The sequence below is a fragment of the Phaenicophaeus curvirostris genome, chromosome 3, assembly GCF_032191515.1.
Source record: "Phaenicophaeus curvirostris isolate KB17595 chromosome 3, BPBGC_Pcur_1.0, whole genome shotgun sequence".
In the NCBI taxonomy this organism is placed as follows: Eukaryota; Metazoa; Chordata; class Aves; order Cuculiformes; family Cuculidae; genus Phaenicophaeus; species Phaenicophaeus curvirostris.
In genome coordinates this window covers 84,068,875-84,140,963 of record NC_091394.1, presented here as the reverse complement: position 1 = coordinate 84,140,963, position 72,089 = coordinate 84,068,875, and the positions used below count along the sequence as shown (strand labels likewise).

General features: G+C 41.0%; 1 protein-coding gene across 1 annotated transcript; it reads right to left on the bottom strand.

Moving 5' to 3' along the window:
- Positions 1–23,698: 23,698 nt before the first annotated feature.
- SLC30A8 (solute carrier family 30 member 8) lies at positions 23,699–43,446 on the bottom strand. Its single transcript, XM_069853137.1, has 8 exons — positions 43,367–43,446; positions 36,095–36,303; positions 32,108–32,254; positions 28,748–28,901; positions 28,043–28,232; positions 27,547–27,652; positions 25,177–25,311; positions 23,699–24,186 (listed from the first exon to the last, which is right to left on the bottom strand). Exons 1-8 carry the CDS (start codon positions 43,444–43,446, stop codon positions 24,041–24,043), a joined length of 1,167 nt encoding a protein of 388 aa, XP_069709238.1. The 3' UTR covers positions 23,699–24,040.
- Positions 43,447–72,089: the final 28,643 nt, after the last annotated feature.

Below are 72,089 nucleotides of genomic sequence, written 5' to 3'. Positions count from 1 at the left end.
TTGCAAAGTAAACCTGCAAATACTTGCTTTTTAGCCTTTCTTGTCTCTGAAATTCATGATTAATTCAATCAGGGACTTTTCTGTTTACTTGAACTGGCTTTGATTTGAACACTAGTTAAGTTAGCATTATGCAAATTCATGGCAGATGTGCAGAATATGATTTCAGTTGTTAATGATTTTGTCCAATTCCTGTCTTCCTAGACAGTGCTTCTACAGAAGTCCTATTTTCTTTTTAAATATTACCTTTCCCTTCCCAGCCTCCTAGATACATTTGAAAAGAGTCAGGAAGATTTGCTTTTAGCTAGGGAAATAATTTATTCTTCCCTACCCTTCAAAAACTTCCGAAATGCTGTTCCTCTGGTAAAAGAGATCGCTAGGATGCAGCCCCCCTTTCTCAAGATTTTACACAAAAAAGTGGAAACTTATGCAACCTGGTTGTTAGAGACATGTGCTGCTTCTGTGGTTACAGCAAGGATGTTGTATCATGACAAGAAATGACATTTTCTATTTAGACATAGAATGACAAGTATAAATCCTGAGTTAGTAATCAAAAAGCATAGGTCAGAAAGTCCTTCATTTGATTAGTTTAGGCAGGTAGTCTTCATGGATTTATGCACAGTTCATACTTACTGTACTAAGTAGAAATTTTCAGTCAATGGGAATTAACACTCAACTATTACTATTAATTGGATACTTACATTCTTTAGCTATTTTTTAAATCAATTCCCATATGTCTAGGTAATGAAATGTCATTCTGCCAACCAAAGCAGTTGTTATACTGCAATGCGGTGGAGGAAAAATACAACGTGCTGGTGTAAGGAAAATTTGTCTGGCTTCACCTTCCTCTTCACTCAAAGTTTTGAAAAAAATTGCACAACACTTCTAATAAAACTCCAGGGCTATAATGCAGATACAATACCTCCAGAGGTGTTTTCATTCCAGTGTTACAAGTATTAATACATGTGAAATGATTGAAAATCTTGGAAAAAGGAAAAACGATTGAGCATAGATGTTTTGCTTTTTTTGCTTCTATTGGACCTCTCCTCTATGAAAACTTGTATTTTCATTGTGCTTTTTCCTTGTACACCACAAAAAGCAATACATCTACAGGATAATTTTATGCTGGCCTATTTTTTTACAAGAAACCTGAGAAGATTCTTCCTGATATTTCTCCTTTTTTTAACAAAAATATCTTTCAAGTAAATAAGACATATTTGTGGAAAACATCTTTTCTTCAAAGCCTGGGTTTTTTTGTTGGGAAATGGAATCCACACTAAAAACTTTTAATCAAAAAATTCAAAATTAATCTGATTTATGCTGGCATATATTTACACAAATCTTGTATACGTGGGTTTAAGATACTGAATAAGCACACCTTATTAACACTTCCCGTGGAATTACCAGCCTCATTCCTGTTTATTCATGACAAATGGGAATGTGGCATCTTTACTTCTGCAGCTTCTCTCAGCGTAAACCTCAGCTACTGCCTTCTGCCATATCTTCTTATTATTTTCTTGCTGTCATCTGTAGTCAACAGTCCATCCATCACTGTTGCTTTGATGATTGCCAGAGTCCCTGCATCTCTACCGCACTGTTGGCTTGACATTCTGCATGTGCAATAACCTTCCCACTGCAGTAGGGATATCTAGCAGCTCAAGAGCCACAAGGACAGGCTATTCTTTAAAGCTGATAAGCACACAGAAAAAACTCTAATCTTTCCTCGTTTTACTGGGGTTTGTTGATTGTCTGTTTTGATTTGTCTTTTTGGTCATTCTGATTCCTCTCCTGTGCTTGTGTTGCTGCTTTGACATGGTCCCTTATCAAGGAATACCTTTTGAAAGAACAGAACATGATTTTATTTACTCCAGTTCACCACCATTAGCAGAAGTGCATTGTGTCATCTATATTAGGTCTGATTTCTCAGTAAGTACCGGCAAAATGGTGCTGTGAATGCAAACACTCATGAGTTTCTCTTAGTTTGCATGAGAGCAGTTGTAAACAGCATGTTATAAACTGAGGGACAGTGTGTTTGTTTTCATGTCTTCCTTTACGTCCAAACTCACACACACATACACAACTGTATGTACAAAACTGTTGATTTATATATGTAAAGCAAGATAAAGCAGGTCATATTAATGCCATATCTCATGGCATGATTTAGCTTTTAAAGAGGCTGTGTATCCTTGCATATCTGAGAATTCCTTGGTAAAGGAATGTCATGAATGGCATCTCTCTACCACATCTATACAACCTGAGACATGCAAGCAGGCTCAGAGGGTTTTCATTTTAATCAGTCATAGTCAATTATTACACTTCAGACTTTCATTACATTCTTTGATAAAAAGAAAAACAAGCCACAGACTTTTGAAAGTTATATTGTACAAAATGCATCCTTTTTCTTCTCTCCAATGCATACTTGTGCTCTTGAAAGTCTTATCTCGAACTACTTTTTCTTGTACTCAGAGCCTCATACTATTGAAATGCCTAATTGGTCAGTCCCACAGCATGCGAATAAAACATCCCAGAACATAGAATCTTACAAAGAATCTGTTTCAAGAGCATCTTCCCTTGCTGCATATTTGTTGTATTTCTCATTGATGTAATCCAGGACTGTTAAGGCAATGTGAAGTTCTTATTTTGATGTTTGGGGAATGGTGTTGCTGCAAAGGATTTACATGCTCTCTGTTGTAGTGCAGGTTCTACTGATTGTAGTCAGCATGATGCATCCACAACAACAAAGATACCTACAGTTTTTTTTACTTCAGAGGAATCAGCTAACACATAAAAAGCTAAGAAGCTTGAACATATGCTCAGAGGTGATAAAAATAAAAGTTCTACTGGGATAAGGCTTTGTTTTCTACTTTCTATTGTCAAAAATTGTATTTTTCACTAGAAATCAGGAGGCACACACTCTTCTCATAGTTACAGATAGGGCCTTGGGACGGTTACTGAGGGAATCTGGAGCCCAGGTGATTTTTTTCTTCCCTCCTTCCAGTTATGGGTGGTGACATAGTACAGCTCAGATGGGTCCAACCAATTAATACATGGTTCCATGGCTGATGTCACTGCAACAGCTTTGGGATTTTTGATAATGGGATGGCCTACACAGCACCGGGACTACAGGTATTGGATGGGAGACATCTTTCTCAGAGGTGGAGGAGGGTCTTTGCCCAGGAGTTTGCAGGGCTTGTAGATAGGGCTTTAAACTAGATGTGAAGGGGAAGGGGGGAAAACATCAGGCTAGTCTGTAACAAGCAGTGGGAGGACGTGTGGCAGGGGTCAAGCATCAGGGAGGATAATTCTCTAAAACATCTTAGAGATAATAAGGGGTCCATTGGGAAGCTGATGCAACTGGCAGCCCATCTGAAGTGCCTTTACACAAATGCACGAAGCTTGGGTAATAAGCAGGAAGAGCTGGAACCTACTGTGCTACTAGAATGCTATGATCTAGTTGCTGGCTGAAACTTCTTGGGATGAATCCCATGACTAGAGTGTGGCTATTGATGGCTACAGGCTATTCAGAAGGGTCAGACTGGGAAATAGGGGTGGAGGTGTTGCTCTCTATCTGAGGAAAGGGATAGAATGTGAAGAGCTGTTGTTGAAGAGCAGCCATGAATAGGTTGAAAGCTTGTGGGTCAGAATTAAAGACAGAAGAACCAACTGGAACCCAACGGGAGGGGAGGGGAGGGGAGGGGAGGGGAGGGGAGGGGAGGGGAGGGGAGGGGAGGGGAGGGGAGGGGAGGGGAGGGGAGGGGAGGGGAGGGGAGGGGAGGGGAGGGGAGAGGAGGGGAGGGGAGGGGAGGGGAGAGGAGGGGAGGGGAGAGGAGAGGAGAGGAGAGGAGAGGAGAGGAGAGGAGAGGAGAGGAGAGGGGAGGGGAGGGGAGGGGAGGGGAGGGGAGGGGAGGGGAGGGGAGGGGAGGGGAGGGGAGGGGAGGGGAGGGGAGGGGAGGAGAGGAGAGGAGAGGGGAGGAGAGGAGAGGAGAGGAGAGGAGAGGAGAGGAGAGGAGAGGAGAGGAGAGGAGAGGAGAGGAGAGGAGAGGAGAGTGAAATCAGAAGAAGGAAAATTGATATCTCCAGTGCATTTGCTTCGACTTCTCTGCTTCTTTTTAATATAATTGTTGCATTAAATGCCTCATGAGCCTGGGACAGGCTGCCAACTTGAAAGAGAATTGCCCTCAGAAGAACCCAAAGGACAGAAGGGCACCCACAATTTCATCCTATAGTCAAAGAAGGCAAGAAGACTCTATCATTGCCCATCCAAGCTTATCAAATAGTATAGTAGCATACAAGCACCCAGATGGTACTGTGACTGGCCTTGAAAATCACAAGATTGGCCTGGATGCAAGGAGGCATTTGTGTCCTATTTTCAAATTCCCCATTGACTATTAGGACTGAAACTTGTGGGTGCCTTCTGTTCTTTTAAGAAAAGGAACTGAGGTTGGCACCAAGTCACCTATTTCCAGAGGTAAATTTCCAGAGACAAACCACAAACTATTGCAAGGATCAATGAGATACTGACAGTTATCATCACCAGGTGTACTAAAAAGTGGCAGTAATCTGATTTCAACTTTGCAGGAAAAAATAATACTAAGTGCAATTTTAAAGTAAGCAGGACCAGGAGCAAGAAAGGCTTTTATCAGATTCATGTTCTCATTTCCATATGGCTCTCTCCCTCTGCCCAGATGGCCACATTTCCAAATGTCTGTCTTAAATTTTTCTACTGGTCACAGGATTTTTAGGACAGTTTGAAGAATATTCTTCTTTATCAGCAAGTTTTGCTTGCCGGGTGTCTTCTGCTGAGAAACTTTTGCAGTCTATGAGTTTCTATTGTCTACAGAGTTCTCTTACAGAGGAGGTGTTTTGTTCAGCATAAATGCTACCATAGGCTTATGAGTTCAGGGGCATGGTTTAGTGGTTTTGCTGAAGTGAAATGCAGTGATGCGCTGTTGTGAAGGAAGGCAATACAACTCAATTGCTATTTATCTATCAAACCCTTATTTTTACATTTCTTTATTTTACTCTTTTTTGGATGCCTGTCAGTGTGATTGTGGTTCTTGTGAAGTAATGCTGATGTGCCGCAGAGGGAGCTTTAAAGAGCAGTAGGTCTGCATGGTGAAGTCCAGTGAGGCACCAAGGTCTGCCCAAGTGTCAGCTCCCCTCTGCCAGGCTGCCGTGAATGCTGTCAGTCAAAGGGCAGGGATGAGACAAAAGGTTTATTAATATTTAAATGACCTGGTGGCTGTGAAGATTTTTTTTTTTTGTTCTGACATCTCCACTGCCAGTGTGAATGACAGAGTGTTCATCACTTACCTGCTTTCTCTAGGGCTGAAGGAAATAGAAACCTGCTGGGGCATTCAGTCAAGTTGAGCTATGAAGTTTGATGGTGTGATGGCAAATGTTGATGAACAGACAGGACAATGGTTGCCAAGAGGAAGCTTAGAGGACATGCCAATATTGAGGAAACTTTGTGGCGTGTGGTGAGGGCCTCCTAGAAAGAATCTGTTTTGAGTCTTTCAGGAGAGTACCAGCTCTCCAAAAGGCAACCAGGTCCCTAATTTTCACTGAAACCTGTGGCTTTGAGCATCAAGGCCTGAATTCCTTGTGCTAGGAGAATTTGAAAAAGACTGACTGTGACTGTGACAGGAAAAAACAGCATCAGTTTTTCAAGTCCCTTTTATGCCTTTCCAAGTTCTCAGTTACTCAGGTTGAAATTCATTCATCCAGTTCCTCAGCAAGAGGTTTTGCGAGGTGTTCAAAAATGTTCATTGAGATTTCTGAGGTAGAAATATAAAACTGAGTGTCATCAGGATGCCCTTTAGGCCACGTCTACTCTAAACTACCTTGAGCATTTGTAAAAGAAATTAATCAGCTTTCTGTTCAGAGGCTGAAGAGGAATTGTCCTGCCTTACCCTTATGCTTGCTCTCTTCAAGAATCTGCATGTCACTGAAGTACTACATCATTCTTGGCTCCAAAGTTTTTGCTAGATCAAAGCAAGGATATCTAAGGATTAACAAGAGTTTCCTTGTCTCTAGCAAGTGATGCTTCTTGCTCTCAGTCATGTAAAAATGCACATGCAAGAGAACCATGTGATCAGGCCCAGTCAACACAGATTCACAAAAGGCAGGTCTTGCCAAACTAACCTGATCACCTTCTATGAAAAGGTGACCCACCTACTGGACAAGGGAAAAGCTGTGGATGTGGTCTTCTTAGACTTCAGTAAAGCCTTTGACACAGTTTCTCACAGCATTCTGCTTAGGACACTGTCAGCCTCTGGCCTGGACAGGCGCACACTCTCCTGGGTGGAAAACTGGTTGGCTGGCCGGGCCCAGAGAGTGGTGGGAAATGGTGTGAAATCCAGCTGGAGGCCAGTGACAAGTGGGGTTCCCCAGGGCTCGGTGCTGGGTCCAGCCCTGTTCAATGTCTTTATCAATGACCTGGATGAAGGCATTGAGTGCACCCTTAGCAAGTTTGCAGACAATACTAAGCTGTGTGGAAACATGGATCTGATGGAGTGTCGGGAGGCTCTGCAAAGGGATCTGAACAGGCTGGACCGCTGGGCAGAGTCCAATGGCATGAGGTTTAACAAGGCCAAGTGCCGGGTCCTGCACTTGGGGCACAACAACCCTATGCAGTGCTACAGACTAGGAGAAGTCTGTCTAGAAAGCTGCCTGGAGGAGAGGGACCTGGGGGTGTTGGTTGACAACCGACTGAATATGAGCCAGCAGTGTGCCCAGGTGGCCAAGAAGGCCAATGGCATCTTGGCTTGTATCAGAAACGGCGTGACCAGCAGGTCCGGGGAGGTTATTCTCCCTCTATACTCGGCACTGGTGAGACTGCTCCTCGAATCCTGTGTTCAGTTCTGGGCCCGTCACCACAAGAAGGATGTTGAGGCTCAGGAGTGTGCCCAGAGAAGAGCAACAAAGCTGGTGAAGGGGCTGGAGAACAAGTGTTACGAGGCGCAGCTGAGAGAGCTGAGGTTATTTAGCCTGGAGAAGAGGAAGCTGAGGGGAGACCTTATTGCTCTCTATAACTACCTGAAAGGAGGTTGTAGAGAGGAGGGTGCTGGCCTCTTCTCCCGAGTGACAGGGGACAGGACATGCAGGAATGGCCTCAAACTCCACCAGGGGAGGTTCAGGCTGGACATCAGAAAAAATTTCTTCACTGAAAGGGTTCTCAAACACTGGAACAGGCTGCCCAGGGAGGTGGTTGAGTCACCATCCCTGGAGGTATTTAAAATATGGGTGGATGAGGTGCTGGGGGGCATGGTTTAGTGTTTGATAGGAGTGGTTGGACTCGATGATCCTGTGGGTCTTTTCCAACCTATTGATTCTGTGATTCTGTGATAAAATGAGTGGCAAAAATATGTAGCTTCAGTGGCTGGCCATCCAAACACAACCATCAGAGACTGAGACTTGTAAGATGTCTTTGTTATGGGCTGATTTTCCTCTTGTTTCTTACTAAGTGTCAGGAGTGAAACTACAGCCTTAAATTGATCGATATTTTGCCATCACCTTGAGGAAAGTAAAGATTTCGCCTGCAGAGTTTGAGACTTTTCTTCTCTGCTAATGTGTGCAGAGAGGGCAAGGGTAGGCTTCCCAGGGAACCGGAGTGAAGAAAGGCTTTCCACTAAAAAAAGAAAGAGCTAATTTTAGTCTCCTACTTGATACTCTGTCCCAGGAAAGGACAAAGCAGTGACTACTATCTGTTTAATGTTGCTAGTTTAGAACTGAAATAACTTTTGATAGAAGTCAGTGACTTTAGGCAAGGACTTTTATAGTGACAACAGAGAACATACTAGCTATTTGGGATGTATTACAAGTGATTTGGACAAAGTTCATCCTAGATATTTGGTATTGTAAGAATTAAAGTCCTCAGTATTTTTTTTTCCTGATAAATAACTAATATTTTATATTGCACTGTAGTAACTCTATGAGCAGTTCAGATAACCTTTTATTTCTCTTCACTAAGACGCTGCTCATATTTGACTGTAACTTATTGAGATCAATAAATGCTTAATGTGTTAACTTCTCGGTCTAATTTTATGCGACACCTTAATGAACCAGAAAAAGGAATGGAGGACAGATTGGGATGTGAACTGATATCTGAGAGGTATTTATATACAACAGCTATGGATTTGTGACATGTTTTCCAGGATTATTAAACTATTTTTACATTGCTAAGTTCTCTAACTGTCTGTCCATAAAATGAAGAAAGGGTCACCTTGCAGTTCAAATGTAGAACTGGGATTCAATAGATCAGGATTTAGTTCCTATTCATGCCGTAGATTTTGACTGTGACAGTGGGCACAACACTTATTCTCCCTGCCTCTCATTACTCTGAAAACTGAAGTAGGGACAATAGCTTCTTAAAGGTTAGTGGTTCGTGTGTCACTCACACCAATATTCAGCTCGAGGTCCTACCTCTGTCTTGAGCTAAGATAGAGTTGATAAAATTTTACTGCTCCAACAGTTTGTTCCAAAGTGAATTTCCTTGCTCTTTTAATGTTTAAATAGTCATAGATAGTGTCTGGGCTGAGACTGTTCAAAACTGGTCAGTTTGTACCCTGACAGATTTTAAAACCTTTGTTCACCCTGTCTTTGGTGCAGAGTCCTTTCTCTTTCCTCAAACAGTAAGTCACATACTGCCTCGATCTAACCCTTTATAAAAAGCGGTCTTCATGACTCTGAAGTAGCCATTTAAGTAGCTAGATTGCATGGCATTACAGGGCATGGCAGGGACCTTGGAGAGGCCATAGGTGTGCCTTTCCCTCCCTTTCTTTTCCTGTAGTCGACAAATGGCTTATACAGATTGCTTCTTTTTTCCTTCCCCAAAGAACATGTTCCAAGAGTCATTTGGGCAAAATCAGCAAAATTTCTCCATGGTGCCAGGCTCCTAAATACCCACCACATGATTGCTACATGTTACAAGCCACAGTAAAGCCCTAGATTTGCCATATGTCATAGAGTATCAGTGATCGTTAGATGCAGTGATAAAGCAAACAATATTATGCTAACTGTTCTGCATTTAAAATTCCAGAAAGCATCTGAGGCACTAGGAAACATGCTACTCTGATCCCGTGAACAAAGTAGTTGCTGTCCTCTCTCTATCACAAATGCCATACCACTCTGGTTACCCATTGGGAAAGCCCTCATGATAATTCCCAATAGACATGAAATGGGATCAGTGGAGAGAACAACGCTGGAATTACTGAATATAGCTGGCAAACTATAAAAAAGAAAAATAGGAACCAGTCCTGTCTGTGTTATCTCAGATGAAACCATCTTTTCCATTGGAGAAACAAACTATCTTAAAATGAAAACAAAGATAAAAAAAGATATATTGGATGAGAAATGGGCCCCATTCTTTTAATCTGCGTGAAGCATACTTCATCCTGAAATGGGAACCATGATATATAATTGTTTGTTACTGGCAGCTGAAGTTTTTAAATTAGAATCAAAATCCCATTTTTTTGGATTCATAGAGGGTAGCAGAGAGCTTAGAACTGTCCTGAGGCATTGCTGTGGTCTAGTGTGTCTCATGGGAAGCCTTTAAAAGTGCCTTTAAAATTAATGAAAAAAAATATTTCCATGGAAAGGGTTTTTTTACATAGAAGGAGACAAAGAGCATATTGAAACTGTTCAAATTTACAGAATGCAGTGTGAAATAAAAGGTTATGAAAAACAAATATGAACTAACAGGCACAGTTTACCAAGGGTGACCAGATTTAGCCTGTGCCAGGACCCTCAGAGAGATGATCTCGATATCCTTTAGTGTTTCTGAAGCTGTAGCACGTAACAGTGACCTTGTTGCCTGCATGTGTGGTGTGCATTGATGAAATTACTAGTGGTATTAGTGAGAAAAGTCAAAACAGCATCTTCTGAACAGAGACACTTCTATAGCAGCCTTTAACTTACAGAAGCAGGCACAGCATGCACACTGCAACAGGTCCTTCTAGTCTCTTCAGTAAATTTGCGACTGGAAAAGACTCTGCCCTCATCTGTGAATAGGTTGCCTGAGGTAAGCTTGGAAGAATAAAGATAATGCAGCTCTGTGTGCATGTTTTGTTCTCTGAGGAAGAAGGGCTGTTTCGCATAAGAGGATTAGAGAAACAACTTCAGTGAATTGATGGGGCTGACATCCATCTTTATATTAAATGGTACATCAAGGCCCTAATTTCAGATCCTAGTGTGAATTCATGTGTTAGGTTGGTGTTTCTTGCAAGTCTGTACTCCAAAGTGACAACCAGTGATCTTAACCTGTAAAGGTCTTAGTGCTAAGATGGGTGTGTCCCGATACAAGACTAAAGAAAATTACAACTGAAGGGCTCAAAGTTCCTGCTGAAATTTCGTTATTCATTAATGGTTGATTTCTTTGGTCAAGGACTTATTTGTGACTATGATTTCAGACTGCCCAGTACAGGAAAGGCATTGAGAGATGGGAATGAGTCTATCGATAGGCCACCAAGATGGTCAAGGGCTGGAGCATGGAAAAAGGAAAAGATGCTTAGGGCTCGTTTTGTTCAGCCTGGAGAAAGAATAGCTCAGGGAGATCTTACTGCTGTCTGCAACTGCCCAATGGGAGGGTGCAGAAAAGACAGACAGGTTCTTCTCAGAAGTGCACGGAGACAGGAATAGAGGGCAATAGACACAATATGAAATAAAGGAAATTCCTCTTGGATATAAAGAAAACTTCTACCGTGGCAGTGACCAAATATTGAAACAAGTTGCCTAGACAGGCTGTACAACATTCGTCCTTGCAGATATCTAAAAGTAAACCAGAGTTGAGCAGCTAATCTAGTTAGGCCTCCACTGAGCAACGAGTTGGACTCGGTCATCTCCTCAAGTACCCTCCAAACTAATTTTTTCTGTGAGTTTATGAATCAGGTCAACAAGAAGCTTTCATTGGTTGATTCAATGGCTTGTGGTTTCCACACTTTGGAATACGGTCTTTCTGAAATGTCAAAAGAGGGAAAATCAGAAGGGAAAGAAGCAAGCTCTGTTCCCAGCTTCTGTTACAGTGGGTACCGTTATGACTTGCATCTGCCTTCATAGTCTTAAGCAATATCGAGACCACACTCAGGCAGAAAGAAGAGACTGGACGACAGTACCTTTGATGATAGCTAGATCTAGCATTTGAACCATAAAAGCTTTGTTTCTGTGCCATGTGTGCCATGCTCCTTAAGGCCTGGATTTTTTTTCAAATGAAAGGCTGAGGTCTTGGCAAGTCTTGAGAAATGCTGCATGTTTCTGCTGCAGCTGCTGGTTCAGGCCCTTAGGAGGAGCAAAGAAATTGTTTAAGATCACTTGGTGCAATCATAATAAAATTAAAGATTATAAAAACTCTGCTGTGAGTAAGCCTACTTCTTCTGAAGTCTGAAGGAAATATATCAGTGAGGTAAATGGGAGTAGATAAGACCTGAGAGCATTTCACTTGGATTTTCCTTTAACAACTAAGCACTACTATGTTTTTCATGCTAATCTCAGTGTTTCATCTCATTCTATGTTGGCATGCTTGAAAGAAATTAATACAGAAGAATAATTTGTTGCACTATTTTCCCTTCTATATGAACCTGTTTCTTATTTTATTTTTTTTTCTCCACACTCCACATACACATTCACCAGCCTAAACTGTGTTTGTTACATAAGCTGTCAAGTTATCTGCGTAATGTTGTGTTAGGGATTTAGCTAGAGAAACAAATTCCCCTGGTGTGCCAGTAAGATTAGAACACCTTGTGTATGTCACGGATTTGTGGAATGAAAACTCATTCAATTTTAGTTTGATTATGAGGGCAAGTCAAATGCAAACAATATTAGCAGAACTATAGGCCTGACTTTTCAAAAACCCATGAACTTTAAAATCTCTGCAAAACTGTGTTTAGTGCAGCAACATCTCATTAAAATTGGCATGTCTTTCCTCTCCAGTTTCCATTTCTTCCTTTAAGTAATTACAATTGTTAAATACTTCAGTAATCAGCTTTCCTAGACCCACTTATTTTTTGCAAGGCCAAATCTTCTGGATACCCTCACAAAAAAAACCCCAAGTACTGCCAGGTTCATGTACACTGTCTGGAAGAGTAGGGATAGCAAGACAAAACTCTCACTAATGCCACAACTTGATGTTAATGATACCACTGCCACAGAGACACACTGAAACATCCCCATGCCCTGCTGTCTAGTCTGGACATAGTAAAAACATAGGCTGCTTCAAGAGACTGCAGTGGCAGTAAGTCTGAAGCTCACTGAAAATGCCCTAATGCCCCTGGCTCCTTTCTCTGCCTTTGGAGCTGTCAGGAAACACAAGCCAGATAACAGGTTTACTGTCATATTTCCACCATGAGATTTGTTACCTAAGCAGCCCCAGACCAAACGCATCCTGAGCACTAAGGTTAACTGTGAATGGGTCATATACAGCTTGGTGAAACACACTTCCCATGGAAATGTCATGACTATAAATGAGATCAGTGCAGTGATTGAGGCTGCCACACTGTGTTTGGTGGTGGCTTCAGACACAGAAACAAGTCAGCTAGGGTGGTCTCCTAAGCCTAAATTCCTCATGAGTCTGCTGATGAACTGCATAGAATTAGAGGAAAGCCTGGATATGGTTTCTCTGTAGAAAGAAGTAGGTATGGTTAGATCATTTTAGAGACCCTTTCACATAACCATCATCAGTGAATCCAGTCTGATGACTTTTGCTACTTAAGTTACACTCTGCTAGGTGTTTACCTCTAAATAACAGTATACACTTCTCTGCTAGAGAGCAATGCTACCATTTCAATGGACATCAAACATCTTTCATGCATTCCACTACAAGAAAAATAAGTAAATAAATCAGTGTCTATGACCTGATTACAGCCCGTTTTCTTTTGTGTGTTTACTCTTGCTAATGAGCAATAGAATGATGGAAAAACAATCAACAAGCAGACTGAGTCTTGAAGCCTTGCATCTGCAAACCTTCTTCCCTATGTTTCTGTGGAGACTAGACACACAAACACTGCATTGAGCTCTTTGGCTGTTGGAATAGAAGCCAACATAATTTGCAGTTGCACTTGTAATCAGTCAGAGGAGTCAGTGAAGTTGGACAACAGTGAGAGGTTAGATCTGAGCTGAGGGTTCACCAGCTGAAGTGCATTTACACCAATGCACACAGCATGGGAAATAAGCAGGCGGAATTGTAAGTTGTTGTAGGGCAAGGAGACTACGATGTAGTTGCCATCACAGAAACGTGGTGGGACAACTCATATAACTGGAGTGCAGCTATGGTGAGGTATAAACTCTTCAGATGGGACAGGAAGGGTAGGAGAGGAGGCCAAGTAGCCCTCTATGTTAGCGAGAGCTTTGATACCCTCAAGCTTGATTATGGTGATGACGGGATCGAGTGCCTGTGGTTTAAAATCAGAGGAGCCCATAAGAAGGCAGATATTGTGATGGGAGTCTGTTATAGACCACCCAGCCAAGAAGAAGAAGCTGCAAGTTTGCAGATGACACTAAGCTGGGAGGCTGCCCAGGGAGATGGCTGAGTTACCATCCCTGGAAGTATTTAAAAGACGGATGGATGAGGAGCTAAGGGGCATGGTTTCATCGTTGATAGGAATGGTTGGACTTGATGATCCTGTGGGTCTTTTCCAGACTGGTGATTCTGTGATTCTGTGATCTGTTATAGCTCTTTTTAATCTCGTGGTCTTGTGGTGCAAGGTTTTGTAAACTGAAATAGACCATTGGCAGTGCCAAAATCTCGGTGTAGTATGCTAACTGCTTTGCCTCATTCTCTGTATCTTCTGATGGCAGAGATTTCAATCTTCCCTATTTTTCAGAAAGTTCAGTCATCTGCAGAGAGTAAAAGACGTGAGATATACTGCAGCGTGGATTTACTGCTATTTCATGTAACAAGTGCTGTGTTCTGAAATACCACCTATTGGTTCTGGAGGTTGGTAGCAGATTTGCACACCTTCATACTACAGAGTGTGCTTAGATAAAGGAGCTTTGTTAAACACAGTATTTTAGAGATCATGTACAGTTTGTGACTATTACTGCTATTCTCTCTAGTAGGATAAGTGCTAATCATCAGGACAGCACAGTGTGCACTGCAACAACCATCTGTTCCCTGGTAGCCGTGGGTGCAAGAGATCCAAGTCCTTCAAGGTCTCTTACGCAGCTGAGAGTTGCTAAAAGCAAGAGAAAGCTCTGCCTAACATCTCAGGCACTGGCAATTGCAAGAAAGGTAAAACAGATTTTCCAAGTCACCTCTGACTGAACACTGAAAGGTAGCTTGACACATAACTTGAAGCTTTAGAATCATCAAAAGTGAAGCTACAAAACCATCACTTTAAGCAACAAAAGATCTAGAACTCAACCCTGCTCATCAGTATGGTTTTTATCTCATTACAAGCAAAAACCAGATCTAGTTCCTGTGTAAACAGGTTGAAGTTTAAGAAATGCTGAAATCTCAACAGCTATTCAAGACATTAATGTATAAAACATAACATATCGACTGTGACAATTTCAGTCTCTTCTGGTCAGTTGTGCATACTAGTAAGAGTCCGAGAATTCAAGGACTCATCAGGAGAGCCATTTGACAGCACACCAGTGTTGTTGAATGCTGATGTTTCTGAGTAGTTTGACAGTTCAAAGAGGCACTATTTTTTGTCTAAGAAATAAGAGCAATATTAGATTGCGCTTTCTCAGTGTATTAAGGGGTTTCTAAACCCCCAGAGAATTAAAGGCAAAGATGTTTCTGGAGTGCAGACAACTTTTCTCCATATTGTATGTTCTAATATAACAAAGCCAAGATACGGTTTAAGCTAAAACTTTAAGAAAAAAACATATTCCCCTTATTTAACCAAAGGTGGCTCCTCTGGTAATGTTGTAATCCTGTTTATTCTCCACTGAGCCTAGTTTGTAGATTCTTTCAGGGAAAAAGACTTTTCTAAAGTAGAAAGAAAACTCAGAGGGGAAAAATCCATTTTTTTTATTCCCTAAAAAAAAACCCTAACCAAACACAGACCTCTGTTTTTGCAAGTCCTCTTTGAACAATGAATTCAAATGGTTTAATGGTTCCAACTGAGAACAAACACATGCCCAGTTATTCTTTTGAATGAATGTGTTAAACCCAGAGCTAAGGTAAGATTGCTAAGGCACTTTGTACTTACCAGAGCTTTAGCCTCTATTACTTGATGGATTCCTAACCAGCTTTGACTTTTCATTGACTTTCCTCACCTTTAATTTAAGACTGCATTGACTTTTCCTGTCACCTTAATCCATTTCTAGCATTAAATTGCTGCACAGCTAGCTGTAATACTACTCAGTATTGATTATATTCTTTCCTCTCAATAATGTTTTGTTACATAAATTGAAAAATAATCAAAGAAGCTTCATAGTGCTTTGCCGCTTTTTAGTACTTAATAATTCCACTGATTTTTTAAAGAATGTTTTCTTCAGTGTTTCATTGCTCACTTAACCCAGGTCGGTGTTTTGGAGAATGGAAAGCTGTAAATACAATGCTGTGCAGTAGCTATGCAGAACACAGTTGATCTCTAGAGTTTGCCGTAAATGATAGTTGCATGAGGGCAAATCCTTACCAGGTGCCAGTGGTGGCCTTCCAAGGAGCTGAAATCGCATTCCACGGCTGATGACCTGGTCATTTCCAAGCAGGATCACCAAAAAAGGAGGGGTGTGAGAAGGAAGAATGAAAGCTCCCTCAATTTGGGGACTTTCCAACTATATAAATGCTAGGAGGGAAACACAGCATCCTGGGGACTGTATCTCAAACTTAAGACAGCTGACGTCTGAGCCTCTTGCTAATGACCAACTACAGATATGCTCCTTAGGCACTGCAGAGACGATAGAGAAGGGAGGCTTGTGCCATGTGTAAAGGTTGAAAAGATAGCACCTGTAAATCCAGGACTCATTTCCTTCAGTTCCTTGCCCTAAAATGGTGGCAATATTTCATTTTCATGCAGTTGTCTACCTTGCAGGGAACCTGGGTTTTACACCAAGCTGCTCAGCATGGGGTCACCTGTATCACAATAACCTAGGCCAAATTAAAAAGGATTTCTGTTTTACCAAAGAATTAGAATTACAGAAATGAAAAGGTGAAACAAAGCATAGTATTCTAGGGGAAAATACTGTATGGAATAACATTGTGTTAGCTTAGGCTTAAAATACTCTGGGGAATTTCAAAAATTACTTGAAGAATTACACAAAGAAGGATAAAATATTTTTTTCCATTCTCAAGGTTTAAGGTTGAATTTATTGCTCCATGACAGGGTGTCTCCTCTCATCATTTAGTGTATCATGAGAAGAAAACTTTATTTTTCTTTCTTCTTGTCAAAAAAGGGACTAATACTTGCAGTCAGGCTCGGAATATGTGCCTGGCTGGATAGATGTTCAACACTGTTTTTGGTAAAGAAGGGAAGAAATATATGCATGACAAATATAAAATGTTTTTTCATATAATTTGGATGAATCACAGAATCACAGAATCACAGAATAACCAGGTTGGAAGAGACCCACCGGATCATTGAGTCCAACCGTTCCTATCAAACACTAAACCATGCCCCTCAGTACCTCGTCCACCCGTGCCTTAAACACCTCCAGGGAAGGTGAATCAACCACCTCCCTGGGCAGCCTGTTCCAGTGAAGACAATGAAGACAAGTACTGTGTTCATTCCTGTCTGTCTCCTTGACTAATCACATTGTTATGCCCCGGGCTCACTTCCTTGCTTGGACATTAAACAGGAGATGTAACACAGGTCTCACAGAAAGCAAAACTCTCCTCCCATAAGACTCTGTTCACTCCCAAGGCAAAAAGGCACACTGTTGGTTGTCCTCAAAGTCAGTCTGCTTAAATAGAGGTATCACTAAGAAATGAACAATAGAGTTCGAAGAAAATTAAGGTTATGTGGTCCAATACACACTTACAGCAGCAGCTTTAAAATAAACTTTTGGGTTTGGTTTGTTTTTTTTTTTGAGTTTCCTGTCTTTTTTTGTTAGGGATGAGGCATCTCTAATTTTACTTTCTTCTTTCCCATAATACCAAAGTAGCTCTTTATTGCAACTCAGCCTGTGCAAGTAAGTGCTAAAAGGTGTATGGTTGTATCTGTCTCTGGACAGGGCATTAGAGCACTTGCAGAGAAAGCTGGTTTGTGTAATGGCCTCCACCATGGACCTCAGATGTGAGCTCAGAAAAATCATTCTGATATTCTCCATTGTGTTGCCTCTCTGGTCCCTGGTCTGTCCGATACAGGCAGTGGAGAACGTTCTTGGGGCTGAGACCACCCCTTTTCATCAGGAACCTGAGCTGTGCCTGCTACAAACCCAGCATGCTGGGAGAATACAAATTAATGACATTAATCTACTATTGAAAAGCCTTATTGACTCACGTCTTCTACACAATATTGAAGTCTATATGGTTCTTAAGCCTCTCTGTCACAGTTAATACCAGCTTTCAGTCATATCTCTGCAATTGAAACTCAGCAGGAGACTAATGGATGACCAACTATTTTCTGCTAATACACAGCAGAAATGAGTGTGGCTGATCAATTCTTAAGAACACTTACAGTGAAGAAAGTATTCAGAGAAAGTTGAAACTATTATTTTCAAAAGAACATTTCTTTTTACTATCCCTGATTCTGCATTTAATTCCGTAAGCGTAGTTTAAAGGGCAGAGGGAGTTGTTAAATTTCATTTCACATTCACACTCTTCTCTCATTGGCACTCCTGCGGAATTGTTACTACTGCTCATGCATATTGAGGGGGAACACACCCCTTTGCAGGCAGAGTACATCTCTGCGGCTTATTTTCAGCCAGTTCCCACATGCTTTGCACTGCGATATCAATGAAGCCCGTAGGATTTCCCGTTTATGCCCTTATCATTTTTCTTGCTTCCTACAAAGGGTCTGCTTTTGCAAAAACTACCTCTATGGCAGAGGAGGGCTGCATGATCTCTCCTCATAAGCACATCAGCAGTTCTTGCTGTTCCTTCAAAGCACAGCACATCCTTCAAAGCACAGCACATTCTTCAAAGCACTTCTAACACTTGTCTGCCAGGAAATGAGAAAGCAGGGCAGGAGCCAAAAGTCAAAGATCCAGGTTGCACACTGCTGCTGGGAAACACACCAGTTCCAAATGTTTTGACATCAGAATTACTGCCTAGTCCAGGAGCTAGCCTAGAGTGCCTTGTGCCTTTTTGTGGATTAGCAGGTTATGCCATGATTAATGAATTCCTGTTCTTTCTCGTTTAGACAGAAGCTACACGAACTGTTCCAGTCAGCTTCAGTCTCCAGGAAGAAAATTAATACAGCATATAACTACACAGCAGGAAAAAAGAAGTCAGTGCATCACCAAAGTCTAGATGATCATTGTGCCTATAAAATTCAGGAAGAGTCCCAAAGCTGAGAAGCTTGTAGCTATAGCATACAAGGAATCATATGCCATCTGTCACAGGAGGACATCTTTCATTGCATGTCACATCAGTTTCCATGTTGCATAGTAAGGAGAGAAAGCTCACCATGGCAGAGTATGGGGCCGTGCAGTTTGGGAGACAAAACTACTGAGCCCTGCTGTTAGAGTGCAAGCCATAGGGTAAAATGCCTCAGATGTCACCAGGAATATTTCACAACGCAAACCTTCCAAATTCTGTTCATTCATTTCTTTTCATCCTTTTATTAAAAAAAATCAAGAGTCAAACCCCAAGATTTTATTGAAAAGAAGACAATTTCTCATCAAAATAACACCTGGGATGGAAAATTCTGAATCTGCACCAGTAACCATGTGAGAAAACCCTCTGTTGTGTTTCCATTCCAGCCACTGTTCTTGCTGGGCTGTTCTCCAAAGCTTCCTCGGCAGTGCATTCTTGCTAGACACTGACTATCTGACACAAAGTCCAAGCAGAGAGAAGTCAAAAAAGGCAGTTAATCAACTGGATGTCTCTAATTCCTTTCTTGCGTAAACTGTGTGTACTCAAGTGGGAACGGATTGTATTTTCCTTAGCTGAAAGAGATTATCAGCAGGCTTGAGAACATGAAAGAATACCTTATGCTGGAGCCAGCTCAGATAATATTTCAGCTGTGAAATTTCAAAATAACTTTAGTTCAAAGTAAATAAATATTGGTGTTTGACATGAGCCAATATGTGATGTCTGAAGTAGCTGTTGTTCTTTGTTTTTGTGGAGTCTCAAACAAAAAAAAGATAGTTCATTATATCATGTTTTCAACAAACATGGAGCAAAAGGCAGTTTCTTTCTGAGAAGCTTTTATCTAATCGCACAGCCTGAAGAGGAGTTCGAACGGCTGTAAGAAGAAAGGACGTGATAAATATCATCCTGGCATTCAAATGTGAATGGGCGGTCAGTTGAGACGTTGCTGAAAAAAAGACAAATGAGGAAAAATAGAAGACGTGAGATTAGAAGGGGAAAATAGTCAAAGGGGATGAAAAAGGAAGGAAAGTACATCTGCTGTGGCTGAGGGAAAGGCACTGAGGAAGGTGTGCTGGAAAACACTAGCTTTTACAACAGAGGAGAAAATGCTCAGAGCCAAATTTTTTTGATATAACCTCTAGACATTGGTAAGATTGATACTGCAGACCAACATGGTCCTTGTTGCTTAGGCCACCATTTGCTGCCATAGGCAGGAATGGGACATCTTGTTTGGCCTCCCTCTGGAGATGACAAATTACTGTTGTGATGTCTCACAGTAAGTGGGCAATATAATAATTGATTATATATCTAACTTTTATAATCACTTCACATTTCATAGAGAAGAACATAGGTTGATATCTACAACTATAATTACAGTAAGTGAATATCCAATTGATGCTAATGACAGATTTGTGCCTTGTTTCCATTTTAAATAATTATAAATGTTTCTGTCATTATTTGATGGCCATCTCAGCATAATATTGGCACTTAAGATCTTTGTCAGTGCTGAATGATGGAAGTCTAGTTTTGCATTTGTGTGTTTCGTGGTTTCTACTCCAAAAAGTCTTGAGCTTCTACAAACTCCTTATCCTCAGGCCCTGCTCAATGTGTTAGGTTTTGGTTGTGGAAAGTGAAAAAGAGAGAATGTATTTTGGGGAATGGAAAGTTATATAATTTACAAGCTGCAAAGTGACTACATTAAAATTTAGAGGAAGATGGATATACCTGTGTATGTAAAATTCCAGTGCTAGCCAGTAAAGCCCTGTACTTGCCCATGTGAACAGAACTCCACCAGAAAACAGACCACTTCCATGACAAAGTACTTTTCTGCTTCATAGTATTCCAAGAATGATTTAGAGATAACAGTTTTTTGTAAGTTTTTTAAAGTTACTCTGCAGACAGTCAAAAGGAAGGAAAGGTAATAAAAGCAGAGAAGCCTAGAAATTGTGTCTGAATTTCTCAGCCCTGGCCTCTGTATGTTGTGGTAGCATTTCTGCAGAAGTCCTCCCCAGCCAGTCAGGCAATATTCTGAAAACAACCAAGATACCAAGATAATATACCTGAAGATATGCCTAGGTGGGGATGAAGAACAAATATATATTTTACATTATATACATAGTGGTAGCACTCAAGAATCATCTCATTATAGCAATGTTCATAGTGATAGGTAAATATTTGCTTGAAATTCATCTTCAATCTATCTCATTCAGGTAAAATTTCATTAGGTTTTCATAAGCCATTGCATTACTTTTGCTACAGAGTTCTGCTAGAGTAAATTCCACTACAGAAAATAGAGACTGTCTCTAGCTTTTCTAAAGATAAGTGGTTCAGTTCTTTTGCCTGAAACACAAAGTCTACTGTTGCTAGCAAACCCAAACATCTCTTCCTCCCCATTCCTGCCCTAACCTCTGCTACTCGAATCCCCAGGCTACTATTCTGAGGGTCTGGTAGATCACCAGGTCTACTGTAGATGACAGATCTTACCTCACTTCCTTCTTAAAAAGTGGTTGTATTTTTTAAAAATTCCTTCAACTCCTTTCCATTAAGGATCATTATTTTGGATTAACTCCTCCTTTCCTCGTATCTCTAATTTCACTGGTCCTTTTTGCAAGACTTCCTCATTCTTTCAATTAATTGGGACAATAGCTTCACTGGTCCTGATCCTAGCTGCTGAATCTTCTTTTTTTCTAGCCTCCCTAGTGTTGCTTCCATCCAGCTTTTCCACAGCTTTGCTACTCAGTGTAGCTTCCTTGGTGGACCATGTCATTTGTCTGTTTAAGTTTTTCCCATGCTCAGCACTTGCTTTTAAAGTTCTTGTTTTTATCCCTACCTCAACTTAAATCTCAGGACCAAATCTGTGTCCTATACAGATGCTTCTGTCACCTATTCATTACCTTTTACATTGTCCTTGACCATATAACTGTTCCCTCCAATTCCCTATTACATCCAGGTCTGTGCCTTCATCTTATTCAAAACATTTTGGAAGAATTTTTTTATATGAAGGCCACACTATTAACTTGTCCTCCCCAGCTAATGAAATGGATGATTAGGTTACTTAAAAAATACGGCTCAGTTGTCATTGGTAGGAGGCAACTGTGCCAAATTATTCCAGCAGAGAAAATGTCCAAAATACAAGTTGATTTCTTCATTTATGGTTTCTTTCTATGCTTTGATTTATCTGTCTCTTATCTTCTGGAGTTTCAGCTGTAAAGGGCAAGAATTGTCTTTATCACTGTACTGAATACTACTGCTATGTTCTCAGTTCTTTCAAGTCAGTAAATAATGAGATGCACATTAAATTCTTAGCGAGTGCTGTGTTTTAATACCTTATCTGATTTCAGTGGGAAGTTTATCTGACTAACATCTTCTGGGATACCTCCACAAAGCAGAATAATTTCTTGTTCTTCCTACCAGGTAACAAATGCCAGCTTAATACATCAATCTATTGTCACATAGTTATGTATTATCCATAGCCAAAATCCCCAAATAGTAAATTCTAATCACCTTAGGATGATAAAGTAGAAAACTAATGTGAATCTATTGCAAATAAAATTGAATTCCTCCAAAAGCAAAGCCTTTTTATACCTTAATAACACAATGCTCTTTCCAGCTGTCAGCCCTGAAACCTGGTACCATGTACTTCATTCTGTTCTAACAAACCTGTTAATAAAATGAGCCCTACAGCTCTGGGACTGAGGATTGTGGAGTGAGAAAACATTACACCTAGTTCTGCACGAAAAGTGAAGATGCACTACTGTGGCCAAGGGCAAAACAGAAGTGGTTTTGAGAAGAAGCAGTTGAGCATAAATTTTGAAGTACAACCCTTGTTTTTGTTAACAGCTGAGAGTTGATTCAGTTAGTTGGGCAAAAACAGAGGCATTGAAGCAAGACCTGAGTCTTTGTTCCCAGTTCTGCCGTAATCATCGCTAGCCATGCAGAAGAGGAAGATTTAACACATCCTGTTAGGAAATCTGGGAATGAGCTGCCTGAAGGAGATGCACGTCCTTTCTCTGTACAGTGAATGGCCCTGTGATATGACAAAAGCTTTTTTCGTTAATGATATAATTTCAGGTATGTAGCATTACTGGGTAACTCTCCACAGGCCATACTACCAAGGACAATTGATGCAATATTCACAATGGCCTTCAGTCTTTCCTTGTCCTAATTATTTTTTTCCTTTCCTAGGAGAACCTGCTCTGTTTTAGTTTTACTACCTAGTGGCACCTTGCGACATGGACATCCAAAAAATCTGCTACATATGTTCCATCAAAATTTATTATTGTGCAGTGCAATCAAAGTTACAGGCTGTCTTAGAATCATAGAAGAGTTTGTGTTGGAAGAGACCTTAAAGATCATCTAGTTCCAACCCCCTTGCCATGGGCAGGGACGTCCCACTAGATCAGGCTGCCCAAGGCCCCACCCAACCTGGCCTTGAACACCTCCAGGGATGGCGCATCCACAACTTCCCCAGGCAACTTGTTCCAGTGTCTCATCACTCTCATAGTGTAGAAATTCTTCCAAATGTCTAGTCTAAATCTGCCCCTCTCCAGTTTAAACCCATTTCCCCTTGTCCTATCATTGCAAGCCTTTGTAAACAGTCCCATCTCAGCTTTCTTGTAAGCCTCCTTCAGGTACTGGAATGTTGCTATAAGGTCACCTAGGAGCCTTCTCTTCTCCAGGCTGGACGAGCTGAACTCTCTCAGCCTGTCCTCATAGCAGAGGTGCTCCAGCCCTCTGATCATCTTTGTAGCCTCTTCTGAACCCGTTCCAACAGTTCCATGTCCTTCTTATGTTGAAGATTCCAGAACTGGACACAGTACTCCAGATGAGGTCTCACAAGAGAGCAATAGAGGGGCAGGATCACCTCCCTTGACCTGCTGGCCACACTTCTTTTCAAGCAGCCCAGGCTTCTTTTGATGCAGCCTTGATAGCAGAGAATACTGCTCATGGCTGGCAAAAAAAAGGTTTGTCTGAGGGCTGTTTGAAAAATAGGCAGGGCTAGCTAAAACCCAGTGAGTTATATACCATATATGAATGGAGTGAATCCTTTTGTGATTCACACCACAGAATACGGTGCAGACCTGGTACCTCCCTTAAAATGCAGGAGGAAGAGTGTCTGCCAAAAGGCAGGGAAAACATATGCCTCCATCTCTTTTTTTCCCAGACCTCTTCATCCCTCATGCTAATTTAATTTTTCTCTTTTATCCTGAGTGAGTTTTGAGCCTTGCTAACATCAAACTTACATTTCATTACATTTTGTAATTAATTGCTCTGCTGACAGTTTGAAGGTTGATTAGCTTTTTGTTACCTGTGATTAGAAACAGGCAGTCTTTAATGTTGCTTTAGTGTCAATCTGCCGCTCTATTCAAGAATAGTTTAGACATTTCCTCTTTTAATTGAAAGTAACCACCGATGGACAGGTAATCTAGCCGATGGATGGACCTAATACGTGTTGTCTCCCAGTAGATGGTACCAACAAATAAAGGTCCATGCACTGTTTGCAGTGGCAGGGCTTTTTAGTTTAGTTAATTACTATTTGTTTTTAATCAATTACGTACAACCAGCACATACAGTCTCCATTGACCTGTAAGAGGGGTGATCATTACTTTGCATAGCATACTGCTCTCTTTAATCCCTGGGCTCTTGACAGAAGTTGCAGTCTCGTTTCTGGTCCTCTCCTGACTCAATTTGAATGGTGATGGAATGAAAACTGTAGTGCTCAAACAGGGCTTGGGTAATATCTCTCAGAATCTTCTGGCCATCCGCTGTGTCTGCTACAGATAGCAAGCAGAGAATAATCAAAATGTGCATAATAGAATACTTTACAGAAGAGTGATTACTGACAGAAACTATTTGCAAACAACCTGGCAAAAATAAGTTTGTTTGGAGAAGTGTTTCTTGTCCTTTTTATCCTCCTTTCAGGAACCTGCTTGTCAGTAAAAGTTTGCTCATTTAAATGTGGTCAGAATACGTAATTCTGGCAAGAGCTGAGCTAAGTTTAATCACCAAAGAAATTCAGTTTGGCAGAAGACAAATTCTGGAGGAAAGCAGGAATAGTTAATGCAGATTAGTTCATCCAGCCAGGGAATAGCAACAATGGCAAGTGATTTGGATGGCTGGTAGACCCACCCTTTTGGAGAAGAAGGGACTCCGTGGAGGACTTCACCTCAGAACCCATTCTTGGTCAAGCAGAGGTGGAATGTGCAAACCAAACAGATAAACAAGAACATTGATCTGGGTAGAGGATAATTTGTCAACAGGTGTAAGGACTATGTTTTTTAGAAGTATTTTTAAAGACTAATTGTTACCCTGGAGTAACCTCTATGCTTCAAGCTATGTTTTAAAGATTGTTTTACAGCTGGAGATGTATCAGGAATGCAGATTTGCACTGTAAATTTTTCTTATAGTGACGAATAGTTCTAAATAAATTCACTCAAAACATGTATTTGATATTGTAAGAAAAATCTAGCCTGGGTCTCATTCTTCTCATTTATTTAAAATATGTTGTCGATCGCTTCCGTACCCCACAACCTCTGCAGTTCTCAAGTTCTGGGCTAAGCAGAAGTCCCTGTTTCTCTGGCAAGATTTCTGGGAGGAGGATTTGAGAGCTTTATTGTGCTGGTTGTTTTTATTTTTCCAACAAAACAATGACATTTCTTTTAAAAAGCAATAGATATAGAGTGGGATGTATTCCAATCAGGAGAAACTGACCTCTACTAGGCAGCAGCTGAATACTTAGTTTCTGTTTATGGAAACTTACTGACCTGTGGCAACATGAACGGATAGTATGGTTTGATTCATTGTCAGAGACCAAAGATGAAGGTTGTGAACAGACTCCACTTTCTCAACAGCTAAAATTCTTGCCTTCACTGCATCATATGCAAGTCCTTTTGCTGTTCCTTAAAAGCAGAAATTGGGAAAAAATTATATTTTGAAGAGACAGTAATGACAATCATTAGAGGAAAATGCATCATGAAGTTTTATTCAGTTAGACGCATAATTTTTATGAAAATGCCTTGGAAAGCCTGTCTATTTCAGCATTCAATATGCAGTTTAAAACTACCCATTGTTTTATACTTCTCCATAAAAGAATGAGATTCTTATGTATCTTAAGATATACTCTGAGAGTCTCTTTTACATAGGGAAGTTAGCTGTTTAGACACATTATATCATAGTTTTGCACAAATATCCTTTGTGAGTGCAAATTTTATGGCATCACATGAGCACATCTGAGGGATTCTATCCGTAACATATTTACACAATAGAGAAGCATCTGTTTAGCAGAGAGGGAAAGATAACCATTAAGATTAAAGTTGTTTGACCTGGGGGTCTTTGATGAACTAGATCCTAGGTCTAGTTAACAGGTAGATAGTGATTGTGACTGTTTTCCTTCCTACCAAAGATGGTGATGACCCTCATTTAGAGTGAGGACGATTGTGAAAGGGTGAATTACAACATGAAATTCAGAGTTTAATCTAAATCCAGATTTGACCAAGAAATTTAAATGCAGATCTTCCCTGGCCTGAGATATGAGAGTTTAGAAAGGCATCTCTATGCCCAACTGAACAGATATGCTCATCAAGCTTCACTTGGTTCAGCAAACTGAAAGATATTTTTAATGCCACCAGTTATGAAGCATAATAAAGATAAGCACAGTATTGGTTGTGTCTTTCATACCATAACCAATAATTATTTCTAATTGTTAATGATCTCAGTGTTCTATGCTTTGTCCTATCTGTTTATTACAAAAATTATATGCTTTATGGAGTACTGACTTTGTAGAATATGATGCTGATACACATGCTTTTCAGAGAAAACCATGGGCAGTAAGTGCCTGTGTGACACTGTTGCATGGGATGTGGGGCTGACACCCTGGGAGAGACTGGAGGTTCTGTGCACAGGGTAAGAGCCACCTCCAATACCAGCTTCAATGACCAATTTATCTTTAGAAAATCCTGGGCAGAATACATTACTTAGAAGGCAAGCGCCTGGCTTCAGACACCTCCCCCAGAAGGACAGTGAAAAAGGACTTGCTGCAGAGGGGAAGAGAGCACTGCCAGTTTTGGCATGTCAGTGCTATTTATGGAAGCCCAGAATCACTGCTCTGAGAAAAAGACCCGTATGTGCCAGGGACTGCCAGGCCTTCCTGGTAGTTTGATTTTTTTTCAGCAATCAAGAGATCTTCTGGTACAGTCAATTTCTGCACTTATGCTAGATATGCTTCTACACAAATTATTTACCATCTTACCATCACTGAAAGCAACCCAACCCTAGAAGGAAGCTTTATTGTAAAATAATATGGGATAGTTTCTTTCTTGAAACAGAAGTAGGTGTAAAGTGAAAGAGAGAAGTAAAGAGCCATGGAGTCTCACTGAGTAACTCCTATCCATTTCAAACCTACTTTTCCCTTTAATTCTTAAATTTTCACAGCTGAGAAAGAGTTTGCATTATATTATTCAGTGTAAAGAAGGCAAAACCATGCATCTATAACTGCTCAAGTCATTTGGCCTTGCAAATCAAATGTTCAGGCCCATAGCTGACAGGATTAAATATTGCTAAGCCATTATATTTGTGGCCGATGTGCTGGGAATTGTCTATTCCCTTGCACCTGAATGTGACTGGAAAGCTCCATCAGTTTTCTTTTCTGCTCTGGTGTAACAGAAAATCTTTTAAATTTCTTCCTTTTGCACTCAGTGTATTTCACAGACACGGTTCAAAGCAGTCTTTTTTTTTTTCTATGCTCTTTTTTTGGCAAAGACTTGTATATCAAATGGGTAAAGGAATTACACAATGAGCAAAGGGAGAAGATATCTCCTATGCCAAAGGGACAATAAAGAGCAATGCTATGCATATGACAAACAAAAGCAAGTTAGTTTTAGGAATACATTGGGAGTTCATTAGCAAAACACCAATGCACAGATTTTTTAGGAAAATGGCATATGTGTAAGTCTTCTAGTCTTCTAGCTTTGATTACAGTTGTAGTTTGGATTAGAGTATGGTCAGAATTATGTGAGTACTAGAAACTGAAACATAAGTGTGCTATTATACTTTTGTCAGCATATATAAGCATTGTGGAGAAAGAGAGAAGAAAAACCCCAGAATATAACTGTATTGATTCTGTAATCAGGTCCTACCTTCCATTAACACAATCAAAATATCCCTTAAAATGGTGATGGTGGTTGCCAAAACAAAGATGGAAAACACAAATGTGCAGACTGGGTCAGCTATTTTGTATTCTGGCTAGAAAAATACAAACATATAACTTTATTAATTCATTATTGTTGGTTATTGTCAATTTTAATTAGTTAATCTCAAAGGATAATACATTCCATTCATCTAGTGCAGAAACAGCTGCCCTCCTTTGCCAGTAAGGGAGCCACAGCACAGGGAGTGAAAGTGCTACAGTCAAAGGAAGAGAGAGTCATGGAAATATACTCCAGTAAAACACCAAGAAGTAAGCATTACACTCTCAACGGTCATTTCAATTCCCAGGAATAAATATAATTGACTAAATTACAATGTAAATTATTAAAACAGAGAAAATATTTACATAGTATCTTGTGTCACAATGACATGAAAATAACTTTTATCCTTAATTGCAAGGAAGGCAAGTGAACTAATAAAACTAACCTTGAAGAAGATGATAAGTGCGCTAATTAGCACACTAATACTCTGGAACAGATCTCCAATGGCGTGCACAAAGGCTGCCCGCAGACTGGCATTGCTCAGACCTGGCTTTTGGGGAGGGGCTGATGTTTGTTCCCTGGCTTGTGCCCCGTGGCTGTGCCCGTGGCCAGTCTGGTACAGAATCAGGCTTAGTCTGCAAGAAATGTAAAGTTGCAAATATCAGTGGGGTTATTGCATTTCTGAAAGCAGTGACATCACACATATCATCAATCCTCTGACTTCTGTGTGCTGAACAGTACAATCAGTCACATTAAGGAGAAATACAGAGTGGCTAAGCAGATAATCCCTGAGTCTTACGTTGTATCACATACAAACAAGAAAGTCTGTGAACAAGGGAATTAATGAGGCCTCATTTTCCACAGAGTTCTTTTCTGACCTCTAATAGAAAGTGAGATGAAGATTAATCTTTTCTTGCAGTTTGCCCATTCGTAATTTCCCTTTCCACTGTGACAGCTAACAGAAAGCAGGAGAGCAACTGCAGTCTTCAATGGGAAGCAGGATTTGTCTTCTCTACCCATTTGCATATTCTTATGAAACTCATAAACACTTAATATTTTCAAGGCAAATATCTCTCTATAGTTTTTATTGAAATACAGAAGCAGGTTCAATGTCTAAAAGTTACATATAGAGGAAAACAAAGTAACTTACAGGATGTTGGCGAGCACAGCACAAGCAGAGGTAATGAGCATCACTGTAGCATCAATATTGTAATCAGAGTGTAGCAGCCTCATGCTAGCCAAATATGTCAACACACCAGTCACCATCCAAACTATTATCATAGACATCAAAGCTCCCAGAATTTCTAGGAATTAAAAAAATCTAATTTCAACAGGAATCATAACAGAAACACAAGAAATTTTTTAGCGAATGATGCTAACGCCTCCAGGTTTGTGAGCTTTATAGTCAGGAAAACTATTTCTTGTATGTTGACAGCCTTGATGCTCACAAAGAATGGGCCAAACCCCTTTCTGCTCACAGAAAATCCAGTGGTTGCCCAGGGTAGCCCCATGTATATGGTGGACTAACTCTGTTCTACTTGCTCCTACTTTTGTGCCCATTGGAGTATTGAGTTCATGAGGCATTTGGAGAAATTGGAGAGATGAAAAACATCATTTGGAGAGTTTTGAGTGGAGCAAAAGGAGCTGTAATGGAAAGGAAAAATAAAAGAGCAATTCTTTTACACCTTACATAGTTGGCTGGCCTTTCAAGTATGGAGTGAGGATCCCAGGAACCAGACCTTCTCCCCCAGTGAGATTATCTTGGTGACTGGAGCAGAGGTTGGAGAGAAGGAGAGAGGCGTGGCTCACCCAAACTCACTGGCAGACTTAGTCCCCCTCCAGTAGCCTCTCTTATTCCTGCACACCTCTCATCAATTCACACTTCAGTGACAGCCCCTAGTTGAGCCCCTGCCAGTAAAACCTCCCCTTCCTCTCTCCTGAGACTTGTCCTGCCAATGCCATAAAATCATTTTTGTGCCACCAGCAGCGATGAGGATGAAAGAAGTTATTTTTTCCCTGGGCAGCAAAATTTAATTTTGTCTCTATTGGCTTTGAGTTGGGCTCAAATAATTCTAGTCCCCAAGGCCACCTTTTATTGCATTGCCATAGTCAAGGCCCAAGGATGTCTATATGAATGTGCAGCATGTTTTTAATAGGATGTGGGACTAGTAATTGCCATGTGATGTGAATGGGTAAATGTGGCACTTTATGAGACAATACCAAGGAAAATGAAAGTTCACAGTAAAGTTGAAGGTAGTAATATCCAGAAAGAGCAAAGCTTATGCACAGACCTCCACTGCCAGTGCACAAGAGCAGCCGAAACTTATCTTATGATTCTGAATACATTTTTGAAGGGTCACAACTTTTGCAGCAGTCCAGTCATCAAATGCTTGTCAAAATAACTGTTTTGTCTGAAACTGACAATGAATGAAAAGTGCACTGACAGAGAAATCTAGTTTTGCTTAAAAGTACATAGAAATTAACATAAGGTAGACTTGGTGTTTATATTTTCTGTAAGTTACAGGTTGAAAATCTGCAAACTTGGCCCAGCTGAAGGTATTGATGGCTCTGTTATGTTAGCATAAAAGGAGCCAAAAGCTTTTAGGAACATCTGCATAAATCCGTGTGTGTGTGTGTGTGCGCGCGCGCGTGTGTGTGCATTTCTCCAGAATGAATATGTTAGAGGTCATCTTTATCTACACAGGTGAAAATACATGTTCCTTTTCAGTGTAGCATGTTAGCAAAAGGTTAGCTAAGCTTACAGACCAGTTCAGTAGCACTAAATGTTTTATTCAAGATTTAAGATTTTCTCAGTTCAATAACTTCAGAACTAACAGAGCACAATAAACAATAGCATAAGATTGCTTGGGAAACTCTGGATCATACCAGAGATAAAGAAATATAGTTGAAGAGAGCTATTCTACCTAGAAGTAGGTCTGGCTCATACTATCAGTCCTATTCAATATTGTGCTTCTAGCCATGTTGCTGAAAGTAGCTGCACACTCAAATGATTACACTGAACTGCTGTCGTGACTGATTCTGCTGCCTGATTCTGGCTTAGAAGACAGAAGGCATTCAGATACAGCCTCTGAATGACAAACCCTGTCTATCAGTCTGAGAAAAGCAGGGAAAAAAACTAGCTTCATGTCATGGAAGGCTGCAGCTGCAAGACTTTGTAGTAAGCACACAGAGACTCTGCCACCCACCTGACTACCCTCAGCTGCTCTTTTAAGGCACCTACCTGCATATTAAACTGGAAAACAAGCAGGAAACAGGATAACTATTGTGGAATGCAATTAAATAGTCATTGACATTTGATGCAGGATTCTCTTTGCTGCCAGGACAAAAAGGCAATAAATGATGGGTCTTGAAGTTCTGCATTTCAATGACAAAAATTAAAAAATCCAACGCAGACTGAGGATGAAGTTACATACAATGGCTGAACCTGTCTACCATCTCCTCATCAGCAAGACGGAAATCTCACTTTCACTACCATTTCCTCTCAGAGCATGAACACAAAAAGTAATAATGGATCAAATGACAGTAAGTAGTAGTTTGCTACGGCTGCAAATTTCAGCTGTGTGTTGGCAACATAATGCCAGCTATGCCTCAGTCATACTAAACGTCCCCTTCATCCAGTAGCCTGTTTCCAACAGTGCTGGTAGAATGTAGGTAGGTATGAATATAAAGACTGGATAAGTACAGCATACGTCTTCTCTTCTACATCCTGCAGGTACTGGCAACCCTGGCCTGCAGACATCCTGAGTCAGAAGCTCCTTCTGGACCTTCATATTGAAGATCCTTGAAGCATTTATCATCTGAGTCCTCAGTTCAGGTGCAGAGGTGTCTAGAGCCATTTAAGATACACTGACACCTCCACGTACGGCTTGACTCAACATGTATAGATGACATGTAGCCTTCTAGAGCGGCAGCTTTGTGGAACGCATTAGAACATTTCAAATACCACTAATCACTTACATATGAGTAAATAAATTAAGCCTAACACCACCCCACATGCTATTAATTTCTAGACCAAGGCAACTAAATTAAAATATCTGCATGTAAGCGTGAACTGGGTGTCTTAGCCCCCGCTGTGGACAACGGACGTCAAATTAATGTTGATTCACACAGATTCCTGTTCCATTGACTGACTAGAAATACATCCTAGTTTCTTAATTGTGAGCATCCAGTGGTATTTGAAATGCCCTGGTCTTGTTCTTGGCATCCTGCGCAGTGTTCTGTGGGTCTTGTGCCATAGCTGTCATTCCCATACATAAGTCTCAAATACCTTATGGACGTATCACTAGCCTTTTATGTTTAAGCAGCAGAATGGAGTCTAGATCCCTGTTGCTCACTGGCTCGCTCTGCTTGTCATGTGTCCTGGGAGCAATAGTGTACTATCTCTTAAATATCTGCACACCTATGTTAGGCATCAGCATGTTTTCCAGCGTCTGGCCATGACGACCTCCCTTTTTCAATCCACATTTTTACACTGTGACACGTTTGATACCTGCTCGATGCCACCCAAAAGTTAACTGCTTGGTGGGAGGTTTGGAAGCAAGCCACAGTGAGAAAAGGCTGATCAGGAAGCTTGTCAGGTCCACCAGGATGTGTGCCGCATCGGTGATCACCGCCAGGCTCCCAGCAATCTGCCCACCTGTGTGAAACATGCGTCCTCATCACAGCTCTGGTCAGGAGTTTGAGCCAATCAGATCAAACTGGGGACCTGCTTTGCCAGTCAAAGGGAATATTCAGTTTTCAGTGACCACAGACATGATTCAAAACTCTTTAAAGACAGCTTCATTTGTACCCCATTCATGCCATGAAAGTAAGTAATAGAAGGAAATAAGGTAATATTCTTTGCCCTCTCTTGTTCTCTTCATTTTCTCTTAGAGAGAGAGAAAGAGTCCCAGGGATAATAAGAGTTGTGACACATTAGTGCTGTGCATTTATTACTATTGCACTGTTTTACTGTGACTATTTTACTATTTCAGTATCGGATTTCTTGGTGAAAAGCAGAATTAGGGATCACATTTCCACTGTCCTCCCACTCCCTCTTCACAGATCACTGATATTTTTATGTATGCACAAACTCTCAGAGACTTAGCTTACAGCATTAATTTCCTATTTATTGTAGGAAAATATGTCTGGATGCCCAACTTTTATTTGTCACAAGCAATGCTGAAACAGGAGTAAAGGTAAGGTCCCAGTAGAAAAGCTGTGATAAACAACCAACCATTTTTTGTGAGGACATAGAAAAAAATGTTCTGTTTGCAGGACTAATCTATCATTATGCATCTGTAATGCATGATTTAATTTTCCTGTTAAAGCTGGAAAAATGTGGCTGAATGTCATTTTACTTTAGGGGTTTTGGTTTCATGTGAATTCTGAAAGGAAAACCCAAACCATTCCAGGCTATCTGAAACCACATTTATTTTCTTCTACCCAGTAAGCCAAATATTATTTTGCCAAATTCTCCTAACCATTTCTCAGGGCTAAAGACAAACTAAAAGGTTGTTCTAAGCTACCCCAGCTGCCAGTGGCTGCAAAAGAAGACAAAGATCCCACTCAGAAAGCTGTCCAGCCAACTTGTTGTCATAGAGAAACCTTTTTTTCAGAGTTAAAATATAGAAAAATGGAAATATGAAATAATATAGCCAAATTGTCTAGTCCCTGTATCTTGCAATGCATTTCCATCTTTCTTCAGTAATTTAATTAATTTCAGCTCACCTGTTTCTCCTGACCACAACCCATATGAGAATCAGTGAATCCTGAAAACCATTGTAAAATGCCTCATACAAATCTTTGCCAAGAAACTGCTGCCAAAGGGACATGTAGACATATATCTTGTTTCCTGATAGATGGAAATTCTTCATGCTAGCAGGGTGGACTGTCTTTTTAATTTCCTCCCACATGCACATTTTAGATTAGAATACCTAATACTGTATGGTTTGTCATCACAGGAGAATGTATATTGCACATTTGGGCATATATTATTTTTTTCTGTTGCCTCCTATACATCCCATTTACAGCTGCCTGAAAGTTGCTTCCCAAAAGGGAGCAAGCATGACTGCAGGACTGGGGCGTATCTCATTCCCTTCAGTAAAATGAATAATTCAACACAATGGAGATTTCCCAGAATATAAGCATGTGTATATGTATATATACTATTTTGTCATGACACTGCTCCTAGACGTTAGCTGTTTGCAGGGCTGCTGTTTCCCAAGTAGGAAGCAATTTTGCGTAGCAGAAGGAAGCAGGTTCATCTAGCAGTGCACAGATGTTAACCAAGGCATCAGCTATCTTTTAGCAAACAAATATGCAGAGTACAAGCTGCTTGCAAAACCATATTGCATTTTAGACACTGTATTTCCATGTTCTGTGGGACAGTATTACAAAAGATTTCTTCTAGCCTGCCATCTTTGAAAATGTTGACAAATCATTATTTTATGTATTGCTAGCATAGCTTATGTCTTGGGTGAATTTCTGAGGTCTCAGCCTGCTTATCTTAGCAACCTGGTCAAGTCTTTACAATCCTTTTTGACATGATGACACATGCTGAGTTTGTCTTTCTTCCTAGTATCTAAATGGAAATAAAGTACTTTGAAATCCACCTTTGGACCTTAGCCACTAAAAATCCTTAGGAAGTGCTTTTACATCAGGGCTGTACATAGGGTGTCTGATATCTCCAAATCTAGGGAGATCTAGATGGATCTGCATGAGAAGAGATTATTAGAATTGTCCTTTGGAAATGGTATGTCAGGGTCAGCCAACAGTGCCCTTTTGGGAGAGTAGTAAGGGCCAGCACAGATGGTTTGAGCAAAAAATATCACAGGAAAGGTCTAGGGATTCAAAGAAGCACAACTTTTCAACCTCTTTGAGAGTGATGCAGCTTTGTTTCTTCTGTTTAGCATAATACTGCCCACAGAAGCTTTTTGACCTTAAAAAGAGAAAGAAGGGGAAGTATTCTTTATTTTCAAGAGTAAAGTCTGTGTAACAGTTACAGGCTTTGATTGCTTAGTATCAATATTTCCAACAAGTGGCCTTTATGACTTGCTATTACCTATAATTGATGTTTATAGCTTTGTATACCACAAAGCAGTAGAAATTGTCAGTCACTCAATGGTCAATCGTCAGGCACAGGCAGTCTAGCTTAACGATGAAAAAAAATTAAATGTGTGATTCATAATTACCAAAATCTCCACAGACTGCTGCCTGTAACTGCAGTTAATAACTGGTTTGTCAAAGTTTAATGGTCTGAAGCAAAATGGTCTTCAAGCCTGTTACTTAAGCTGTCACTGCAAAAAAGCTGTATGATTCATTAAGCTAAATGAAACATTTAGTTAACATATCATCTGTCCTTCCAATTACCCTCTAGCATTGCTACATTCACCAAAGGTAAGCCTACTGATCATATGGTTTTGTTAATAATGCATTGCTTCTGGCACTGGAAAATGCTGCATGGAGATTAGTGGTGTGCACTGGTTTCCATGGGGGAAATGCACGTGACCTGCAAACAAAAGGGCTTCATTCAGATGAAACACAAGGAAGGAAAGAGCTGGAGAAGTCCCTGCTGGGTTTAGCAGCTGGAGAAGAAGGCAGAGACATAGCTGCTCTTTCAGTGCCTCCACTTCTCACCTGTGGGGAAGATAAAGACTTTCTATTTAATTTTCATGGGGCTCCAAGGATGCTGAAGCTGGGAAAACATGGGTTTCAGAGGCCTTCCATGCTGATTTTTGTTACAACCCCTGGGGCACGTGTGGCAAAATCCTGTGGGATTCCTCATGCCTTACCTTACCTCACCTTCCTTCACCACGGAGAAGGGGAGACACGCAGAGACCAGACTGGTGAGATAAAGTGAAAGCTAATGCTCTGTGAGCAAGCAAAAAACTTATACTGGATATTGTAGAATAAGTCCAAAAGTGAAGGCTAATTAGACATGAAAATAATCTTCCATTGATCCAGAGACATATCAGCAGGCCAATTCAAAAGATAAACATGCTCTGGTATAAATATATTGATTTAACTGAAGAAAAGCAGATGGTGAATCTGGCACTGGATTCCCCTGGATTTTGTAAAGATGGTGACATTTAATACCAGATCCTGCTGCTAGCAGCCTTCATCAGTGCTGAGGTCTCATTGGCCTGGATAAACATGGAAAATCTTTAATCTTTTCCAAAAAAATGTAACACAATCTGTTAGAAGCCTTTTGTGACATGACACTAAGACATGCTAGTCATTTTTAGCTGAGCTTAAAGACCTGGGAGGATAGCTTAAATCATTAACTGATGCTTGTATTACTAACCAGATGCAGTCCTTAAATGAATATATGAAAATATTTTGATAATTTCACTTAGAAACATCCCACAAGTCTTCTGAAGATTGGGGAGAAAGGAGAGATGCTTTACCCCCCAGGCATCATGGAACCCTGCACTAAGAATGGATACAAAAGGGCATGTATTCGGCTGTACTGAGCACCAAACAGCTCTCTTTGGGCAAATATACTCCCCTGTAATCTCAGCAATCATGAAGAAGATGCAAATTACTGATGCTACACAGAGCTTCCTCCTGGCTTGATGCTGCTCCCTTTTTCTGTTCTCATAGGCCTGTGAGTAGCTGTGACAGTGATACGCTGGATTAGCTTCAGTAACTTCTACTTTCTGCTGCTGCCTCTCTTCATTTAAATTCTTCTGATGCCGGCTCATCCTTAGGGATTGAAAGAAACAGAAGGTTAAAAAAAGAAAAACCCTGGTTATTTGGGCATCTAGCCCTGCAGCCCCAGAAACTATGTAATTAATGCTTTCCAAAGATAAAAGCAGCATTGGGAACAGCAGAGCAGGTCACAGAAAAGACTTGCTCACACAAGCAAGACTCTGCAGGAGGGAGCTGTGCATGAAATAACTGCTCCGGCTGTTTCCCAGCTTCTCGGGCTCTCCTACATAATTTAATAGTTTAGGAAGCATAGGGTGACTTTCTTAGGCTGCGTATTTTATGCACACGATATGATTTTCAAAAGTCATATCTCATGCATATAGTAACCAAATTCAGCATAGCATGGAGAGAGTTCTATGGAAAATTCAAGTTTTTATTCCCAACAGTTTCTTCAGGAAGACTGTTTGAAAAAAAAAATCTTTTTCTCAAATATAACTGACTAAAGATATTTCCTTCCACTCTTTGCCTGCAGGACTATTTTATCTAAAATTTCCACATATATACAAAAACTATCAAACTTCTAGCCGGACCTGAACATAGAAAATGCTAGCCCAGAAATATCAAAGGCACTTAAAGAAATCAGTTCTCCATAGTATGCTGACCCCTTTGTGCCATAGTTTTCAAAAAAAAAAAAGCAACTCCTAAACCCTGGTATAGGAGGCTCCACTGAAAACCATTATGTCTCTCCCGATACAACATTTGTTGTCACAGCTGCTCCTAATGTGATATTTCACATGTAAAACATCCCCTGTCATGTACTGAGACATGTGGGAGTGCACGGTACATCAAAAAGTGAATTCTGCCCAGATGCACGTATGTGACATCCATATAACAACTATTTGAAGTTTGTGCGTGCAGGGCCATACTCCACAAGTCTACCCGGACATGTAGCAAACTCCACTGCTGTTGCCAAGTCTGAAATTAGCCTGAGGCCATGATGTAGGTCTGGGCTTAGCTGCCTTCAGTAATAATAGCCTCTTTTATCCATTCTGACTAAGGACTTGTGTTTAGGACCAGGAAGAGTTGTTTCTTTAGTTGTGGGAAGGAGACCTGTGCTCAGGGAAGTTACATAGATCTAGGTGACTCTCTGTAGCATTTCTGCACTGTTTATGGAAGTGTCAAGACATCCAAAATCTTGCTGGAAAGAAGTCATGCCAGTGGCTGCCGATCTGCAGCAGTCAACATCAAGAAAAAAACTGCACTGAAGTCACAAACTTTTTCCAGTTGCCTTTTTGGGCAGCCTGAGGGGGCTGCGGCTGCTGAGTGGGTCCGAAGTGCCCCGCAGCCTGCAGCCCACCCATGGGCAAGAGGCAAAGGCAGCTGCAAAGCTGCAGATGCCTCGGCCCCTCAATGTGTTCACTAGCACAATGGAGGTTACAGAATCACAGAATCACTAGGTTGGAAAAGACCCACTACTGGTGAAACGAGAAGAGCTGGCCCACCTTGGCAGTGAAGCCAGCTGCAACTGTAGATAGTCAACACAGATTGGGTTTTGTAAATATTATTGAGATGTTCCAAGGATGCAACATGTTCCCCTAAGTCAGCTTGTTTCCCAGCCAGGTCAGCATGTGGTCTCTGTTTGCTCATCAAAGGCAACCAGTTCCCTCTGTATGAAAGGCGCTTGCATGAAAGAGCAACTGGTCAGATCTAATGCCCAGTGCCTGGAGACAGAGAGTTTTCCTAGTCCTTTTGACAGTGTTTTCCTTTATGTTGTCCACAACAACAAATAAATGGCAGCTGGGCCCCCTGGGGAATGGGCTGCCCATCTGGCAGGTGTGGTTCCTGCTAGCCAGTTCTTCTCCAGTCCTTTAGTTCTACATTTGTCAGGCTCCTCATGTACACGTCATTTACATACAATATTCTCCTGATGTATTAAACTCAGAAATTATCACAGATTTATTCCTTCCAGACGGTTGAGTAAAACACTGTAGTTCTCTTGCTCTCCTCTGGAGAGCAGGGTATGCAAGTTTTTTTCTCATGATCCCTCTCTGGGGTTAACTTCCAATGCTTTTCTACAGTTTGCATGTAAAATTAATTTCCCTTTAACTGAATTTTCATCAGCAGGCACTGAACATTAAAATCATCTTAATGACATGAGTCATGATCAGCTCAACAGCCTGCCAGGGATACCAAAATTACCTCTGCAGATCTCTGAGCCACCAAATCCTTTCCTTGCTGTTAACAAAGTAGGTCATTTTGTGTCCCCCCACCCTTTTTTTTTAATCTTTAAGTTTCTCTATCAGCTTTCAAAACCTCAAAACACCAGTGAAAGGTAGGAAAGCACTGTCCACAGATCTCATCGAACAGATGCAAAAGCAAACAGAGACTGTGTAAACCCACAAATGTTACATTTTTCTGTGTAAAGGGTACCTAAATAAAAGTGGCCCAGTTGTCAGAGGTGACAAGCATTCATTGCTCACTTTGAACTTGCGAAGCAGCATCTGGACCTATGAGTTAGGAAGGCTCCTGCCAGCTCCCGCGCGCAACCATCGTTTTTTTAATTCCAAGAGCAGCCTGTCACTAATTAAAAGAATCTAAGAGACAGTTTTATAAATCTGTGAATCAAAGGCTTAAGGTGCAGAGATCAGCTCTGTCAAACCATAAACCCCTTCTGAGTGTGTTAGAGCAAGATGTAGCCTTTGAGCATCAGATCTCTGCACCAGCACATGGCAAGCAGAGTTCCAGTTTAAAAAATAATCTCTCCATTTCAAATTCTCTTCCCTTTGTAAAAGAGAGAGCAGGGAAAACGTCACAGAAAGGCTCCTACTGAGTCATGCCTAGAAGGGGGGAAGGAGAAAATACTAATAAATATTGCAGATTCAATGCAACTAATAAGAAAGAGCTTTGGATTACAACTTCCCTTTGTTTATTTTCACTTGATCTGCTGGGTGCCTTGATCTACAGGCTGACGGGAATAATTGCCATCCTCCTAGACCATTATGAGATCCACAATCAAAAGAGCAAAATGTGGAATCACTGCACTTCCCACAGGAGAGCATCTCCTTCACAAGCAATTTTTTGGTGCCTGAAAGAATAATGAAACTGCCTCCTGAGAAAAATTATCAAAGTCATAGTCACCTCCCTTATGCTGGCACTACTCTGATTTCAACTAAAAAAAAAATTCAATCCCAGCCCTGAATATTTTCAAGTCATTTAAGACTCTGCTTATATCCTGGCTGTCCAGATGTTCCTTTTCCTTTCACAGCATTGTGGACACAAAACAAAGGCAAATATTAATATATTTGCATACGTTTAGAAGAGGACTAGTCCCATGGTTATTTTATTTAGTCTTATTTTGAGGGTCTAGCCACGTATGCAAGAAATGTATTGCCAGTGGTTTTCCTTCTGCATAAAAGCATAACAATAGCTGTACTGAGTTAGAACAAAGGTGCATGTAGCCAAGTACCCAAACTCTGTCTTGAGCATGAGGGGATACATAAGAACAAACAAGGCACATGAAAGAAACATGTCCAGAGATGTACTGCTACCTGGTTGTACAAATCTGGAAGCTGGGAGGTGGCTAAATAAGAGCTTATGTGTCTAATAGCCCTTTATGTATCTTTCTTCCATGAATCTGGCTGTCTTGGGAGTGTTGAGTACCACAGTTTAACTATGATTTGTGTGAAAATAATGCATTCTTTGTTACACTTAAGCTGTCTTCCTGATATTTTAATTAGTTCTTACACTGTTAGAAATAATGAATGTCCATTCCCTGTTCACCTTCATTGTATCATTCATGATTTTAGGTATCATTGTAATACTCCTGAACCATCAATTTCCTAAGCTGATGTTCTAGTTATTTAGTTCATTTCATACCTCTTACTATCTTGGTTCTAATTTTCTTTCTGAGATGAAGTGGGCATAACTGAATTGGGCCTAATGGAGATGGCATATGGCCAGTACTGGGCAGACACAATCCTTTCCACAGCGTGCTCATGTCATCTACCATGAGGGCAAGAGTAAAGGCATGGCTTTTGCTGAGTACCCTAATATACTACGTGTTCCTGGTGTCAGCTGGCGAAGGGGTACAAAGGAGCCATAACCACAGGGCCCACAGCTAAAACCCTTCAGAAGTCACAAGAAACACCTCATTGACTTCTGCAAAACATGAGGAGTGGTGAAAAGCCTTTACTTGATGAGGACTCTTTGATCCCATAAGAGTTTTCACAATGCCTGCAGGAAGGCAGTAAAGGAAGAAAATATTTCCTACATGCTTGTTATAGAAAATTGATTTCCATCTGAAGAAATCATCTCCCAGCCTTACTTCAAAATTTTTGACTACTGGTATGAGCCTGGCAGACAGGAATCAACTACAAATCTAAGGCTTCACTGATAGGAATAACTACAGGTCACATTGATGCCCTTTGTTAAAAACATGTACATGAGGACAAGCCCTAAGGTTTTTACACGTCTTTCCTGCTTTCTGCATAGCCCCCTTTCCCCCCACCTCTTGTTTCAGAGACGAAATAAAACCAAAAACCTTGAGACTAGAAGCCTTGAGTTTCATTTGTGTGATGGTATTCAAAATTCCACTATAATGACATATAAAGAACATGATTAAAATCCAGAAATCCATGCTGGATCATGCCAAAATCCAGTCCATAGTGTAGCTTGTACATCTGATGCAAATCCACTGATTTATGAAGTGAGATATTGAATATTTATGGTCAATATTGAGCTGATCTGTTTTCATCAAGAAATAAAATCATCTAGCCTGTCTTCATTCATGGAAACTTCAGGAATTTGGTCAAGATATTCCCTAGTCTCTGACAGATGATTATTTAGAGCAACCTTGTTTGATCCCTCAGATGACACTATTTTGAGCAGGAGGTTGGACTTCCTGAGGCCCCTTCCAACCTGAATTATCCTACAAGCCTACAGCTGACCTAATTTTCAGAGGGCTCAGTTAAAGCTTACTGCCTTGCAATCATTTCAAGTTTGGCACGGGAAATTTCGATGCATCCAAACCCACTAGTGACTAGAGACCGGATTGGCATGTACAAAACACTATCCCCCACAGCTTTGTGTGCAGGGAACAGGGCCTGTATTCAGACTTCCTACTTACGTGGTTAAGATAAAACAGCCTTATTCCCTGTGCATTTTAATAATGGCATTTATTAAAAAGAAAGAGGTTGAGGGAAGGCAAAGAAATAGGCAATCTATGTGCATAATAAATTCTGTTGAAAGCATTAGAGCTGTTCATTAAGCCTACACACAGGGAACAGAAAAATGTGGTAATTTAAACCAAAGGCTAAGATGAGCTTATTGCTGCTGATCGGCTTAAGACACCTGAAGCTGTTCATGCAGCCAGCCTGTGCAAGCCTGAGCCCAGCAGGCTGCCTCCCTTTGCCATGCTCTGGCCCCTGAGCTGGCTCTCGCCCCTAGACTGGCACCCTGGATCACTGGGCTACGAGAGGGAGCAGGGAAAGGTCTTCCTTTGAGGTGCCAGCTCTTCCAAATGGGAGGGAGACCCCAACTTTCAGTCCTCCTTTGCTGTAATGGAATAACTAGGTCATGCAGTTAATCAAACTTCACCTGGCAAGAAAAGCGAGATGAAGTGTAGCACAGAAGGTACACACCTGGAAGTCTTCCTCCTACTGGGGAGCTGTGTTACCACTGCTAAAACTCACGCTTTGGAGCTGTTGGGAATATCTACAGCAATAAGCCCAACAATCACAATTGTTGCAGCAATTTGCCCCAGCTAACTTTGGTTCTAAACTAAGAAATAATTACTGGAAAGAAATCATCTCCTCCAGAAGGTGAGACAGTTCTTAGATGGGTGGATCAGCTGCCAGCAGTTACTGCCTCTGATGTGCATCCTGCTCCTCTTCTCACTGATGATCTTCCCTGTTCTCAGTGATCCAGGGAAGCTGAGGGCTTCCTCGAGAGGCAGCCTAAAAACAAGCCCTGTCTCAGCACACCTTCCCACATTGTGTAAAGGCTTCATCCAGAGATGTCCTTGTGTTCAGAGGTGGAAAGGGGCAAAAAGGACCTCAACAACTGAAGCTGTACTCACACAGTTGCAAACTATCGACGAAGATCTGAGAGTTTTCAGTAACTAAAATGAACTGCAGAATTATATGGGATCTTTTAAAAATATAAATATTACCACAAAAGTAATTTTGGACAGTGCCATGTATATTTATGGAGCCTTGTAATAATATATAAATAAAAACCCAGACACTCCAATAACTAAAATATGATGGCAGTGACCCCAGTATAAGAACATGGAGAGGCAGATTTCCATTTGAACTGGCAGTGTTTATGCCAAGTTTATGTCCCACACATTTTTAAGAGAGCCAAGCAATAAATAACCTGAAAATGAATGAGATAATGGAAATGTCAAGAGGTGCTAAGCTGTAACTGAGGAGCTATATTCTTTTAAAAATACTTGCTGGACTGAATCAAGAAGAAGAATGAAAATATGTTCAATTGCAAAACTGTTTTGTGACAGACATTTGTACTCATTTTTTAACCCAAGCTACAACATATCTTATGTTTTCTGAGGGTCTTTCCTCAGTCAAGCAAGCGTTTACTCACAGGATCTCTGGCACACAAGAGGTATGGCAGCTTCAGGTCTGACAGACTATCCATATGAATAAAGTTCTGCAGGATCAAGTCCTTAACAGCATTGCATTTCTTTCACACCAAATGGATTATTTAGACATTCAAGCATGAAGGAGTCTTAAATCAAACACAGTGTCAATAGCACTATTATAATTCAGCCTAAAATTGCAGCATAATCCATGAGGTTTTGGATCCTACAATAAATCTGCTAAGCTTATAAAATACATAGCAGGAGACACTTGCATCGACAGTAGATTGGTTCGGTCCATCAAAGATGCAGACACATCAGCCTTCTGTCTAGTAAATGCATCAAACATTTAATAAGAAAGTTCAGGAAGGAAAAAAAATCAAACAAAACATTTTGAAAGCAGTGAAAGATATTCCCTGTATGCACTGTGAAACTCCCTGTACTTTGACTTCAGCAGATCAGCGATCTCATATTGCACTCAAAGACAAAGCAATGGCAGTGAAGGAAACAGAGCTGTGTTACCTGTCTAGGCCCAAGGAGTACTTCTTGGTGTCGCTCTCATTCACAAGGCAGGCTCTTTCAAGACCCTTATTGGCAGCCATCAGGAAAGTTGGTGGGGTTTTGCTTTTTCCCCACTTAAACTCTCCTTTCTCTGCTGGAAGTGGATCTGGGCAAAAATGTCCTCCCAACTTAAGCAGAGGCCTCTGCCAACTGTTTTTAAATGAAAAGGTTCTAATAATCTTCTCAATAAACCCACAGCGAGAGAAAGCTGCTTTCCTAGTGCTGATGGCGTCACTAAAATGCCACACAGCAACTTGCTGAGCATGTCAGATAGGGGGTTGGGACCTCCGTCTCTCTTTTTTTCATTCCCCCCATGTATTTGATGCTGTGAGGATTCTTAGGACATGCGGCAGGTGCGTGTTCTCCTACTCACTGGCTTGAGGTTAAGTGCAGCGGTGTACAAACCAATGTGCACACAGGCACTCACATCGGTGCACTGAAAGGGAGAAGAAAGGTGATTATAACAACCTGATTTGCCTGGAAACAATCAAGCCACTGTTCACCTTTCTTCTTCATCAGCTTGGGAGGAAAGTACACCTCCTTCACCCCGGCTTGGCACGAGCCTCTTTAATCTAAGCAATCACTCACTCTAAAGATTTATTTATACCCCTGGCATGTTTGCTTCTAACAGTTTGAAATAGAAGCGACTGCTTTTTTATTGCTATTTGTGACATAGGTTGTTGAAATCTTAATTTAACCAGGAAGGACTGCAGGTTGTTATTTCTGCTTTATTCAGTTTTTTAGTTCTGTTAACAGCCACAGCCCCTGGAGGGGAGGAGAAGGCCCCCTCACAACCTGGCCTCAAACATGCTCTTTGACATTAATGGGACATTTTGCACCAATGCTGTCTGCGTTTTACTATATTTTGTCAGAAACAGACTGTGATTGAGATCCCTACTCATGCACTGCCTTCATAGGAGAGATTAGAAATAGGCAATGAGTAAATACTGGGTGATGCATTTAAATTCTGCAGCTTTTTTTTTCACCATGACTAGCCTAAGATGTACATGATGAGCTGGGATTTCCTATCCCTTCCTCCTGCTTGCAGAACATGTACCCTGCCTGAGATTCACGGGGGCATGTTTGTACATCATACAAATGCAAAAAATTTGGTTTATGCCATCAGAGATCCGTATGTTGCCTCTCACATGTCGGCTGTGCAAACACTTCCTTGGAGCCTGTGAGCCAAGGAGCTAATGGTATCTCAAACACATTTCTGAACAGCCACTGGCAAAAATACATAGCTTTTCTGCAATGCATTTTCACCTCTGACCCTCTAATGTCCTTTTCTCAAGAAACTTTTCCCAGGTGCTTATACCCACCTACGCGCACTCATAAGCCTCTTTGGTGGAAGAGGTTGATTTTCTAACTCATTCCTGAGACTTTCTAGCTTCTTCTAGACATTAAAAGTTGTTCTTTAATATTTTTTAAAGTTGCAGCTGCTTACTGGGGCCTGACTCATTGTGGGTGGCTGGCTTTGAGAACAAACTCAGGTCTCAGGCTGCTTCACTTCTGAGCCGTGGTGGCATTTGCAGAAATCTTACAAAACAGAAATACCACATTACTTACCATCCCAGAAATGCCATTAAGTAACAATTTTATTCTGCAACCAAAAGGGAGGAAGGAAGAACAAGGAGGGCATCTTTTCCAGCTGTGCGCCCTGGAACCTGACACAGGCCTATAATTCATATGGCATAAGGGCTTCTGCTGGCTCCCCATCCCATAAATATCATTATTATTGCAGTGTCCCTCTGTGCTTCTCAAAATATCTTTCCTTTAGAAATTACCTAACACCAACATCCTGTCATAGACCAGGGATGCCTGAAAAAATAAACCATCCCTGGGACGTGATTTACAATGGAGCTCAGTCTTTGTAAGATGCTAAGCCAAAGTATAAGGTCTAAGCACCCTCAATTTAAGGAAAATTTAAAATTCACCTCAGAAGATTACACATAAAGCCTGCTTCTGTTTCATATCACTGGAAGCATATAACTTTTGTTAGTGAGATAGATGAGTTTCCATCATTTTGGAAAAGGGTCTCAAGCCTCAGGTGCATAACAGCAAACAAAGCCATAGATCATGCCCAGCATTTAATCTAGACCTTTGTTTTGTGTTTATTGTTGTCAGTGCTGATGGTTGTGCTTCTCAGGAGACAAGCTGTGAGGCAGGATAGAAAAATATCTCTTCAGAGCCTTCCACAAAGACTTGGGTTCCCTCTTTGTACATACAGACTCTGAAACTCATTAAGTGAGAGACAGCTGCTGTCTGTGGAATTTCTGCTTCAGAGAAATTATTCAGTCCTTCTCAATAAATTAATCCTCAGCTTTCAATAATAATGCAGTTTGTTTCTGATTCTACATTAAAAATGTCACATATCCAATCATACCAGTTCTAATGACCCTAGTCAAGGACATTTCTCAAAATTTGCATCGAATGCAGACATGTGAGGCATCACACTGGCTTTCACAAATGAAAGCTCCTTGTCATTATTATCAAAATATCTATCCTTGATCCCATTTCAACTTTAATCAGCCACACTTTAAAAATGAAAAAAAGAAAACCCTCTCACGCTGTCATGAGGGGAGCACAGACTGACAGCTTAAATGTACAGAGAGAAATTCAGAGCATCTATTAATTGAAAATGACAGTGAAGTCAGTCAGTTTTACCAGGCATGAGACAACTTAAGAGATCATCTGCAAAGTTCTTCTCCACCTTCCTGTGGCATCAGCTCGAATAGCTCTGTATTGTATTGCCTGCAATCTAGGGACCCAGACATACGTGATTTCTGGGGCTTGACTATTACAGTTTTTGCATTTATAGTGAGAATGTTTTTTTACCCAATGGAGCTCCAGTGCCTTTGGCCGGGACCTCTCCAGCCATCTATCATTTTAGGATCCAGTGTGAGAGGCAAGACAAATTGAGAGAAAAAGCACTTCCCTCTTCCTGTGAAACTAGTAATGCAGCAACCTTTTATAAATGACTGCCAAAAGGAAAATATCTATCCTGATTTAGGGCCAATTTAAAAATCATTACAAGGATGTTAATGTTCAATATTTTAAAATACTGAATTTTTAATTTTTAATATTTTGATCTTGGGTTTGATGCCAACATTTTGAAAGAATGGAGACTTTTGACAGCCATTGACTATCACTTTACTGAGGTAAAACTTTCACTTTACTGAAGTCCTCTGCAATGTCATAGATGGGTATTTCAAATTACACAAAGTAGTTGGGGAGAAAAAGCCTTTTTACTTTTCAGGCCTTTGTCAAAGAAATTTGAGCTTGTATTGGGAGTGGGGATCTAGCAGGAAGACAACATGGTACCTTTTTGTGGTGTACATCATTACCTCCAGCAGCAAAAGTCTCTGCTGCTACCAAATCAAGTGGGAATTCTTCCATGTAAGCTGGAGCCTCACATCAGGTGTACGACTTCTTCTTCCCCTGTGAGTTCTCAGAGGTTCTCTTAGGCTCCTGGTGAAGCCAATAGTATGAGAAAACGACTCCCAAGACGGGCATCTATGGAGGATCTCAAGATCTTATTATGGATAGTCAGAGACCCCAGGGTGTCCAGGCTGGGCAGGGAGCACACTGGTATGTACGTGAGGAGATGTAGAATAAACCTAGACCACAGTGTGGGAGTTCTGAAGAACACCACAGACATGGACCTTGCACAGCTACAAACTTCATACAGCCTGTGCCAGGCTTCTTTAAAGTTGTCTTTCTCCAAGGTGTGATATGAATAGCCTAATCTGTATGGTCACAGAAAAAATAAGGTTAAGGACTTTTTGTCCTTTGTTATTTTATTTATTCAAACTTACTTTTTTATCTTATTTTCTTAGGACCAACGTTTCAGAAGTGCTCTGAATCAGCTTCTCGGTGCCTCAGTTTCATGGTTGAATCCACATTGCCCAAATAACCCAGCTCTAATTAAGTTCCTCGGAGGGATCAGACCTTCAGAAGTAAGCAATGCCAAGAAATGTTATTTTGATACAGCTGCTTTGCTTCCCTGAGAGCCTGGCAAGCTACTTCAATGCCTGAGCATCCCAAACGTCCTGTTCAGGAGTAGCACAGAGTCTAACCTTAGAGATGTTTTTCATTCTAGGCTGTAGCTTAAAAGGAAAAGACAGTACAGCTGAAAAACAAATGTTAATGACTTCTCAAATATTATTGTCAAAGAGTGTGTCAGCTTTTGTTATAAAAATATATTAATATCTTCCTCTGAACACTTAGTGTTTTCCTGTCTCTTTTCCATTACTATTGCAAAGGGCTTCTGTTTGCTTTTGTTTTTATGATGTCTGAAGTTGGTTGGGGAATTAAGCCTGTAATTGCACTGCTAACAAGTATTTCTTAGATACATTTATTTTTCCTTGGGGAAAGAGACTGTTAGGAAGAGAGTACACATATTTTGGCAGCAAAAGAGACAGCTATGACATTTGGTTCCAAAGTTACTACCTGGATATCATTTTAATTGTTTTCTTCTACTAATAAAATATAGTAACTTTACTGTGTTAGTTCCTTTATTATGCTTCCAACATACATTCTGTTGTCATGTTCTTCCTAAGTACATTTGGGTCATGAAGGTACATTACAATATATATTTAGAGCCAGTTTTTTAAAGACACAAGGAGTTCCGCATTATTTCTCACCGGTGCAAAACTAATTGGTTTTTCTCAGCCACCGTATATATATTTATTTTCCATTTTATCATCCCTATAATTGAAGTTTGAATTAGGAATAGGACAGAGCAACCTAGTAAAAGCATTTTCAGGGACATTCTGTGTAAAGACTTCTCAGCAACTAGGATTTCTCAAGCCTGTCAAATCGCAGTTGGTGTTTAAACAGCGCTCACATCCTCTACTCCCTTTCCAGTTTCTGAGTACGTACAACGTACTCTGGCACCAGAGCCCAGCCACACCAGCACAATTGCTTCAGGGACAGGGCAGGTACGGGGCCAGCATGCCTAAAACTTCTGGTGAAATGCAGCCCACATTGTTCTTGTCTCCTGAAAATTGTTATCTGAGTAAGATTTTCTCTGCAGCCACATATTTTCGCTCTCTTTTTTTATACTAAAGAAAGAACTGGGAAGTCCAGTATGAGTCCAGAGCTGGGACTTCCAGGACTGCCACTTTTGCATTGCATTATGGCATGAAGCCATGTATTCATGTAAGGGATCCAAATGAGTCAATCTGTGTTTCAAGGCAGACGATACCATGGGATCTTGGATCCGGCATCTCAGAGGTGCAGCACATATATGATCCCCAGACAGTGCCCACCTGGACTCCCAGACAAGATGAAGGGACATCACCCTTGTAGTCTGAAGCTCAGTCTATGGAAACAGTTGAAAGGCTTCTAGTTTAAGCAAGCAAATCACACTAGGTAAACCGTAATTTAATGGCATTTTCCACATCTGCATACCTCCAAGCTGCCTACCATAAGTCTGTATCCTTTCTGAGTTCTCTGGATACCTTTTATACAGTGCATATACAACATCTGGAAATTAAATGAAGAGTTAAATAATGGCTCTCTTGTGTACAGAGCACAGTAAACGTTATACGGTGAGTTTGTATAACTATTTTAGTATAATAAAGTTAAAGAGACTGAATGCTGGTTTTATGATATGAGATTTCCAGATTGCTCCCAAGTCAGCAACATGCTATTCATAATCTTTTATTATAGCATTGTCATGATGACTGTAATCAAGTCCCTGAGCAACCTGATGATACGAGGAGTGAAGCTGGTAAATACTGATAAGTTTGCATTTAATGTGACATTTAAAGAGTCTGGCTCTTGCTTTTTCTAATATTAAAAGCCTGTTTATAAGTTTGCATCTAGTTTCCTTTTTTAAAAGTATCTGGGTTTTACAGATATCTTTAGGATACTAACACATGAGCTGATTTGGTAAAATACTATTTAGTGTTCCTACTATAAAAAGACTTATTTGCCAGCTCCCCTCCTAGCTCACCACTGTCCAGAGTTTTCAATCAACAATTTAAAATTTGATCTAAGAAAAATCTGACAGGAAGGCATCTAAGAAAGAACATGTTGACTATTGCAAAATTTGGTTGCACTCTCCTGCTAGGCGTTTTCCTGCACATAAATACTAGTACGTTGCAGCATCAGCTGGATCCCTGTTCCTGCAGAGCATCTGAGCTAACCTCATACCAAGGGGTGAATCAGATTGTTTGCTTTGAAGCCCAGTTCCATGTGTCCCTAACATTTTGAGGTGCCATCTATAAAAACAGGTCTTCTATTGGGGTTTGCAAACATCAATAAATGATGTACTTGTTCCAGGTCATCTGTGTGCTAGTGCTATACAGGCAGCATATCACAGCCATGAGATTTGCACTTAGAAAATGTAAATCTTCTCCACCTGCTAGCAGCAAAATCAGAACAACTCTTCCCCCCTTTCAGCCCCATGGCTGGACTGCTCATTACTGCACATTTTACACACGCTTCTCTAGTCTTCTTTTAAAAGCTTCTAATGATGGATATACCTCATGCAGCCTATTCCAATGCTTAATTACTCTTGCTATTAGAAAGCTTTTCCTAATGTCTAACTTCAACCTCACTGCAATTTAAGACATTATTTAATAATGGAGAATTAATTCCTTCCCTTTCTGTAGCTACCTTTCATGTCTTTTAAGCTACAGCTCTGTGTCTCTGTTCTTTTCATTTTAGTCAACATTTCCAGTTTCTTCAGCCCGTGGTTTTGGACTGTTCTTCCCTAGACATCCACCAGCAGCTGCTTCATTTCTGAGCTGTGGTGGCTGGGCACATTCTCCAGCTGGGGGCATGCCAGTGCTGAAAGTAGAAAGATTTCCACTATGTGTCACATTGACAAAATCCTGCTTATATATCTCAAGGCAAGAGATATGTCTCTGGAAACATTATAATGCTACTGACTTTCATAGAATCATAGAACCATGAGGTTGGAAAAGACCTTAGAAATCATCAACTACAGTCATACCTGTCTACTACTAAATCATGTCCCCAAGCACCTCATCTACCCACCTTATAAACACCTCCAGGGAAGGTGACCCAACCACCTCCCTGGGCAGCCTGTTCCAGTGCTTGAGAATCCTTTTGGTGAAGAAATTATTCCTAATGTCCAGCCTAAATCTCCCCTGGCGGAGCTTGAGGACATTCCCTCTTGTCCTTTCCCCTGTCACTTGGGAGAAGAGGCCAGCACCCTCCTCTCTACAACCTCCTTTCAGGTAGTTATAGAGAGCAATGAGGTCTCCCCTCAGCCTCCTCTTCTCCAGGCTAAACAACCCCAGTTCCCTCAGCTGCTCCTCGTAAGACTTGTTCTCCAGCCCCTTCACCAGTTTTGTCACTCTTTGTACACACTCCAGGACCTCAATGTCTTTTGTAGCGAGGGGCCCAGAACTGAACACAGTATTCAAGGTGCAGTTTCAGCAGTGCCAAGTACAGAGGGAGAATAACCTCCCTGTTCCTGCTGGTCACGCTGTTTCTGATAGAAGCCAAGATGCTATTGGCTTTCTCGACCACCTGGGCCACTGCTGGCTCATGCTCAGTCATTTGTCAACCAACACCCCCAGGTCCTTCTCTGCCAGGCAGCTTCCCAGCCACTCTGCACCAAAGCCAGTAGCACTGCATGGGGTTGTTGTGTCCCACGTGCAGGACTCTGCACTTGGCCTTGTTAAACCTCATCCTACTGGCATTATCCCATCGATCCACCCTGTTCAGATCCCTTTGTACAGCCTCCCTACCCTTCAACAGATCAACATTTCCTCCCAGTTAAGAGTCATCCACAAACTTGCTAAGGGTGCAGGTGATCCCCTCATCCAGGTCGTTAATACAGATATTGAACAGAACCAAACCCAGCACTGAGCCCTGGGGAACACCACTCATGATTGGCCTCCAGCTGGATTTAACTACATTTAACACAAGTCTTTGGGCACAGCCATTGAGCCCGATTTTTACCCAGCAAAGGATGCACCTGTCCAGGCCAGTGGAAGCCAGTTTCTGAAGCAGAAATCTGAGAAAAGGTGTCAAAGGCTTTACTTAAATCCAGGTAGACTATATCCACAACCTTTCCCTCATCCATCAAGCACGTCACCTTGTCACAGAAGGCCATCAAGTTAGTTTGGCAGGACCTGCCTTTCATAAACCCATGCTGACTGGGCCTGATCACCCAGTTGTCCTGTGTGTGCTGAGATGGCACCCAAGATGAGCTGCACCATGACCATCCCTGGCACTGAGGTCAGACTGACAGGTCCATACTTACCTGGATCCTCTCTCTGGCCCTTCTTGTAAATGGGTGTAAAATCTGTCAGCCTCCAGTCATTTGGAAATTCCCCAGTCAGCCAGGACTGCTGGTAGATGATGGAAAGAGGTTTGGGAAGCACCTCCACCAGCTCCCTTAATACCCTTGGTTGGATCCCATCCAGTCCTATAGACTTATGAATGTCTAATTTGCCTAGTAGGTCTCTAACCATCTTGTCTTGGACCAAAGGAGTTTTGTTCTGCTCTTCCTCCCTGTCTGCTGTCTCATGAGGCTGAGTATCCAGGGAACATCTCGCCTTACTATTAAAGACTGAGGTAAAGAAGACATTAAGCACCTCAGCCTTATCCTTGTCCCTTGCCACTATTGTTCCCCCTGCATCCAGGAAAGCATGGAGATTCTCCTTGGTCCTTCTTTTGCTATTGATATATTTGTAGAAGGATTTTTTATTATCTTTCACAGAATGTCCCAATCTAAGTTCTAATTGGTGTATAGACCTGATTTTCATCTTCTCACTTCGTCTTTGTAGTCCTCATAAGTTGCCTGCCCCTTCTTCCAGAGTTCATGTATTTTCCTCTTTTTCCTGATTTCCATCCAGATCTCTTTACTCAGCCAGGCCGGTTTTCTTCCCCACTGGCTCATTTTCCAGCATACAGGGACAGCTTGCTCTTGTGCTGCCAGGAATTCCGTCTTAAAGAATATCCAGCCTTTGTGAGCTCCTTTGCCCTTAAGGACTGTCTCCCATGGAACCTGATCAAGCAGCATTCTGAAGTCTGAAGTCTATCATCTGGAAGTCCAAGGTGGCTGTTCTACTGACCCCCCTGAACCAAGAATTCTGTCATCTCGCTATGCCCCAGGCGTTCTCCAGCTGTCACATTGTGGTTCACTTTGTGATTTACCAAGTGCCTTCCCTGCCAGACAGATCTTCTCCTGTTATACTGCTTCTTACCTGACTTTGGCTATCGCATATCTGAGTAGATGATTATCACTATCTGTGCATAAAACCTTTCACTTGGCCTGATTGAATTGCATCTCCTTTTTTTCTTTTGTTTTAGTCATTTATTCAATTTATCAAAAGTAGTCTGAATTCTAATCCTATTTTTCAGAGGTAACTCGTTCAAGATTGGAGTGATTTGAAAAATTATTCTTTTTTAATTCTATAAACATATTCTTTATGCCTTTGTTCATCACAATAATGAAAATACCAAATAATGCTGGTGAAGGACAGGCCACAATGAAATCCTGAGTTAATGAATTAAAGTACATCGAAGTACACAAGTTGCAATTGATCTAGCATTGAACTCACAGTGGATACCTACCTGCATTTCCTTCCTGTGATCACTATGGTGATGTTGTAACACGATAATACGTGACTGCAAGTCTGCCAGAAAAAAAAAAGATAGCACAATGAAAAACTTTGGATGCTATCTTTATTTTTTACCAGAAGTATAAATGTTTTCTGGAACCATGCTTTGGCCAGCATAATAGATGATATCCTGAAAAAAGTCAACACCTATGCTCAAGAACATGGGGAAATATAGGTCTGTATCTGAATTTCTGTATTTTCTATATCTGTACTTCCCTGAAAATTTGCCCTTCACATTTGCCACATGGAATGGACTTACATCAAGACTCTGACAGTGGATTAATTGTGGGGATTCAGTGGCTGCAGTTCTCCACCAGTAACCTTGCCCAGTAGTGAGCACACGTTCCTGCTCACACGGCTCTGCATGGTCCCCATTTATATCAGGCTTCCTTCTGCCCTGAAAATCACAGAATCCTTCATCTTTCCTACAGGACCTGCAGTGCAGTTTATTTGTTTCAAAAGACTTATAATTTAAACTGACATTAAGAATCCATTATTTATTTTTATATATCAAGCATTAGGCAAAAAGAAAGAAAGAAAGAAAAAAACCCTACAAACCTCTCCTATGCATTTAAGAGCTTTTTCTGTTGAAAGAAATGAAAGAGAAAAAAGCAAATGAGAAATTGCTATGAAACCCACATCTGTTTTGGTTGCAAGGTTATTTTTCTTTGGAAAAATATGTTTCAGAAAAAAATTTCAAGTGGTTCTATTCAATGTCATGTCACCTGCCTGTGAGATCTCTATAATAACCTTTGCTGTGGCAGTTCTTTATCAGCCTACAACATATAATGGCTTAATACATGAAATGAAGCAGTATCAAAATCAAAGAGCAATCATCTTTGGAAGGCAAAATGTCACAAGGAAAGCATCAATCAACAGGAGTGAGTTCAGCTGAGGGCCACTGAGATGCTCAGAGTAGGAGCGCTTGCCCTGTTAGGAGGGGCTGAGGGAGTTGCACTGGTTCAGCCTGAAGAAGAGACAGCTCAGAGAGGGGCCTAAGAGCAACTGCAGTGCCCACAAGTTGGTCAACGAGGAGATGGAGCAAGGCTCCTCACAGCTGTGCCTAGAGGAAGGATGAGGTTGGGCATAAAATGAAAAGATATATCCAGGATGGATATAAGGAGAATCTTTTTCTCCATCAGGATGCTTGGGTACTGGAGCATGTTGCTCAGCATGGATGGACCTTTTTTTCCATCCTGGAAGTGTTTCAGTCCTCAGCTGGATATAACCATGAGCTACCTGGTCTGACCCCAGAGTTGACCCTGTTTTGAGCAGGATGCTGGGCTAGAGACCTCCTAAGGTCCATTCCAACATGATTTTCCATGATCCTGTGATGTGTACACTGACCAGGATAGTCCATAGCAGTATTTTTAACTTCCACTTTGAACGTATTCATGCCTTTAGCTCTGGATCGCAAATGTAGTCGTAGACATTATTTAGTGTTTCCTTTGTTGTAAATAAGCTGAACAACACCTATGTCACCCAGCGAGGAGATAGTGTTTGTAGTGTAGACATAAACAGCTAACTTTAGAGGGAGACATATGCCTTGCAGTCTGAGGAAACATCTGCAATTAAAATAATTGCTGTGCTGGAACACATCATTTATTCAGGAAGAGCCATAGGTAGGTAGAAAGTCATAATGTATCATTTTCCTAGCACTAAATCTGCAGTAGTTTTAAACTGCAGATTTGCAGTTTAAAACTTATGAGTGCAGTGAAAGATGATTTATCTGATCTATATGGAACAGTTCGAATGGTCTGTGATAAAAATGAGCTATTGACCTCAGGAGATTCTAATTTAGATGACTTCACTTAAAAAAAAGAGTAATATACTGAAACAGTCTGGGAAGCTTATGTTTCAAATGACTTATCAAGGAGTTAAAAAATTTAGTAACCTGAGCCAGTAATAACTTTAACAGTAGCCAGAGACCCAGATTTTACTGAGCCAAACTATTTTTGAACTATTCACACAAGTAGGTGGATAACAGCTATTTCTATTACACTGATGCCCACAGAGATGCTCATTTGTAGTATTTATACCGTATGAAAATAAATAAAAAGACATTAAAAATCAAGACAAGCTAAGCAATGATACTGAATATCGCTGGCATGAAATCTTGTAAGTAAAGTGTAAGGAGGTCAGTCCTACTTTCCCATAGATTTTCCATCACTGAAACTTGAGCTTTTGCCAAAGATTTGGAGGGATTTCTAGAAAAATGCTGACTAATGTTTTGTTGATGAAAAATCTGGCTAAATGGGTACTTTGGCAGCCCAGTTCCTCACAACGACAGTTTGTTTTAACTGCCTTGCCTGGGTATCTCTCTTTTTTGGGGATTTTTTTTAAAGGATTGTATGAAATAAGCATGAATTGAGTGGATTAAAACACTACAAACATGAATGCACAAATTGCTGTAAGATTGCACTCAATTTCCAATAACTCAAAACAGGCTGTGCCCCGCACAATTAGATGTACTGTTCAATATCCCTGTTAATGAGCTGGATAACAGAGAAGCATGGGCATCCTCAAATGTGAAAATAATGAGCCAAGGACTGAAAGCACATGAGAGGTCTAGAATTTAAAACAATACAGTGGAGAAATGATCTGAAATCAGGAAGATGAAACATGGCATAGACAAGTACAAAAGTGCTACACTTGGAAAGAGGAAATAATGCAAAAAGGAAAAAGATCTGGGCAGTAGCACAGCAGAAAAGATGGTTGTAGGGACTCATAATCTAAACATGATATAACTGATGTGATGCCGTTGCCAGAAAGGCATGCATTATCCTGTAAAATGGACAGTACTTCTCTCATCAGCACTTCTGAAGCCTGACTAGGAGTGCCGTGCCCTGGTTTAGGCGTTGCATATCCACAGAGATGAAGACCCTCTGCTTCATGTTAAGAAAAGTGGCACTTAGAAAATATTTTTTGTTGAAGATGACTGAAATGAAATGGGTTTGACTTAGCTTAGCAGACTGGTGGGAAGGCAAAGAAAGGTGATACTGCAGAGGTTCTATGGAGGGATAAAGGACAAGAAGGACAAGCAGCAGATTAGGTCAATTTGCAGCAAAAGAGAAGGGCAAGAACCCTGTCTAGCTATAGATGAACAATTAAACAAAGAAACAAATAACCAAGGGCACGAAGCCTCTTCCACTAAAGGTTTTTGATAAATGTTTAAGCAGATATGAATTACTCCTTCAAAATGTACTTATAAGAAAACAAATGAGTTCTTAAATATTAAGTAGATCCCCCAGAACTAGCTAAGGGGAGGTGCATGCAAGATGGCAGAGGAGATTGCAGGACCTCTTATTCAAAGTTACAATAGACTCCTGGAATATGAAGGACCCACATTTAATAATCCATGAAATGATTTGATTAAATTCTTCCTGTGAAGAGACTGTCTAATCACCACATGATACTTATCATGTGATCATAGAATCACAGAATCATTAAGGTTGAAAAAGCCCTGTAAGACCATCAAATCCAATCATCAACACAACACCACCATGCCTACTAAACCATGTCCCAAAGCACCACACCTACACATTTTTTTAATACCTCCAGGGACGGTGATTCCACCACTTCTCTGGGTACCCTGCTCCAATGCTTCACCTGTCTTTCAGTAAAGAAATCTTTCCTAATATCTAGTCTAAATATCTACTCTCCTGGCAAAACTTCAGGCCATTTCCTCTCATCCTATTACTTGTTACTTGGGAGAACAAACCAGTATCTACCTCGCTACGACCTACTTTAAGGTAGTTGTAGAGAGCAATAAGGTCACCCCTCAGCCTGCTCTTCTCCTGGGTAAACCATCCTAATTCCCTCAGCTGCTCTTCATAAGACTTGTTCTCCAGACTCCTAGCCAGATGGTATATCTATGTTAAAGATATCCAGAAAGAGCTGAAGTCCAAACCAGGAATTTCAGGGTAATATACAGGTTCTATTTCCTTTCTACACCAAAGAAGGGCTGTTCCAGTGGAGGTTAAATCATGTTTTGCTTTTCTATGTGTCGTGTCAGGGTATGCTGCTGTTCACATTCTCTCCGTGCCCCAGGAGCATGGCACTTCAGGTACACTTGTTACACAGACACTCACAGATGGGACATTGGTTAAAAATATATAGATTTGGGGTATTGTTTCCATACGGTAATACTCAAATCCCTTAAACAGCATGGTTAGTTACTGTCCAGATGGTGACAGGAGTCTGTTGCCCTTGCAGCAGCATCTTCAGTTGGACCCTGTGAGACTCCTCAAACCTCTGCTCACTTGTTACGATCCAGCTGGGTTGGGGTCCTGCATGACCACTCCTGTACACACATAGTCTGTTTCTATTTACTGTATTAAATTATGCACAAAACATCTGACTATCTCAACTGTGTACAAGAGGGTGTGCTCTATGCCCATTTCTGTGTCTGCAAGAACAGTTTCTGCTGTTTACAAATATCTATGTGCAGTCTGGTCAGTTCTGTAGCAGGAACTGCCTGGGTTAGTCCCTTGGATGACCAGGTCCTCAGCCAGGTTAATCAACAACTCTAACACATAAAAAGTGCCCATCTGTCAGTCCATCCAGGCACAGCAGAAGCTGCCTGAGGAAATCTCCAACCTAGTCTGAGACTTCACATGCAAAGCTGCTGCAGCAGTTGCCCAACAGCTTTGCAGGGAATCACCTTGTCACAAGGCAGTCCCTTATCTTGAGCTGATCCCTTGTTTCATGAATGCAGAGGCTAGCTAGGAGCTCTGGGACCACCCAGGAATTAAGGACAAAGTGTGCTGGATGCACACCCAGGCACAGCTCTAATCCCAACCTACACCACAGTTACAACTTGCTTTTCAGCCTTAGATCTCAATTAGGACTGAAATTCTATGACTTTTGCCCCACATGCATGCACACAGAGCAGTGGATACACACAAAGGTTCAGAATGGAGCCCTGCAACAGCCCAGCTGAGCTTCCTCTGAACCATTTATCACCTTTTGAGTTCCCATGGCAGCACTTACACTCTTTCCAAAAAGAATGCATCCTTTATGCTTTCACCACTTGTCATAGAATCATAGAATCATAGAATCACCAGGTTGGAAGAGATCCACCGGATCATTGAGTCCAACCATTCCTACCAATCTCTAAACCACGCCCCTCAGCACCTCGTCCACCCACCCCTTAAACACCTCCAGGGAAGGTGACTCAACCACCTCCCTGGGCAGACCATTCCATTGCCTAATGACCCTTTCAGTGAAGAATTTTTTCCTTATGGCGAGCCTGAATCTCCCCTGGCGGAGCTTGAGGCCATTCCCTCTTGTCCTGTCCCCCATCACTTGGGAGAAGAGGCCAGCACCCTCCTCTCCACAACCTCCCTTCAGGTAGTTGTAGAGAGCAATGAGGTCTCCCCTCAGCCTCCTCTTCTCTAGGCTAAACAACCCCAGCTCTCTCAGTCGCTCCTCGTCTCCAGCCCCTTCATCAGCTTCGTTGCTCTTCTCTGGACTCACTCCAGAGCCTCAACATCCTTCTTGTGGTGAGGGGCCCAGAACTGAACACAGGATTCGAGGAGCGGTCTCACCAGTGCCGAGTACAGAGGGAGAATAACCTCCCTGGACCTGCTGGTCATGCTATTTCTGATACAGGCCAAGATGCCATTGGCCTTCTTGGCCACCTGGGCACACTGCTGGCTTGTATTCAGTCATATACACGTCATTGTAGAATTGGAGCTCTTTGTTAAAAGCTTCACTTGCTGGACAAATTTGGAAGCACGTAAGCCTGATGAGACAGCAAATTAATAGTGGCCTGCCTGCACCAGGCAGTAATGGAGATGTTGTAGTTTAAATAACTATTTCAGTGGTAGTAGATAAGACTCTTCATCTCCTGTATGAAAACTAAATTTCCTGACCCAACAATGATGGCTGTTTGTAATAAGCACAAAGCCCTGCATGATCTAAACCCTATATGCATTTCCCAGACTACAGAACCCTACAATTTACTACATCCCTGAAGGTTCTTACCCATGATTTTCCTACATATTTAGTGTAGGGAACACGATGATGGTACAAAATTCAGCTGAAAATATTGGACCTTCTGCTTTGCAATTCCACCAGCCTCATGAGACATTTGATACTTATCTTAGCCTTACCTGTGAAATTAATGTAAATTACTTTATTCATCTACATATGAAATGGTTACACATTGTGATTGGTAGTTCAAAAACAAACGGCCATGCTGTATTTCAGAGGTTTTGATGGGGAAAAATGTAAGATGAAAAGCATTTCAGGGTGGGGGAGAGAAGAAATGTGCCTATTATATAACCAAATACAGGAACATCTATTCCATGGATGTAACAATAGTTTTGGGGATCTATAGTCACCTTCTCTTCCAGTTCTTCGCTGGACACAGAGTGGAAGCTTTGAATGAAGGAAACAAAATAGATCCACACTGAGGAAAATTCACAGAATCAACGATGAATTAATACTCTGCTTTGGAATTAAAATAATCCACAGCTAATTTCTTCATTATTTTATCCTAGTTAGACAGTAAGCTAAACAGTGGACATGACTTTCCTGGAATTAATTTTTCACTTACAAATAAGGATACAAGCCTTCGCTGCTACAGTGTGAATCTACTAGAGGTTGAGGCCAGATATCACATCACTGAGGACATCAGTGACAGCTATTCTGAAGATATAAAACACCTAAAGGAGTTAATCTCCTATGCATTCACTGGGAAATGCATTGAGACAAGTGTTTACAGTTAAGAACTTTTCAAACTGAAATATGGTAGGATCAGGGATAGCCCGTGGGGATGAAGTTCTGAGGATTTCAGTTTCTCTAGCTATAAAAGCAGAATAATGGCACAGGTCGTCTCTGGAAAAATATTTTGAGATAAAAGGAACCTGACGGCATTGCAGAAGAAAAAGCAATTGGAATTATGAAGTTGCCATGCTCAAGTGGACAATTCAACAGTATAAATATCAATGGACTGCTGAGAAGCTATTTTAAAATAAATGGAAATAATGCATTTTTTGCATTATTTTAAGGGAGAAATCTCTGTTATGCCAAACAGCTTTACTCCATTTACAAGCCTAGGAGATTTTTACAGCTTTCAGCATCACAGCACCTGACTGAAGGATTATGTTTGTAGTCATAAACACAAAGAAACCCACAAACACTACTCTGCTGGACGCTCAGGACTTTATAAACACAATGAGAAGAGAGCTCCAAAGCCCACTGGAAAATACTATCCTCATTACAGCTAGTGCAGTGGCCTCTAAATCAGGCTGCTTTAGCTGAAGCAGATCCCTCTTTTGCTACATCATCATTTGACCCTCACTTTGATTATGACATGCTTTAGGCCTCACATGATGCTATTAATAAAAAAATCTGTATGCAGGGCTTGTAGCTATAGCTACAATGGATGGCTGACAGATGCTTGTAGTTCCAACAAGGATGAGCAGAGAAACTGGTTATGAACCTGCAAACTAGGAGAAGTCTGTCTAGAAAGCTGCCTGGAGGAGAGGGACCTGGGGGTGTTGGTTGACAGCCGAGTGAATATGAGCCAGCAGTGTGCCCAGGTGGCCAAGAAGGCCAATGGCATCTTGGCTTGTATCAGAAACGGTGTGACCAGCAGGTCCAGGGAGGTTATTCTCCCTCTGTACTCGGCACTGGTGAGACCGCTCCTTGAATCCTGTGTTCAGTTCTGGGCCCCTCACCACAAGAAGGATGTTGAGGCTCTGGAACGAGTCCAGAGAAGACCAACAAAGCTGATGAAGGGGCCGGAGAACAGGCCTTATTAGGAACGGCTGAGAGAGCTGGAGTTGTTTAGCCTGGAGAAGAGGAGGCTGAGGGGAGACCTCATTGGTCTCTATAACTACCTGAAAGGAGGTTGTAGAGAGGAGGGAGCTGGGCTCTTCTCCCAAGTGACAGGGGACAGGACAAGAGGGAATGGCCTCAAGCTCCGCCAGGGGAGATTTAGGCTGGACATTAGGAAAAAATTCTTCACAGAAAGGGTCATTGGGCACTGGAACAGGCCGCCCAGGGAGGTGGTTGATTCACCTTCCCTGGAGGTGTTTAAGGGGTGGGTGGACGAGGTGCTGAGGGGCATGGTTTAGTGTTTGATAGGAATGGTTGGACTCGATGATCCGGTGGGTGTCTTCCAACCTGGTTATTCTATGATTCTATGAAAGCATTTGAAGGTAATAATGTACCTGCAGTCACAGAGGCATCTGCCTTCCAACCCATACGGTGATGTCAGAACAGAAGAGCTGGACACTAATTAGACAAAGAGACTGAAATGTTGGACTTTTTAAGCTATATTCATAAGCAGTCATTTTCAGAGTACTTTGGATGCCAAGTTTAAAAATCCAGTACCTTTTCTGCACATGTAAAACTGCTAGATTTTTATAAATGAAAAAATACCTGTGCTATATTTACACAGCTGGAAAAAAAAAAAAAAAGCCACATTTTCCCTGCTATAAGATTTTCATAGAGGAAATAACTCCCCAATGGACAGGAACCAGATTCCCAGATTTCATTAGGATTTTGACCACTTCATGCATGAAGGGTACGTGCAGGAGGTCCATGGTTGAATGTCTAAATCAGCCTAAATTACTGCAAATTATTAAGTGACCCAAATTCAGTATACAGTTTACTTAAACTATATTATGCTGGAGTAAATAGCCTGTTCCATCTCCTGCAGTTCCCACCTGCTTGCATTTATGAGATATATCATCACTGTCTGTTATTTACTTCGCCATATTTTGTCAAATGACATTTGCTCTGTGCCTTGCTTTCTCATTACAGACCAAATTTTACTCCTACTAACAAAATGCTCCTCTCTTCACATCAATGCAGTAACACAGGTGCAAGAGGAAACAAGCTGTGCTTATATTCACTCTGCTGATGACTACCTAGACCTAGTAAAGGAACTTGGGAAAAGACTAAGCTGTCTATCAACTATTATCTTATAGACTATTTCACACTACTTACGCCTTGTCCTTACTTTCAGAACTGTGTTGCTCGAAAAAGCTGGTCAAATTTTAGCAACTTTCATAGCTTGTGCTTACCTTGCCTGCATTAGAATCATAAAATCATAGAATAACCAGGTTGGAAAAGACCCACAGGATCATCGAGTCCAACCATTCCTATCAAACACTAAACCATGCCCCTCAGCACCTCGTCCACCCACCCCTTAAACACCTCCAGGGAAGGTGACTCAACCACCTCCCTGGGCGGCCTCTGCCAGGGACCAATGACCCTTTCTGTGAAGAATTTTTTCCTAATGTCCAGCCTAAATCTCCCCTGGCGGAGCTTGAGGCCATTCCCTCTTGTCCTGTCCCCTGTCACTTGGGAGAAGAGGCTAGCACCCTTCTCTCTTCAACCTCCTTTCAGGTAGTTGTAGAGAGCAATGAGGTCTCCCCTCAGCCTCCTTTCCTCCAGGCTAAACAACCCCAGCTCTCTCAGCCGTTCCTCATAAGGCCTGTTCTCCAGCCCCCTCACCAGCTTTGTTGCTCTTCTCTGGACTCGTTCCAGAGCCTCAACATCCTTCTTGTGGTGAGGGGCCCAGAACTGAACACAGGATTCAAGGAGCGGTCTCACCAGTGCCGAGTACAGAGGGAGAATAACCTCCCTGGACCTGCTGGTCACGCCGTTTCTGATACAAGCCAAGATGCCATTGGCCTTCTTGGCCACCTGGGCACACTGCTGGCTCATGTTCAGTCGGTTGTCAACCAACACCCCCAGGTCCCTCTCCTCCAGGCAGCTTTCTAGACAGACTTCTCCTAGTCTGTAGCACTGCACAGGGTTGTTGTGCCCCAAGTGCAGGACTTGGCATTTGGCCTTGTTAAACCTCATGCCATTGGACTCTGCCCAGCAGTCCAGCCTGTTCAGATCCCTTTGCAGAGCCTCCCTACCCTCCAGTAGATCAACACTTCCACCCAGCTTAGTACACCGAGTATGGATTTCCAATATCTCTTTTACATTCATATAGTTTTTACAATTATGGTCGTCTTCCATCACCATCTGAAATAGCAAGATGCCAATTTTGTTTTGTCCTAATTGCTGCTAATAACTTATTGATGCAAGCAGTTGCTTTCCATCTCTTTTTGTCTTGCAAGTGTTTATGTATGAGTCTTTAATGCAGTATCAGGAGAAATATTTCTTGGTAAAAGCAAAGCTTTGGTATAATTTTCTTGATTCTACTTCAGCCTAGATCTACTGAACACCTCAAGACATGGTGGAGGTCAGTACACTTAGAACTACTAAGGACAAGATTGTAAAGGTAAGGAAACACATGAAAATATACATAGCTGACTAATGACATTAAAAAATGCCTGGGCATCTAAGCTAAACTGAAATCAGTGACAATGATCTCTGAAATAGATAGCAAGTGAAAATAGAAAGCATGAGAGCACAAACAAGATACATGTTTACTGTGGGCTGTTTATTCTAATACTTAAATATATAAATAATAAAAAATGGCAATTACTCCCCCAAGAAACAGAAAAATAAAGACTGTCTTAAGAAAAGAGGTTTCAGAACTACAGTAATTGGATTTGCGTAGGCAACGCTTTTACCATCCTGCATAAACTGATATTTCATGCTTCTTTCATACTCTATAAAGCAACAATTGAAAGACTCTGAAACATTTTTGCCAAATGACCAGGCAAGTCCATTCCCTTAGTGTGTTTTTGTTCATTATGTGCAAGCATATCAATACTGAATGTACTAAAACGATGCCACACAAGTTATATACCCTGCTGTATGCTTGCAATGGTCACTATTGGAACTCAGTGTTAATAACATCATTAAAAATGAGACAAGCATAAAATGAGACCCAACCTAATGACCACACATGGTTCCTGTTGTACTCCAAAGCTCCAATGACTTTACAGAATTCTCCATCAGATCAGATAAAGCAAGAATTGATATCTAAAGGCATTCTTAATCAGGTTACTGACTTGGTGATCTGTAGAAGTCTGTTACCTTTTACAGAAGTAATTTTCTCAGTAGCAGCTTGACAGAAATTTCCACAGCTGCTTACTACTTACCCACAGTTTCACTGCTGGAGCAATTAGCTGCGCAGGAGGTCCTGATTGCAGGATGATGTCTCGGAAAGCTGTGATCAGTCTTCTGGAGGACCCAGCACATCACCACAGAAAATCTCATTTAGGTTATCATAGGATTAATAAATGCAGAAAGTAAAGCAAGAATCTGAGGCACTCAGAATAATGCTTGACAGGCCATGTCTAACAGGGAACATACTGACTCCTGGTTCTAGACAACAAAATAATCTGTGATAATTATCTTGATGAATACAAAGATGACAGGTCAGACAGAGTACAATTTTCTGCTCTTAATAGGAAGAGTATGTCTTCTGTTTCCAAGATTACCTGGAAGGAGTTATTTAGTCATATTTCATGTTATTGGAATGGTATTGGCTTGGAAAACTGTTTCTATAAAGTTACCTATAAAGAATCATGCTAAAAATAGATAATAAACAAGTTAAACTCTGTGAGTGGCATGCATGGCTAGCACATTTTTTGTCTGCTTTCTAAACTATTTAATTTTACACCTATTTGGATTAATCTTTGGAATTCAGCATCCCACACAGCACACCTTTAATGCAGAATTTGTATTTTAATAAATTCCAGTTTCAGCTTCAGTTTCTGGATAATATTTTTTAACTTTCATATTTCATTAAATACAAATCCTGATAACAGCTGGGTTTTTCCAAGTAATGTTTAATGTTTTAATGCTATTTAAACAAGGATAGAAGTGACATCTGTCAAAGATGTGCTGCCAATAAAATTCTGCATATTTTCCGCAGCAGAGACTATAAAGAACATCTCTTATTATACCGTGATTCAGAAACATGGTCATAAGTGAGGATCATATCTTCCTGTTTGCTCTCTCCTTGAGATTTATCATAATGGAAGTTCATGTCATAAGACAATTCAAGGTTGTTTTCTTCTAAGCACCTTGTGCAAATTGCATTAAGCGGCAGGAGAGAATTGTTTTTAATAGTGTAAGAAACAGGTAGGTGAATTTTGGAAGCATTTCAAATATTCAACCATTCAATATTGTCCCTTTCTGTCAAGCGTACAGTAGATATTCCTGATTGAAACAGAAGGACACAATCAAATTCGTATTATTTTTAATGCGTCCCTGACAAAAGCATATGCACAGAGGTTCCTCTACTTTCACATGCTCTGCCCTCCATTTCTGAATTAATCCTTTGTTATAACAAAGACTTCATGGGTCAGTTTCAGTTTGGGAAAAAAAGTACCTTAAATGAAGTGTCTGCAAGTCAATATCTATGTGTGATCTTGGTACCTAAACCATGTAGTCAGTACCCTCAGTGGAGGTCAGGGCAATCTAGATGATAACTTGGTGAAAGCCAAGACTTTCTACTGACTTTCTTTGTGTCCCTTGATATAACAGTAATTATGGTTCCATTCAATGACTAAACACAGGTGTACAGTGCCATTTAACGGTTGGACTCGGTGATCCGGTGGGTCTCTTCCAACTTGGTTATTCTGTGATTCTGTGATTCTGTGATTCTGTGACTCGATGATCTGGTGGGTCTCTTCCAACCTGGTTATTCTGTGATTCTGTGATTCTGTGATTTGAGATGACCCAAGGCACCCTACACAAAAGTGGCAGATACAGCACAGGACCTACAGGAGACCCATGATCTTCTGGACTTGCAGGTGAAGGCCAAACAAGCATCTCAACAAATCCACAAAGGCATCTCAAAAAGCGCTGGGCACCTATTTTTAGGCATCTGAATCATGCTCTTACATTTAGACACTTTAATTTTGGCATCTCAGTCTTCAGTTGAGTGCTTATACTGCATACAAAGGATATTTTCATCTGAATTACCTTTAAATACTGAAGAAGAAAAAGAATCACACATGTTCCTAAAAAGAATGGAGGGGATCCTGCTGTAGCACTGTTGGAAAGCACTATGTGGACAGCACTGTTGTTAAGCTTAAGTGGCTAAAGAAATCCAGTCACAGAACTGGGGAATTAGAGTGGCAATAAAGTTTCACCTGCTCATTCAAAGAGAAGATATCAACTGTTTCTGTTAAATCAGGAATTAGATAAAATATTAATGTCGTGGTTATTTTAAACAACCTTGATAAATTTAAAAAAAAATTAGATGAGTCAATAAATGGGAAAACAGGTTTCCAGACTACCTTTAGCAAAATACTGTTAACATAATAATTAATAGCTAACAATCCACATATTCTTAGTGAATAAAAGTTTACTGGAGCAAGACAAATAAAAATAGGAAATGTCTATTCGAATTCCAAATAGCCATGGACTCTGTTTCCCCATAGGAACTGAGAGACAATTAGCATCTCTGAGAATTAGTTCATTGATTTTGATGGCTACATACAGATTCAGGTACTTCACTTCATCCTAAATTGAATGGTTTGTTATCTTTAGTGATTTCCATAAAATACTACTGGGGAAATAGAAGAAAGTTATATCTTGGATTCCTGGAAGTGGCAAGATAGATAATTATTCTGATTTATAACTATTTTGGCAGTACAATTCAGTACTTAACCTCTACTGGATCATGGCTCAGATAGACAAGGAAGCACACTGGACTTATTGATTTGTTATAACATTTCTACTGCTTTAACAGCATCTTCTTTTTATCTTCAGCTGGATTTCTTCTTCTGAGCTCAACAGGAAATCTTAGTAAGTCCCCAAAGACAGCAGAGTCCCCAGCATCAGCCTTGTTGTAGCCAGGCTCTTTTCTCCACCAGAGTTGAGAAGAGTTGAGAAGTTGCAGTCAATCAGCTCTCCAGTGGCACGGGTTGTTGAAGTTGTCTTGCCCCAAGTCAGAAATCATACTAGTGGTTTCAGCTTCCTCAATCTGCAAAAGAAAGAAGAAGACAGCAGCAGCTTCCTTCAACTTGCTGCTTCACTTCTTTCCCAAGAGCAGACACAGCCTGAAGGAAGAGGTCATGGTGACCAATTCTCTCACACTTAGTGCAAGAAGAATACCTGAAGGGTCTCCCCACCCCTTCTACCCAGGAGGTTTTTGTGGTACAAGCACTGAAACCAGTATCTCAGCAGTCATCTGTCTCACTGGATGAATGAATTTCCTGAAGAAATGGCCTCCTTCCTCTGAGCCTCCCATGCAAGTGAGTTTCTTTTTAATGTAGTAGTGAGCCTATGTGCGCATTTATGCTTAAAAAACTCTGGGTTTGGTAAATAGTAGATCTCCAGTGGGAGCCATGGTTGCTCCATTTTCCAGGAAAAGGAAGGTCATGCAAAACTCACTGCCTTCTCTTCCATCTCTAGATGATGGAGAGTAGCTAGAAAGATGAAAACCATGTTGTGTAGGAGTGTGCAGCACATTTTCAGGCAATGTTCTCAGGTCTTTTGGCCATGGCATGACTGACATGAGCTTCATACAGCCACAGTGTGGGGGTCTTTTGTTGTCTAAGGAACAGTCTCCCCTCTGTCATACATATTGATGTGGACCTGGTGAACTTGCTTCATGGTCCTGCTTAGCTCTGATCCTTTCAGTTGCAAGGATTTGAAACTTCAGGCATTTTCAGAGGCCCAAGGGACAGACAGGTTCAGTACTGACATCAGACCTTAGAAGAAGAGTTGCTTCTGCTGTGTGAGGGGGTGGTGAGCCATTTTAAGTAAGTAGCCAGATGTATTCTTTTCTTCTTGAACCTGCAAAATGACATTAGAAAAAAGACTGTTAGAAGTATGCTTGAAAGGGAAAGATAAGTTTTTTAAAACCCTTATAGAAAACAGTCTATAAGGAATTCTGAAAGTTAAAAAAGAATTCAGAGGGAAACTGTACGAAGGATTTGTGACCTTTAGAGGGAAAACCAAAGGAGGTGAACTTACTTAGCCTTTAAAAGCCAAAGAATATTGCAGAATGGATGAAAATATCTTTAAAAGAAAGATATCAGATAATAGCAGGTTTTCTAAAGAAATAGCAGGTCATTCCTTAACAACAGTATTGAATAGCTGGAGGCAGAAGTTTGAAAATAAATCGAAGAATTAATTAAACTGCCTGTTAAAATAAATGAAAATAGAGCAATACCATTTGTTTTCTAAATAAATTATTTTGCAAACAAAAAGTTTTCTCCATGGAAATGTTATTGTTTTCTGTGTTTTTTATACTCAAAATACTCAATTTTCAGCCAATATGCTGTTCAATGCTGGTGTGATTCAGATTACTAGTATGTTGCCCTGTTGTCATGAAGGTTACACCTCTCATTATGTGCTTTGCAAAAAGGTCTCATGATATATATAGTTTCTCATTAAAAAGGGAGAGATGAGTGTAACAAGAAGGATGTAAATTAAGCAAATTTGATTACAGTGAGTTCGAGCAAATCACAACTCCTCTGCGGGATGTTGCTTTCAGAAGCATTCTGAGAAGAAACTACATTGATTTCAGGATTCAGAATGATTGGGGGGGGGAAACTTTTTCTAAAAGTGTTCTGGCTGGTGCATGCTATGATTAAATACTTGTTGCTCAGTCTCTTCTTAATCAAGACTAGTTATCTTTTAAAGTACAAACTTCACTGAAGAAATAAACCTGTATTTTTTTCATATATATGAAAATCTCTTTGAAACTATAAACATGCTCTTGAAAAGTAGACAAGTAGTCCATCTGGCCTTCCTTTTGCTGAATTATAAAAATATTAGAAAATTGTGGAGCCTAAGAGGTAGAAAACTATTGCAGAACTGACAGGATTTTTTTTTCTACTTACCCATGTCAATTTTCTTGTCAAATATGCTTCAGTGAATATGACAGAAGACGTTTATATGTTAGATGAAATTTCAGAAAGGCAGAAATAAAAAACATGTGAAGACATGTCAGGTGACCTTGATGAATAAAGGGCAATTTGCAAAACAAAAAGAAAAGAAAACGGGAGAAAGAAAAAGAGAAAACTACCAAAGTGAGAAGATACCAGTTACATAGAAATCTTGTTAGGTCTTCATACTCTGCTGAAATTCCTTCCTTTGCACTATTTAGGTGCCTTTTTGACTTAGTTCCTAGTAGTGCTCTAGGGAAAAGTTACACAGATGGCAGAAATTTGCTACAAGGAGAATTTACTGTCATTCCTCCCATTAATAGCTGGGAATGTAAAATTCATTAAAAAGATTCCAAACTTCAGTCATCCCCTAATGATCATGCTAATTCCTTCATCAATGCATAATAGAACAAAAAAGACCCTGCATTAAGAATTACTTCTACCACTTTCTATGGCATTTCATTAAAATGTCTCATTTCAAACAATCTTTTGCAGAACCTTTTGCTACTTAGCAGATTTGCTTGTGGGACACATTGGAATGAGAGGGAAATGGCAAGTGCTTCCTTGCAGTTCTGTTTTGGTTTGCCTGGGTTGGACAGATTTGGACGCACCACAGGTAAAATCCAATATAAAATCTTTGTGCTTGGTGTTCGCAGAATCATAGAATCACTAGGTTGAAAACGACCTACTGGATCATTGAGTTCAACCATTCCCATCAATCACTAAACCATGCCTCTCAGCACCTCATCCACCCGTCTTTTAAACACCTCCAGGGAAGGTGACCCAACCACCTCCCTGGGCAGCCTGTTCCAGTGCCCAATGATCCTTTTTGTGAAATATTTTTTCCTGATGTCAAGCCTGAACCTCCCCTGGTGGAGCTTGAGGCCATTCCCTCTTGTCCTGTCCCCTGTCACTTGGGAGAAGAGGCCAGCACCCTCCTCTCTACAACCTCCTTTCAGGTAGTTGTAGAGAGCAATGAGGTCTCCCCTCAGCCTCCTCTTCTCCAGGCTAAACAACCCCAGCTCTCTCAGCCGTTCCTCGGAAGACTTGTTCTCCAGCCCCCTCAGCAGCTTCATCGCTCTTCTTATGTTGATTTTCATTTTTGCAATACAAATGAAAGATCAGGACCATTGCTCTCTCAGTGATGTAGGAGGATTTTCTGACAATCTTTGCAGACCCAGGAACAACAAACAAGCAAAAAGAAACTGTGCTACTCATGCCTACCCTCTAGCTTGAGTAACGACAAGACGGTTTCTTTGATCAAGGCGATGGTTGGTAGTGATTTCTCTGTCTTTAGGTTGTTTTATGTATTTTCACTCACAGTAGTATAGATCCATGAAAAAATTAAGGAATTATTTCACAGAATCATAGAACTGTTTATGTTGGAAAAGACCTTTTAAAATCATCCAACTGTAAATGTAATACTGCTAAGTCCACCACTAAACCATGCCCCCAAGCAAAACATCTAAATGCCTTTTAAATACCTCCAGGGATGGCGACTCCACCACTTCCCTGGGCAGCCTGTTCCAATATTTGACAATCATTTAGGTGAAGAAATTGTTCCCAATATCAAATATAAACCTCCCCTGGTGCAACTTGAGGCCATTTCCTCTCATCTTACCACTTGCTACTTGGGAAAAGAGACTAACAACCCTCTTACTACAACCTCCTTTCAGGTAGTTGTCGCTTCACAAGTCCTTTGCATCACAAGTCCTGTCATCTGCCCAGAGTTATCAGATAGTGGTGAGAAAAAAAACCTGCAGTGAGTTACACTGAAGAAGTAGATGTTGACAGGGAGATTTTCAAATCAGAGTTAGGCTGGGAAACTTGGCTGCCAGTAGCAGGGAAGGGTAAGAAGGATGGATAGCTTAAAATTAGTCCAATTTAGCTTCCTGCTCGGAATTACTCTCAGGATGCTCTTTCCTTTGATTGCAAGGGGAGTCCACAGACTAACCTTGTAACTTAGGAAAGGTGCCTTAAAACTCCTCACATTGACTGAGATCTCTTCTTTCAAGCACATTTCAGCTATTACATGCCTGGAGGAGCTGTGGGAAGATCATATATGATTGCAGCTTTCCTTCTGTTAAAAAAACCCTAACATTTAATTCACCATGAAATAAGACCATGTGCTTAAATGATAACTAAAATGACTGTGAAGTGGCTCAAGCTTTGTGAGCTCTGAAAAGCCATGAAAATGCCTGAGGAGATTAGTAAAACACCAAGACCCTAGTGGTGCAAACTTCTGGTCAGGGTACCATGCTCAGGGCTTAGGAGAGCATCACTCAGGTCATGTCACACTGGGAATGACTCATCACTTAGACAGGGTTGATCAGATCACTGTAAGAAAGTGTCTAGAGTAGTTCAGTGAACGGCAACATTTTTTAGGTGAGAAATGCTCAGTAAGCCCCTTGACATTGGTGTGCTTGTTCACCTTTGAGGAAATGGTTTTCATTTTCTCTTTGTCCGCAACAGCATGCTGGGAAATAACAAGACAAGCCTCTGGATTCATCTCAGGTTAGGTTCATTTATCAGGTACCAAGCTGTTCTAAAAACAATTCAACTTCTACATAACAGAGTCAGTAAGCATTAGATTTTTTGCTAACACTCTGCCAAAGTCTGTGAGTACAAGAACGTTTCAATATCATGATTTTTTCTTTATCTGATGGTGACACTGTTCAAAAGGGAGCAGGGCTGAAGGGAGGAATACAAAGTCATGCTTGAGTAACTTTAATCATTAATAACTTGCTCATTTATAATTGGCTAAAAAGCCTCCCAGGTTTCAGTTGTTAGTTCAATGGATTAAAAACACAAGGACACTGACCTGTCGTGTCTTCGCAGGAGGAACTTGCTGAGTGGAGGTGCACGAGCAATGAGTTCATTATGCATCAATCCTACTTCAGAGGGGGAGGACAGTGAAAGTCTTAGAATTAATAGAAAAGATTCTTTACTTTTTTTTCTTTGCTTTCCGTAAAATATGAAAAAAATTCAAGAGGGCTGTGTTGTGCTTGAAAGCAGGACTTGGTGTAAAAGTAGTTTGTGCCATTTTAAGGGAGAACAACTTCACTCTAAATTATTTACTTCCATTCCTAGTTTTGACAAGTAATAAGAGATACCTGATTCTCACCATCATCTTGCTGCAGTTTAGATAAGTGATAAATTGTGGCAAGGTATTTGCTCTGGCACCAACACAGCTCTTGGTGGATCGGCACAGTCCTGTTCTCTGGATCATGAGCTAAACCTAAGCAAATAGCTTGTGTTAGTCCTGGCATTACCACTGCCAGGTTTAAAGAAGTCAGG

Bases quoted from the DNA above. Each gene is read 5' to 3' on its own strand.
- SLC30A8 (XM_069853137.1), bottom strand. From the start codon at position 43,446: ATGGCTGCCAATAAGGGTCTTGAAAGAGCCTGCCTTGTGAATGAGAGC. The intron at 32,255-36,094 runs GCCCAAAGAGAG...TGTTTCACACAG, and splicing joins GATTACAGGGGAGTATATTT to GTGGGCAGATTGCTGGGAGC. The intron at 28,233-28,747 runs GTAAGTTACTTT...CATTTCTTGCAG, and splicing joins GCTGTGCTCGCCAACATCCT to ACTAAGCCTGATTCTGTACC.